We start from the raw sequence: 72,089 nt of genomic DNA, 5'->3' as shown, positions 1-72,089 counted from the left end.
TGCCAAAATGAACCTTTAAAAAAAAAAATCTGCCGTCTTGGACTGGGGTTCTCGAATAACAAGCTGGCCTTTCTGGCACTCCACAACAGCTAAAAAAAATCTCAGTCCTTTATTTTTCTCCCAAGCGCAGAGAACGTGGAAGGTTCAAGTAGTGTAGCACCCAGGAGCCTCATCCGTCCTGTTTTCTGAACTTGGAACCCAAGCTAGTAAAACAGATTACGCACCATTGCTTCCCCTTCTTCTTCTTCTTTTTTTTTTTTTTTTTCTTCTTCTAAAAGCAGATAAATGACCACTTAGAAGGGATATTTGTCACTGCCAACTACAATATAGATTTCGTGTGATCCGCAATATATGATGCCATCCAATCTGTTGCTTCCCCTTCTTTCATAAGCAAAAAATTATGATTGCTAGTTTTGCCTACGAGAGCACGTATACGATTGATCATCATATTAGCCCTACTTAAAATTTTATATCTTCATTGTCCATAACCACACCCTAATTCAGCATTTATTTAGTTCTATATGGGATCAAAATTGGCCACTTAGAAATTATTGGTGGTGATAATCATTACTAGAATTGCTCTTGTTTCGCAACTTATTTTATAACTTGTTCTTACCAAAAAAAAAAAAAAAATATATTTTATAACTCGTAATTTTTATTTATAACCACTTCTTAAAAGGAGAGCATGGTCTTGTGAACTAAATTGGACAATTGGATCTACTTGGTATAGTTAAAACACCAATACATTTTGGAAAGAGGTACTATGGATGTGCGGTGCACGGGACCAAATATAAATATAAACCGTTTGACACATATTCAACGCACGACAGCTCATGCATCTTTTCTGCCAATTCATTCCACCTCTAATGTTAATGCTGCTATGTAGATTGGATAGATCACACTTGTATTTGCAATTTATCTCTTCTAAACAATTTTGCTTCTACATGATCAAAAGGCATGCTCATGTATCAGAGATGGAAAGTTTCAATACACAATGCAAGATATATCTCCCTTTTTCATGCAAATCCATCATTATTTATTCAAAAAGATCTTACATGAGAAAAAAGACGGAATACATGAAACACAGCAGTACAAGTATCGAATCAACAACTATTGTTTTTTTGGATAGAATAAATTCAGAATCATCATTGGTCTTGGGAGTAAGCATAACACACCTCCAGCAAAACTTAGATGAAACCCAGTTTTTATAATAGACACAGACAATGGAACTTGATATATAAAAATGGCGCCAAATGGAAAGACTCGGCGAGGAACAAGCAACGACCAACCAACCCACTCTCCCGCGTTAAGTGAGCTGGACCTTAGTTTTACTAATTGAAAAAGAAAATCATATCATGGAAACGGTAGGGGAAACGAATGCGACAGAATCAGTCATGTGTTTCTATTTGGCCGATCTTTTTCTCAATTTTATTTTATAAAATAAAAAATAAAAAAAAGTTTGCCATCATCATAATAGTACAAATCTCATATCATTGTTGAACACGTAGATATTGTCGAAAATTTGGATTTGCAAAAAAAAAGGGGTATCGTTACCAATGTCATTTGTTAATTCTATTTTTATCTGCTTGGTAGGTATAAAATCGTACGAGGCTTTATTCCTACTTTACTCCCAATTCCCATGCTTTTTTTAGTATTGAGGGAATCGAGTTTCCGTTTCGTTTCCATTTTCTCAGCATATCCTCATCACAGGGAAGGTTAAAAAGGCCGGAGTAAGATTGGCGAGGAATAAAAAAAGTGAAAAACCGAAGTTTTTTTTACAGCCGATTCTCTTGTTTCGCATTCTTTGTTTTTAATCCTTCACTTCGCATGGATTCTTCTTCAAAAAGCTCAACATTGCCACCAGCTCTCGGGTTTCAAGCCAGAAGAAGCCCCGGCTCTCTCCTCCGCTTCCCTTCTTCACAATATCTCTCAGGCACCAAGGCAGAGCTGGCAAGGAATTCTCCTTCTGGTGATAAAGGTTCGATCATTGAAGAAACAAGGAACATTTGGTGTTGTTTTTCCCATTCTAAAGTTTGCGGTGCTAAATTTTGTCTCTCAAGATTATGTGTTTCTTTGGTTTGTATGTCTCTGTTATAGTTATAGACTTATAGTTCAAAGATCCTTTTTTTTTTTTTTGTTTCTTCATCCTTTTTTAGTGCAAGAGTCATCAAATTCTTGAATTTCTTTTGTTAGCTCTATCATTGTTGGTTGCTTCCATGGAATTTTCAAGTTGTCAAGAGAATCATTGTTGAAATCTCCCAACTATCTTTTTATTACGGGAAGGAAATGGATTTAATCATGAGAGTTTGGGAAAAATCTTGTGGTTCCATTTCTTATAAATGGTTTCAATGATTGATTTGTGTTTTGGGAGTCTCATGTTGGATTAAGCAGCAGAACTTTTAATTCTCGTTTGAATCAGGTGATTGTTATAAGAGCAACGGATGGATTGCCTTATTATGCTTCATAGTATTTTGTCATTCAATTCGTTGCCTTTGGTGCCCGTCCCTCATCATATTCTTGAGATTAAGCAAGAGAGTAGGCAATCATTCTGACTTCATCGTACTTGCATTGTGGCAAACTCTCCTGTCTGTATCTCTCTAAGCTTTTGTCGATTGGTTCGTTGCTTTTTGAGCATAACTGATGTCTGAGAAATAACAATAAGCCGAGTCACTGGCTTTCCATTCTTTTGAGTTGCAAGTTTTCCTTTGAATAAAAAGAAATTCTGGAAAATATTTTATTCATTGATCTCACTTTTGTCATCAATCTTAATGTTTTGATTGATTTTCATATTAAAATGAAGGAATATTCTTTCTGAAAATTTATAAACTTGTTCAAAGCTATCCTTGTTAATATGAATTCTTGCAGAAATTTGAGCACCTAGCAATCACCGCAAGTAGTTTTATCCTAATTATTCATTGTATGATTCAACAACCAAAGACGAACCTTGATAATTGTGGAAGCTTAATTTAAGATTTCAAGTTCTTTAATGACTGATTTATGATGGTTCCCTGATTAAATCTTTCTTAAAACCCAATTTTTTTCTTTCAGCTTATCATCTAACCCTTTGGCAATATTCAGGGTTAATGGTTGAGAACTTGATCAGCTTATTTGGATAGCATCCAGGCTCCATGGGGGGCATATCACAAATTTTTGATTTCAATCAGGCTGGCACATCTCGGAAGTTTGCACATAGGAGATATGGTGATGGTGAGGACTGCAACTAGCAAATTCATTTAATTAAGTGCATTTGTTACGTTGACGTTAATGCTGTTATGATGAATTCTGAGTGAAATTAAAAAAGATAATTTCATAGTGAACACATACTTGTTGATGTCATGTTTTATGACATGTTCTCCTATGACTGTCTATGATGATTGGTGTTTATTCTCTCAGCTTCAAAATGTTCTAATAGTTATTTGCATTTTTTGTAGGTTTTGAAGCTCCTCGGAATAGCTTAGAGTTGCCTACTGAAGTATCTCGAATTAATCATGTCATTCATGAGAATATTCCGGTAAGCTGTTGAATCCTGAAATTAGAAGAAGCTGCCTATCAATATTCTGAAAAAACTTTTTCCTTCAGTTTCTCAAAAGTTGCACATGTTCTGGCAAATGGAAAATAATTATCCCCTGTACAATTTGATTTATCACTTTTGTTGGAGATACCCGCCGACCGACTGACGGAGGGCCCGACCGCCGGAGGGCCCGACCGCCCGACCGCCGGAGGGCCCGACCGCCCGACCGACGGCTCGGAGGGCCCGACCGCCCGACCGACTGACGACCCGACTGCCTCCGACGGACGACTCCGACTGGCCGATAGACCATCCGACAGTTGGTCGGGGCGACCGACTGACGGATGCCATCAGCGGTTAACTACCGACCAGTCTACGGCCCATCGCCGGCCGGGGGTATGTCGGGCGTAACCATCCCGACCGACTGAACTCGGGGGTCTGAGGCCCGACTTACATGATGCTCGCCGACCAATGGAGGGGCCCGACACCACTTGGCTGGCTACCGACTTTGGGTCGGTCGGCTCCTCCAATTACCGTACAGCCGTCAGACGTTGTCAGCTCTGACACGGACAGGCGGCACAGTTACCTAGGGGCATTGTCCCGCCGAGAGCCGGGTCAACCCTGGTGATTAGACGGCCGCACGGCGACATGACGTTTTCACGGCGGCTCTAACAGCCCACAGTGAGTTGACAGTTCCTCACTTGTCCGCGCCATTAATGACGGCGCCATACCTAGCTCCACTATATATACCAGGGAAGGCAACAGTGCAAGGGATCGATCCGCCCGTCTTCCCCACATACGCAGGCTCGCTCCTCCCCCTCACTCTCTCTTTCTTAGAGCTCTCTGTCTGCATTTCACTGTTGCCCAGTCACCTCTCTGACTTGACCGTCGGAGGGTCCCCGACCGGAGCCGCCTCCGGTCAGTGCGGACTTCCTTTTGCAGGTGCACGCTCCCCGGCGATCGGGCGACGAGGCGATTGGCCGCAACAGATTGGCGCGCCAGGTAGGGGAAACAGCATGACAAAGACAAGAGCTCAACGATCGAGAGTCACTGGGTCGGCGAGGCGCTCTTCCCGCCGGGAAGAGGCCTCCCCGCCCCCACCGGCGGCGGAGCCTAGCTCTCCGCGCCCTGCAGTGACCACGGAGGCCCAGATTGCGGCCATCGTACGGCAGATGACGTACTGACCGACGCAGTCAAAAACCTCCAGCAACAACCGGCAGCCCGACCTATGCCTTCCAGGAGCAGCCGCCGACGGCCGCGCCGACCCCTGTCGCCTCCATGCGAGCGCTCCCAACAGCGCTCCCACGGAGAGGAGGAGGGACGACCACGGCGCGACGACCGACGGTCCCAGCGGCCCTCTCCTTCCCCGTTGGAACGGGCAAGGAAGGAGAAGCGGCCGCGCACACCGTCGGCCTCTCTCTCAGAATCTTCCGGAGGCTCCACCCCTGGGGTCTCCCAGCATCGACGAGCGGACGACTACGAGCGACGGTTCGAGGAAATCGACCGCCGACTCGCCCAACTGCAGATGGACGGTCAGAGGTCTTCGAACGACGTCGACTTCCAGACCGCCCAACCTCTCTCCCGACTGGTCCTCGACGAGCCGATTCCCAGTCGATTCAAGATGCCGCACGTGGAGCCATACGACGGCTCCACCGACCCGGTCAACCACCTCGAGAGCTACAAAGCTCTCATGACGATTCAAGGGGCAACCGACGCTCTTTTCTGCATCGGCTTCCCCGCTACGCTCCGCAAGGCTGTCAGGGCTTGGTACTCCGGTCTTCGATCGGGCAGTATCCATTCCTTTGCGCAGCTCGAGCACTCGTTCGTGGCCCATTTCAGCACTAGCCGAAAGCCGCCGCGAACGTCGGACAGCCTTTTCTCCCTCAAGCAGGGGGAAAACGAGACGCTCCGACACTTCGTGGCGCGATTCAACGCGGCCACGCTTGAGGTCCGGGACCTCAACGAAGACATGGCAGTTTCAGCCATGAAGCGGGGCCTGAGGTCGTCCCGATTTACTTATTCTCTGGACAAGACCCTCCCCCGAACATATGCCGAGCTACTGGAGCGCGCATACAAGTATATGCGCGCAGACGAAGGAGCGTCTGACCGACGCTTGGCGGAGCCCAGGGGTCCGAAGGAGAAGCGGAGAAAAGGTCGGGAGCCCGCCGAACCAAGCAGGCCCCCGACCAATAGTCGGCTTTCTCCACCCCGACAGATCCAAAAATCACCCCGACGACAGACCCCGAGGCCGGTGCGTCCCAGGTATGACTCCTACACTCCTCTCTCCGCTCCCCATGCGCAGATCCTGATGGAGATCGAGGGGGAAGAATACCTGCGACGGCCTCCGCCTCTGAAGGCAAAGGGCCTCGACCATCGGAAGTACTGCCGGTTCCATCGGAGCCACGGCCACGACACCGAGCGGTGCATCCAGTTGAAGGATGAGATCGAAAATCTCATCCGCCGGGGGTATATCGGCAAATTTCGGAGGGGTCCGCCGACCCAACCGATTGCCGATCGATGCCCCCAGCCGACTGAAGAGGCGCCGACTAACCAGCCGACGGTCGGAGTCATCAACATGATCTCCAAGCGGCTGGGACCGGGGACGTCTACAGGAGGGGAGCCGACGAAAAAGCCGCGACCGGACGACGTAATCACCTTCACAGAAAACGACGTTCGGGACATCCAGACTCCCCACGACGACGCTGTTGTTGTGTCGGCGACAATAGCCAATTATGATGTAAAACGAATTTTTGTTGATAGTGGAAGTTCGACAAATGTTTTGTTTTACTCGACCTTCTCCCGAATGCGACTGTCAACTGACCGACTTAGGAGGATCCCTGTGCCCCTGATCGGCTTTGCCGGAAACACCGTCACGATAGAGGGAGAAATTACCCTGCCCGTGACGGTCGGCACCGAACCACGGCAAAGTACGGTCTCCCTCACTTTCGCGGTCGCCCAAGTTCCTTCGGCCTACAACGCCATACTCGGGCGACCCGGATTGAACGCTCTCAAGGCGATCGTCTCGACGTACCATCTCCTTGTTCGATTCCCGACCAAAAACGGAGTCGGGGAGATGCGCAGAGATCAACAGCTCGCTCGGCGATGCTTCCAAATCTCCGCTCAAAGCGACGGGACGAAGGATCCTCTGACAATCGACAAACTGGACCAAAGGGAGGAGGAAGAACGGGGTTTGCCCGCCGAGCAGCTCGAGGCAATCCCGATTGAAGAAAATCCCGACAGGAAAGTTTGGGTCGGGTCTCAATTGCCCGACACCGAACGTCACCGACTGGCGGAGCTGCTGACGGCCAACGCCGACATATTCGCTTGGTCGGCAGCAGATATGTCGGGCATCCCTCCAGAAATAATTACTCACCGACTCAACATCGACCCGACAATGAAGCCGGTGAGGCAGAAGAAAAGGTCCTTCGCCCCAGAAAGGCAGAAGGCCATCGACGAAGAAGTGGACAAGCTGCTCGAAGCAGGCTTCATCCGAGAATCCACGTATCCCGATTGGCTCGCCAATGTTGTCATGGTCAAGAAAGCCAACGGGAAGTGGAGGATCTGCATCGACTATACCGACCTCAACCGAGCCTGCCCGAAGGATAGCTTCCCACTTCCGAAGATCGACCAGCTGGTGGATGCGACGTCCGGATTTCGACTGCTCAGCTTCATGGACGCCTTCGCCGGGTACAACCAGATCCGGATGGTGCCTGAAGACGAGGAGCACACCGCGTTCGTGACTCCCAAGGGCTTCTACTGTTATCGAGTGATGCCCTTCGGATTGAAGAACGCCGGCGCCACTTACCAGCGACTCGTCAATAAGGTCTTCAAAGACCAGATCGGGCGTAACATGGAGGTGTACGTGGACGACATGCTGGTGAAGAGCACGCAGATCCCGGACCATGTTCAGGATCTCGAGGAGACCTTCCGCACCCTTCGACGACACCGAATGAAGCTCAACCCGACCAAATGCGCTTTCGGGGTGACCTCAGGGAAGTTCCTCGGATTCCTCGTTTCTCAGAGAGGGATCGAGGCCAACCCTGAGAAGATAAAGGCAATCCTCGACATGCGTCATCCGAACACCAAGAAGGAGGTCCAACAGCTAAACGGAAGAATCGTCGCTCTTAGCCGATTCATTTCCCGATCGGCTGAAAGGTGCCTCCCGTTCTTCAAGACTCTGCGTCAGGCGAACGGTTTTTCTTAGTCGGATGAGTGCGAACAGGCCTTCGAAGACCTGAAAAGGTACTTGGCTTCCCCACCGCTGCTCGTAAAGCCGCAAGTCGGGGAGACCTTGTATCTCTACTTGGCCACATCTTCCGAGGCGATCAGTTCGGTGCTTGTTCGGGAAAACGAGTGCCGAACTCATCAGCCCATCTACTACACCAGTAAAGTGCTCCACGGTGCCGAAGCCAGATACTCGGAGACGGAAAAGATGATTTTCGCCCTGACCGTCTCCGCGCAACGGCTTCGACCATACTTCCAGGCCCACGCCATCGTGGTACTCACCAACCAGCCCCTGAAGGCTCAGGTCTTGGCCGACTTCATCGCCGAATGCCCGACGACCGACCGAGGGTCGGGAGCTGAAGACCCGGGATGAGATACGGTCTCTGAGCCAGACCCGATCTCTACCTGGGTACTCCACATCGACGGAGCCTCCAACGCTCAGGGAAGCGGGGCCGGACTCCTGCTCACGAATTCGGATGGGGTAGTCACCGAATACGCCCTCCGGTTCGATTTCAAGGCCTCCAACAATCAAGCCGAATACGAGGCACTCCTCGCGGGCTTGAGGATGGCGAAGGAACTGGGCATCGACAGCCTCCGGGCATTCTCCGACTCTCAGCTGATCGTGGGGCAGGTCAAGGGCGACTACGAGGCGCGAGATCCGACCATGATCAAGTATCTTCAGAAAGTGAAGGACCTCGCGGCACACCTCGAGTATTTCGAGATCTCCCACATCCCCAGATCGGAGAATGCCCGCGCCGATGCTCTCTCCAGATTGGCAACGTCGGCCTATGACTCCTTGGGTCGGACGTTCGTCGAAAATCTCCAGCAGCCGAGCATCGATCAGGTCGAAGAAGTGTAGCAGCTAACGTCCGAACCAAGTTGGATGGACCCGATCGTCCAGTACCTCACCGACGGGACCGGTCCCGAAGATCCCGCGGAGGCCAAGCGACTCCGATGGTCGGCGTCGCAATATGTGATCATGGACGGCCGACTCTACAAGAGGTTGTTCTCCCTCCCTCTGCTCAGGTGCTTGGGACCGACCGACGCCGACTACGCTCTCCGAGAAGTTCATGAAGGAATTTGTGGGAATCACTTGGGGGGCAAGTCCTTAGCCTTCAAGGTCTTGCGACAAGGCTACTACTGGCCGACCATGAGGAAGGATGCGGCAGAGTTGGTCCGAAGGTGCGAGCCATGCCAGAAGTATGCCAATATTCAGCACCAACCGGCCAGCCAAATCGCTCCCATTGTCGCTCCGTGGCCCTTCGCTCAGTGGGGAGTCGATATTCTCGGCCCCTTCCCACCGGCGTCGGGCCAGAGGAAGTTTATCATTGTCGCCATCGACTACTTCACGAAGTGGGTCGAGGCCGAGCCCTTGGCGCAGATCACCGAGCGGAAGATGGAAGACTTCATCCAAAAGTCCATCATCTTCAGGTTCGGATTGCCGCACACCATCATCACTGACAACGGACGGCAATTCGACAACCAAGACTTCAAAGACTTCTGCACCAGGTTCCATATCCGTCATCGACTGACTTCAGTCGGGCACCCGCAGTCCAACGGTGAAGTTGAGGTGACTAACCGAACCTTGCTCCATGGACTCAAGACCCGACTGAACGAAGCCAAAGGTCTCTGGGTCGACGAGCTGGGCTCCGTTCTGTGGGCTTACCGAACGACCCCCCGCGTCCCGACCGGGGAGTCGCCGTTCAGTTTGGCCTACAAGACAGACGCTATGATCCCGCTCGAGATTGGCCTGCCATCTTCAAGGGTCGAGCAGTACCAAGAGCCAGACAACTCCGAAAGTCGGAGGGCCGACCTAGACCTTCTCCCCGAACTGCGAGATGAGGCTCAAATCCGAATGGCCTCATACCGACAGAGGGTCGCCCGGTATTACAACGCCAAGGTCAGACCAAAGCTCTTCAGGCCTGGCGACCTAGTCTTGAGGAAGGCAGAAGTGTCGAAGCCCTTGGACCAAGGGAAGCTGGCTCCCAACTGGGAAGGACCCTACAAGGTTGCTGACACCTTCGGGCCGAGAGCCTATCGGCTGGAGACCCTTGAGGGGAAGCCCATTCCCCGGACTTGGAACGCCGACAACTTGAAGCTGTACTACCAGTGAATTCTGTAATTCAATTGTCGGAATACAAGTTCAGTTTGAAAAATCGGAGTTCTAACTCTTCGACTACTGGTCGGCGCTCAGCCCCGACGCGTCGACGCGGACCTGGCACCGACGACACATCGGGCCCTTACACGGACCAATGCATCTACAATGACGGGAGTCAATACCCCTTCGACGACTCGTCGGACCTTCACAAGGGCCGACGGACTCTTATGAACGGAAGTTACACTCCTTCGACTTTCGGCAACACATCCGCCCCTGACAAAGGCCGATGCAGCTGTTGCGACGGGAGTTCATACTCCTTCTACGGTCGAATTTTCGGGCAGAATCCATCGGCCGACTGGCCGATCGGGCCCCGACCGAAGAAGGGCTAAAAGCCCACGCGACTATTGCCGCGACTCCCGACCAGGCTACGGCCGGTCGAGGGATATTCGGCTTATCATCGTCTATCACACGACGCGACCTTAGTCGCGCACACGACTCGCCGACCGACCTACGGCCGGCTGAACGACATTCGGCTTGCCATCGTCTGTCAAAAGATATGGAACCCGACGCAAGAGCATGGGGACCCGACTTACTATCATACCCCCGACACTGCGCCGGACGATGATCGACTAAGTGCATCTATGGAAGTCCGGCTGCCGAACCTTTGCCAGGTTCGGTCGGCTCCCGACTCAATAGATGCACCCGACTGACGGCTTCGACTATTGGAAGCCGACCTAAAGTCGGGACCCATTCCACTTTCAGGGCTATGCAAGTTGTCGGAGTCCTACCGACTCATGTGAGTTAGTGGCTTACTTAAGTTAGCGACTAAAGTTCGACATCGCAGCTATAGCCGGCATTACAAATAACAAGGAGAGAAAGAAAGAAGTTTCATTCATTGATGAAAAGGAATTACAGAGTCGGGTCGAAGCCCGATTACATGTATTTTCAAAAAGACAAAAAGTAAAGATGGTCGGCGGGGCCGATCACCCGTCCTAGTCGATCTCTTCGACCGACGGAGGATCGGGGATGATCGGCGTCTCGGCCATAAGCGACGCTGGGTCGGCCGCCGAGGGATGGGCTTCGGTCGGCAAAGGAACTTCGGTCGGCACCTGCTCCGGGACGGCCTCCTCCACCACGATGATGCCTCCCGACGGCTGGTCGGCCATCTCTTCCGTTCCTTCTCCTTCGACTCCTTCCACCTCGGCTAGCGGCGGGACGATGCGGCTGACGTCCAACTCCGGGTACAAGGCGTGGACGGCGTCCCGACCGTCCTCGAACCCGACCCGGTATGAGGCGAAGCCCGATTCGAGCATCTCCTCCCGGTATCGGTCGGAGGACCGGAAGTCCTCCACCGCCCGTTCGGCCGACTCCCTCGCCGACATTGCCTCGTCCTCAGCTCGGGCGAGCTCCTCCCTCGCCGACTCCGCCTCGACCTTCGCCATTTCGGCGTCGATCTGGGCGATGGACAGCTCCTCTTCGGCTCCCGCGAGCTTCTCCAGGCTGACCCGAAGTTGCTCGCGTTCCCCTTTGAGTTCGGCAGTTGCACCATCCCGTTCGCGTCGAAGACGACGCACGGCCCGACCTTTGTGCCTGGCCTCCTTCTTTGCCGACTGTAGTTCGGACCCAAGCTGGGAGACCTCGTCGACTAACTTGGCCTCCCGGTCGGCCGACTGCAGGAGTTGTTCGGCCAACATCGCCCTCTCAGCTTCGGCCGCCGCCGACTTCTCCTTGAAGGCTGCCCGAACGTTGCCGAACCTTCGGTACCCGGCCTCAAGTTCGGACATTGTGAAGATCAGCTGCCGATCAAAAAGCTTCGTCAGAATCGCATGACAAGAAAAATTTCTAAGTCAAAAGAAGGGTGACGCGGAGCTTACCTCAACCATCGTCGGGTAGAACCGCGACAGCATCTCGGTCACCTGCCGAGATCGCAGCGATTCTACGTCGGCTGGGAGGAGGATCCCTTGGCACAACCTCCTCGCAAGGTTGTGGTCGGCCAACGCCGACGCACCCTCGGGGTAGTATGCGCTGGGAGGCATTGAGCGGCTCCCCGACCTATCCTCCTCCTCGGGCTCCATCGGGGCTTTCCCCCGATCAGCTGCCCCGACCGACGGTACTGGCAGCGACGGCACGCTGGAGTTTGAGCCGGCGCCCCCCGTTGCGCCAGCGGACGCCGCCGGGTGATGTTCGGCTTCCCGAACGTCATCCGGCTCCACCCGCACCGGCGAAGCCGCCGATACTTCTTCGGCCGCCTCCTCAGTCGGCCTCTCCTCAGCTCGGACCGTCGGAGCCACGAGGGCTATGACCGGCTCCGACTGGTCGGTCGCCGACGCCTCGACGGTTGGCGGAGCTGGGGTTGGTTTCTTTGCAGGGCGCGAAGGGCCGGCCCCCGACGCTGGCCTCTTCCTCGTGGCGAACTGCCGAATTTCGGCATCAGTCGGCCTCATCCTCGGTGGTGTCCCTGCAATACCGACAAGAGAGTTAATGGCTGGGCCAAAAGCCGACCAAAAGATGGACAAAATGAGAAGCCGGAGGATCGGGCGATACCTATTCGGGGGACCAGACTCAAGCCGGCGTCATAGAGAGCTTGTTCGGTAACAAGCTCCCTCTGCTTCGGTACCGACATGTCCTTCAGTCGGTGGAAGTCCTCCCGGTCGTCCGCATCCATCCGACTGTTGTCGTTGGCCTCTGTTCGGGGTATACCCCAACGAGAAGGAAAGCCCCAAGAAGAAGAGGAGGAAACAAAGAAAAACTGGTTCTTCCATCCATGAATGGACGATGGAAGACCAGTTATGAAAGCGAGACCCTTCCGAGGGTTGAAGAGCCACCACCCTCGGGCTTTAGGGTGGGGTCGGAGCACAAAGAAGGCCCGGAAGAGTGAAACGCGGGGATTGGTCGGCAAGAGCTGACACAACAGCGCGAAAAAAATGATTAACCGAACAGAGTTCGGCGCCAGTTGCGCCGGACAGAGTCTGTAGTAATCAAGCAGATTCCGGACGAACTCCGGAATCGGAAGTCGAAGACCCGCGCGAAGATATTCAACGTACAGCGCCAGATCGCCAGGCGGAGGGTTGTTGACCCGACCGCCGGCCCCTGGAGCGGAGAGCCGAAACTGCTCCGGGATGCGATAGTGCTCCCGAAGCTGATCGACGTTCGGCCCCGAAAGCGAGGAGACCTCATCTTCCGGAGCCGATCGGGAGTCGTCGGTCGGGTTCCCCGACCGAGCTCCCTGAGTCGGTTTCCTGGTCATTATGCAGGGACCGAAAGAGGAGAAAGAGAAGAAAGGAAGGAAGAAGGAAAAGGGGGGACTACGAACCGGATGGACCCTCCGCAGGCGAAGAAGAGCTCTGCCCGCGACGACTGAAAAATCGCCCGGACAGAGTTTCCCCAACGAAATGTTGCAAATGTGGGTCAGGGTCCGGAAGGTCCTATATATATAGGGCCGACCAACGGCCGAGATCCTTCCGCGCCGACCGAAGACCTGCAGATGCGCGACGCGTGGCGCCCATCGGTTGGCGGAAGATTCGGCGCGCCCCGCCCCGGGACGGCCGCACCGCCCGCATTAAATGCCGGAGGGGGCGCCGGCCAACCACCTTGACACGCGGCACGCGGGGCGCGGCCCTGCATTCACGCACCCGCGCCGGTTCGCGTTCCCGATGGGACGCCTGACAGCGGCCCTCTCTTCCGCGATCGGCGCCGAATATCCGATCGACTGACGCCGTATCGTCCGGCGCCCGATCTTCTGACACCGACGTAACGACTGACGACGACAAGACGTGGCGTCTGACGCCTGACGCCGACGTGACCTCTGACATCGACTGGACGTCCGGATCGCTGAGCATTCATGAGGCGTCTGACATCGGATCATCCGACAGTACGGTCGGATCTACACGTGCGACAAATCCACTCCCAGTCGTCCGGGATTGCTGCCCGAATGGAAGCATCGTCCTGCTCACCACCCGACTTGGGAGTGGAGGGGGGCAACTGTTGGGGATACCCGCCGACCGACTGACGGAGGGCCCGACTGCCGGAGGGCCCGACCGTCGGAGGGCCCGACCGCCCGACCGACCGCCGGAGGGCCCGACCGCCCGACCGACGGCCCGGAGGGCCCGACCGCCCGACCGACTGACGACCCGACCGCCTCCGACGGACGACTCCGACTGGCCGATAGACCATCCGACAGTTGGTCGGGACGACCGACTGACGGATGCCATCAGCGGTTAACTACCGACCAGTCTACGGCCCATCGCCGGCCGGGGGTATGTCGGGCGTAACCATCCCGACCGACTGAACTCGGGGGTCTGAGGCCCGACTTACATGATGCTCGCCGACCAATGGAGGGGCCCGACACCACTTGGCTGGCTACCGACTTTGGGTCGGTCGGCTCCTCCAATTACCGTACAGCCGTCAGACGTTGTCAGCTCTGACACGGACAGGCGGCACAGTTACCTAGGGGCATTGTCCCGCCGAGAGCCGGGTCAACCCTGGTGATTAGACGGCCGCACGGCGACATGACGTTTTCACGGCGGCTCTGACAGCCCACAGTGAGTTGACAGTTCCTCACTTGTCCGCGCTATTAATGACGGCGCCATACCTAGCTCCACTATATATACCAGGGAAGGCAACAGTGCAAGGGATCGATCCGCCCGTCTCCCCCACATACGCAGGCTCGCTCCTCCCCCTCACTCTCTCTTTCTCAGAGCTCTCTGTCTGCATTTCACTGTTGCCCAGTCACCTCTCTGACTTGACCGTCGGAGGGTCCCCGACCGGAGCCGCCTCTGGTCAGTGCGGACTTCCTTTTGCAGGTGCACACTCCCCGACGATCGAGCGACGAGGCGATTGGCCGCAACAACTTTCAAGGTTTTCCTTGCATGATAGTCACATGCAAGAACTTTGGCACTAGCCCATGGCTCAGATTTACCATTTAAAAGTAGGCTTGTCTGCTTGTTGTGTGTCGGATGCTTTTTTTGATCAACAAATTGAAAAAATAGTATGAGCTGATTGCGGAATCTGTTTATTCTTTGATGAATATGGTGTAATAATATGAAGATACCTTCTTTTAAAGGCTTTTGTTGGTATCAATTAGTTAGACATCCAAATGAGCTAGTAAATTTTGCCACTGGTATATATCACCATATCACCTTGCCTTTTTTTTTTTTTGGACACTTGACGGAATACATTTATTATTTATCATAATGCAATAATTTTCTGTCATTTTCTGGACATCCAATTGTTCTTGTAAATTTTATATAATTGGTCGATATTGTAGGATTGTTAGTGGTATATAACGAAATTTATTTCTGAATATCACTCTGCTCCCGTGCTTCATGGCTATGGTCTAAGTTTATGCCTTTTGAGGATGGTGATATTTCAAGAGGAGTAATTAGGAATCCTGCTAGTTAGGTGCCTTGATGTTTCTTAGTAGCTGCGAAGGAAAAATATTTTATTCCAGACCCTTTTTATTTTTTCTTTTATTTTACAAGGAAATTCTTCTATAATTGGTTTTCATAGTCAAATATATTTTATGTACAGATTTCATTTTCTTTAAGAACAAACTAGTCTTATTAACTTAGATACCTTGGAATATCAGTATTCCTGTCAGGTGAAGCAGCACTCCACAAAAATGAATTACAGTTGTAAGGGGACCCCTATGAAGAAGTTGATCGATCAGGAGATGTCTAACCGAAGAAATCATAGACAGAATGCCCCGAGTGTTGTTGCCCGTTTGATGGGCATGGACACCGTACCAACAGATATGAATCCCAAAATCCATGCCAAGGAGTGGAAAATAGATAATTTTAGAAATCATGTAGAAAGAAAGAAGCCCATGGAAAGTAGTTCAACTTACTACACTTATCCCAGTTCAGCTCCCTTCAAACAAACCACTCAAAGATTGCTTCCATTTGGCAATAAGCAAGATTGTAGCCAAATCACCAAATGCCTCAGACTGCCAAAACCACATCTACGCGAACACCCCCAAGAGGAGCTGCTGCAGAAATTTAAGAAAGAATTCGAGGCATGGCAAGCATCCAAGCTGTGGGAACATACAGGGGCCCTTCAACTGGAACGTAACCTTTCAGAAGGCAAGGATGATGACTTCCTTGCACAGGAAAATCTACACAAAGAAAAAACGGCAAGATATCTGGAAACTAAGAGAAATTCAGCCCAGAAAAAGCCTGTGGAATACACTGAGGTTGTTTTAACAGATAAATTAAAGATGGCTACACCACAAGGAATCGCTCTACCAAACTGCAGATTTATGAGGCAACACCATCAGATTAAAATAAAGGATGACATGGTTACTAGAAATGGAGCAAAAATGAAGGACTTTGAATGCTTTGCAGTAGCTAGGATTGAAGGAAAACAGGAGATATCTTGTTCACCGACGAGGATAGTGATTTTGAAGCCTGCTTCTGAAATAAATGAGGGCTTTGATGAGTCATGGGTTGGCTCATCTGCAATGTTGGACAAGGATTGCAGTATAGAAGATTTTCTTGAAGAGGTAAAGGAAAGGCTTAGATATGAAATGCAAGGGAAGGCTAGAACTAATACTACAATCAGAGGGAGTGGTACTGAAGTGCTATCTAATGAACGGTCGACTGACACAAAACAAATTGCTCGTGATATAGCGAAACAAATAAGAGAAAGTGTAACTAGAGAGAATAGGACAACACTAAAGCGGTCAGAATCAACGAGATCATATAAAAGTGAAGTTCTAAACAACGGACCAGATTCATCGGAATTCATCAAAAGAGACACAAGGAAACTCCTATCAGAGAGATTGAAGAATATCCTGAAAAATGAAATTGATTCAGAGAAACCTGTGACTAATAATGGAAGGTCAGGAGCTTCCCTGTTGGTTAAAGACAAGGCAAGACTACAATCAATGCCTGATTTTTCAAAGATGAACAGGTATATGGATTATTATGAAGACAGGCAAGCTGTTCATGAACCTATATCTAGACATGAACAAGAAAACAGCATGGCATTTGATGCTGAAGCAGTGTCATCACGAAACCTTATTAGATCTTTATCTGCTCCAGCATCTGGGACTGCTTTTGGGAAGCTTCTCCTGGAGGACCAGCATATACTGACTGGTGCACAGATCCGTAGGAAGCATGAAGTGTCTGAACATACTTCAGCTGAAGTGAGGAGAAACAGGAAAGATGGTTTCAATCTCAAAGGCAGAGTTTCAAATTTGAAACAGAATATCATTCTTAAAGGTAAGTTGTTTGGGAAGAAGACCCAGTTGTTGAAGGAATCAAATGCAAGTGAATTTGATGCCGTGAATGCTGTTACAACTGAACCCTCAGCTATCTCGTATCCTGGCATTGCACAGGCAAGCTATATGATCAAATTAATCTATTCTGCTATAAGCTATATGAGGTAACAAGCTGGTGCTGTTCTTATCTTTTCCCTCATTAAATATTTTGGTCTCAGGATAACTCTACTGAGGTGCCACCAAGTCCCGCATCCACATCTAGCAGTTTGCATGATGAATTTTGTCGGCCAAATAGTCCAAGTCCAGTATCCCCACTGGAGGTTCCTCTTATTGAATATCACCCTTCTCCATGCAACTCTGGAGATATAAGCTGTAAGCTTCCAGGTAGGAAAGATCATAATATTTGATTAATGCCCTGACAGTATTCCTCGTGTGCCTACATGAAAACTTGCAATATTTTTTGTTTCATGTTCCTATGCATTTGGCATGCTTTTGGAAACTCACTCTCAAACAAAGGACATTGTCAAATGAAGTCAGCATTCTTGATATACTAACATGATCATTGATTATTTTCAATGTCAACCCTTCCAGTGGCTTCGCACTTATTGAGATAAATAACATGTATGCATGGATTTTTACTAAATGTTTTCCATCATTAAAGTCCTCTTATCTGCTTGAAGTTTGGAATATGTTCCAAGCCTGTAGTTTGAACCTGCATGAAGGCAAAATGTATTTTTGGTCCCTTAAGATACAGTGACTAAAAAAAAGAATGCTACCAAAGATTCCATATTTTCTTCGAATCTGTTATTTCTTTTCACAGATGTTTTATTCAACAGTTTACATTTTACTGCTTGCCAGAAGAGAATAAATAACATTGAATGGAGAGTATGCTGTATAAATTTAATGGGAGTGGAAATGAGAAAACACTATTTGTTGCAAGGCATGCCTCTCAATATCTGGCCTTGTATCGGTGCTATCCTGTTATTGTATTGATGCACCTGGTACAAGGGCCGATTCAGTGTGCCTAGTGTCGGTACGCTCCCATACCGCATGCCAATACTAAACCGGTATGGTGCGGTACATCCCATACCGTCCAATTTGGTACGGTATGATGTATGTTGATTTGCTTTCTTATTAAAATTACATATCACTAAAATTACGTATCCTTGTGGATCAAATTCCTTACTTGAGATATGTTTCTTGCTTTCATGCTTTGTCACAAAAAGAACATGTCAATTCTTATGATGCATTTGTTTGTGACTTTTTTTTATGTTCTATGTTTGCCAGAGCTAAGTCTTTCAGAGCAAGTTGAGAATTATGAATCTGAAGCAGCGGCGACAAAGGAACAACCTTATGATGATGAAACACTTGAGATAGAAAGTAAGGATAAGGCTTATTTAAAAGATATCCTTGTTGCTGTTGGTTTGTATAATGGAAAGTCCTTTGATCAAGCATTTTCAAGATGGGATTCTGTGATAAACCCAATCTCTGATAAGGTGTTTGAGCAAGTGGAAGAAGCTTACAGTAAATATGGGAAGGTGGATAATGGGGCTTCTCTCCTACATTATGGTGATAACAATATAGGAAAAAAAATGCTATTTGATTTAGTCAATGAGGCATTGCCAAGTGTGCTAGGGATTCCAATGAACAGCTCCAGGTTCAAGGAATGGGTGCAAGATCCTGCTGAGGTGCCACAGGGGAAAAGGTTGTTGGATGACCTGTGGCATCAAATCCAGATACATACAAATCCTCCAATGGAGGAACCACACACTATAGATGGTATGGTGGCACGGGATGTAAGGACGACTACTTGGTCTACTATGTTGTGTGAGGACATCGATGTTGTAGAAAGAGAGATTGAGTTGTTGATTTTAAGGGAATTAATTGATGATTTTGTGCAGGATATGTGCTTCTAGTGGCTTGTCAAACAAGGTAGTTCTCTCCATGAAATCATGTTCATCTATGCATTGATGGTTGGGGGATGTGGAGTTGAAGCACTGTGTGCTTATGTGGCCTATGAGACATGATTAATGTACAAAATGTTTGTGAGAATTTGTGTATCCCTGAATGTAAACGACAAGTGAGTTATCAGTGCTTGACAAAAGGATACATGATGTGTAGAATACTATTAACCCTATTTTTTATTTATTTGACATAATCAGCACTCAATAATGATATGAGATAATTGATTTGCTTCGTTTAGGCAAGGTGGACAAAATTGTTATTACCAATGGAACTGTCTTCTTTACTCTTGAATATTAGGGGGATTGCACTTAGATTTCCCAGGTATGGTCTGTTTGTCATTCTTTTCTTTTGTCATTCTTTTTTTTTTGTTGCCCTTTTTCATGACATATTTGATGAAAATCCATCCTTTCTTTCTTGAAAATACTCCACTTTCTTGAAAATTTTTCATAGTTCACATACAACATGAAACCTCATACTATCAAGAACTTGTCCTGCCATGGCCCCCTCTAGCTTGCCCCCTTCCCATTTCTTTTTCAGTTTTTAGAGGTTTGTGGAGTTAGATGGGAAGAGTAGGGCTTGTGCATGAGTGATCATATGCTTTGAAGTTTGTACCATGTACTCCACCACAAATCTGTAGCATGGAAACACTTCTGCTGTTGTTTTAGTTGTTTAAAACTACTGGAGTATCTCCTCTATCAGTGGCTGTTGTTATTTGTCTGTCACAGTTGATTACATGACAACAAGCTTCTTAATATTGAGGTTTTGAAACCAAAACCTAGCTCGCTACTTTCTAACTCGTGGCACACTCACTAGCCTGATATGATTTTTTTTTTCCCTTTCTTTTCCTTCATTTGGAAACTTGTTAAGGTGAATTTCTTTATGACCATACAAGAAATTACGGATTTATCACTAGAAACTTGTGACTCTTTGGATAAGTTTTCATACTTCCCAATCACTATCATAATCACCCTACTGAGTATTTTTCTGATCTTTTATCCTGAACTTCTGTCGCACCAAATCTTTGTGTAGCTCCGATCTTTAAACCCGGACACACATCAAAAGGTAGATCTTGGAAGCGATTTGTTTAAGTGTATAATAGTAACTTTGGTTTCTTTTTTGATTGAATAGATCTTGGAAATCTCTCAACTATCTCAGTCGTGCAATCCATGAACCTTTTTCCTTTTCCTTTGTCCTCCCTCTTTCACTAGGCAGTTTAAATGGCTGATGACTTTAGTAGCATGGTATCGCATTCCAATATAGAGTTGGCAATGTACTTTTGGATACATTCGTATATTTAATCCATATTCCAAAGACAACAGGGAGGACTTGGTTCATTTCTGATTAATTGCTGAAGACAAGAACAGGTGCTACAACTCATGAACTATAGAATGATATGAGTTGTCTGATTTTAGAGAAAAAATAGTGTTGGTTTCTGGCAATGGTATTATTAGGCCATCATTGTGTAGCGCTTGGTCAAAGAAATGAGAGACGTATCAATTCTAAATTTCTAACATACAGCACCAACCCACTGAGCTTAGTGGAATGCAAGCATATGCATTATTCTGATAGAAAATATGCTTTAAGTCAGTCTTATGTCTTCACTCGGGAGTGTATAATATAATCGACGCAATTAATCATCTCCGAACATGCATTGTAATTGATGATTTGGATATGCAGCTTGCCCTAACAATGTACTAACCAGACTAAAATTAGGTACCCTTCTATTTCCTATTGATCTTGGTCTTCTCCTCTTGGTTTAGGTGAGACCCACATCCCATGTGTGAAGTTGATTATGAGTCATTCTTAATTTTTATTAGGTGAGGCTCGAAAGGCCACAACGTGTCTTATGCCCGCCGACAACCTTAATGAATCACGTGCGACGCACGGGATCAAATGATTACCATATCTCATTCATTTTTGCATTTCAAATTCTGCAATCATCTTGAAGGCAAGGAACATTTTAGAATTCCTTGCAAACTTAATGAAGGTTAACCTACATATTTGTGGCTTTTGAAAGCACAAAATCTGATCAAACCTGAAGTACTAGTTAGCTGATAGCATATAAGTGCCTGAGAGAATCCTTTTTTTAACACAAACAGAATTAGCTGAGGGTTACCTTTTTGAAAAGAATTAGCTAATCTTTGAGCTAATGGCTGCGTTTTATTGCCCACAACATTGTTTGGGTTGGGCTTTTCAACAAGTAATCGTAAGGTTGTTCGTTTACCAAACTATTTTAGCTGAGTATAGATTCAACTCTTTTTCTCTAATCCAATATAATTTTAGGTTTACCATCAAGGCAAAAGATCATTTAATTTCAGGGTGTGAGGTCCCATGCTATCCACAAAATATACATGGTTGAGCCCACCAACCATCTAGATGGTGGACAAAGTAATGGTCCCTTGTTTCTTTATGACACTGCCATGGTCTTTTTTTAAGTCAAGCTGCAATCAGTTAATAGGAAGAGAGTCCATGCAATTTTTTTTTTAAAAAAAATATTATGAATGACTTGAACTTCAGATAATATAATTTTAATATAGCTTTACTGCTGTTAGTTATTCACAAGGGATCCAGATAACCATATGTTGACATGTTCAGATTACATAATTTTGATATCCAATACTGATGATTCATGTTCTCACTTCAATCTGAGTACTTGTTTGGCTGTTTGGTAGTCATACCTTTTTATGTTGGTTACCCTATAATTTTTTTTAGACAGTTTTCTTAATGGATTCTAGACAGTTTTCTTAATGGATTCTAAAGAAAAATCCTCAAAATTTTTAATTTGAGAAAGAAATCACAATATTATCCTGAGTATTTATCTGTTGATTACCATGCAAAAGATAACAAGGCTTTCCTGAAAAATACTAAACAACAAACATATCACATTCCCCCGCAACACACAAAGAAACCAAAACCCCCAGCTTCACAAAGCAACAACCAACAAAGCAAAGCTCAACCAAGTTAGGTAATGGGTTATCCTTGTCCAGTTTGACCTAGATCCAATCCATATTGTCTTTTTTGATCAAATGCAAACTGGCTTTCAATTTTCCATCTAACCTAAGATTTTTGGGACTAGATTTAGATTCTCCACTTAACTTTTGCCACATCAAATCAGGTCAGTTTATATTGGATCAAGCTAGGCCCTAAGTACATATATGTATTGGGTCGGCTATGAGTCGAATCCCGGTCTACCAACTTACTTCAACACCTAGCTAGAAATCTAACCTAGCATCAATATATTAACTAAGGTCAAATAGTATTCATAGGCCAATGACCATTCCCTCACTAGCCACTAAAAAGAACATGGCAGCTACTCATGTCATTAGCTTAACGAGTTGAATTTAATTATAATTCACCTCGTGGCATAGACCACATACACCTGACCGAATTCGAGCCGGTGGAGACGGTGCCGCCGCACATGGCCTGTCGGAGCTCTTTGTAGCAAGCCCCCTTTAATTCGATCAAAAGTGATAGTTTAATTAATTTTGTATGGTTCAGATAGGGTTACATCCCTCTTAGTGTATAATTACTGTTGTTTTGGCGGCCACGTGTCGTGGCCTCGCCGAGCCCACATGCCGCACATGGTGCAGTTGTTGTCTGATTTGGTTGACCACCACTGCACCGAAGGTGATGGATTGGGTTGGAATCTGATCGTCTTTAAGCACAGGTGGTTTTTCTTTTCCATCTTTTTCATGTGATATGGGGCCCATGATGAGCATGGTTCTTGTGGATGCTGTCCCATGAGCTGTTAAAGCTACTCCATGGAATCCAGAATTGTAACCTTTGATGTTGTACTACCATTTTCAACAACATGGTTTTGACTTAAAACAACTAGTTTCATGAGCATTTTTCTTCTATTGTCATTGCTGGTCCAGATATGCTGCATGATGGTGTGCTAAAGGAGTAATTCTATTTCATGATTTAAGCCAGTGCATAGTGGTTTCTTTTGTTATTGCAAGTCTATTCATGCAAAAGAGACATGATGGTGACTTTGATAATCTCAAAGTCCCCTGTTATTTTCTCTGGCATTCGATCAAATTCATATCCTTCCATCAAAGGATGTTAATGAGTTGACCTAGCATGTTGAGCTTACACCCAGTTGAGTATGATCCTACATTATTTAAAAAATTTGAAAAAGAAAAAAAGTCGAACACCATCTTTGATAAGGCAGAACTTGAGTTTAACTAGGGTAGATTTGTTGCAATCAACTAGAGTAATACCTAGTGTGCAGATGAGTGCATGTGTTTATATGAGAGAGAAAGCAATTAATCCATTCCATTCTCCATTACCATCATTTTTGGAATCAGAAGAGGAGGAATATGGCCTAAACAAATGAGTGGGACTCAAGCCTTGATCACTAATGTCAAAATCCAATGACTTGATGACTTTATCAACAATGTGAGTTGGTACTCTGCCACCCTCCATTACTTAAAGACATTTGTTTGCCTCCCCAATAATTACATTTGAGAATATCTTGCAATAACATGTCATGTAGGTCAAGTTAAATCCTAATTTTCCTTGCATAGAATCAAACCATCCTTAGATTTGAAACTTGTTGATGCGTCACATTCATGCAGGCTATTGCATCCCCACTGTGTTTGGTAGGGTACAATATTTGCAGGTGGACCTACCAAACAAGGCTGCGTTTGGCAGACGGAAAGGAGGAATGGGAGACTTATGCCGACCTATTCCTGCTATATTCCTGCTAAACTCCTTTTGTAGGAGGCCAAAATAGCCTACACCCTGACATGTACCATATTCCTTACCAATAATAATAAGAACATTTCATAGAGAATGGAATGGCCATGCCTTTTTTGATCCCTAGTTATTTTGTCTAATTTTCTTCTTTGCCCCTCCTCCATAGAACCTCCTCTCCCATGAGCTCACCCCTTTTCCCTATTTTGTTGCTCCCATGCTAGTTTTCTAACCCTGCCAAGTCCCTTCCAATTAACAAAACCAATAAGACTTGCTAATAGACCAATTCATCATCTTTATAGGTTGGAAGATTCGATCTTCGAAGACCTCATCATTGTCTCTTGTGTCGCTGCTGCTTTGTTTGTATAGAATCCATCTTAGATCTCTAATGATCGTCGATATGCTGATCCAGTGCCTAGACTCCTTGAAAGTTAGCCATTTAAACTTAGAGGTTTTAGATCCCTAATTTTTTTCAAACCCTCTCTTCCTCTCATCCTTAGCTTCCCGTTCCTTGATATGAAGGACTAATGCCCAATTTTATGTATACAACAGAAATTTATCTAATTTATCAAGAAAAATTATTATTTATTCCCTTAATTTATTCCATCCACCAAACAATACCATTATAGAATGAAATCTCAATCTTATCCATCCAACCAAGCATGCAAACCTCTTATTCCATGGAATAGCTCTATTCTTTTAAACTTACCTGAGTAATTTTTGCTTGTTCTCCCAAAATTTTACCCTGCAACCGCAATCAAAGAGATTAGTTTCAACAGTGGGACCAGGTCGAGCACCAGAAGAGCGACCGCTCGGGTTACAAATTTCAAAAGGTGAACCCACAAACACGTAAGAAGTCAAGTGACATGATGCCCTTTCTCTTGTGGCATGACTTTTAAAAGTTCCCTCACCTTCCGTGGAATACGACTGGGTCTAAGTCTAACTTTATGGGGGCCAAACTGTCGTGACTCCAGGCTACTGGTGAGGGATCCGCAAAGCATTAATGGGAGAGAGGAGACTACGGTCCCTTTGCCGAGCCAAAACAAATGAGAGTAGAAAAATACGGAAGTTTACCCCGGAGGAAAAAAAAAAAAAAAAATTACATGATGTGTAACGTTCCATGCCACCATGGCATCGCTCATGGGAATAATACAAAATTGGGGGTTAGTCGAATTGAGAAAAACATGCTACTTTGAAAAATTGAGATAAGTCCATGCATATCTACCATTGTGTTGACACGGCGGCCAAATCTATGAGGCCAGAGTAGGGTGTATAATGTATTACAGCAAACTCTTTGGTTAGGTAGGCATAAAACAATATGGCTGATGTCGTTCCTTAGCTCTTGCTGGATAAAATCAAGGCAGACAAAATCATAATCTATATATTTATGCTTTGGGAGAAATTAGAGAGGATCCTAGGGCGCAAAGAGAAAGAGAACTTCAACAACCTAAGGCCTCATCCAAAAAGACTACCCATAAGGGATTATTTAGATTCTTTGGTCTTGCATAAGTATTCAAGATCTTTTCAATGAATAATCTATATGGGGCTAAATACACATCCATACGGATTTTCATATATTTTCTCTATTTAAATCCTAATGTCCTCGCCAAGCTAAGGGTTCAAATTCATGCATCTATTCATAAACATCACGATCGGCCCGTGGTCAGCCCAGTAAATCTACTGTAGTCCTGTGGTCCATATGAGTTATATACTAGGTTCGCTCTGATACCATTTGCAGTAATTTAGAATCTCATCGAAAAAGACTAGCCAAAAAGTATTATTTAGATTCCTTGATCTTGTATAAGTATTCAGGATCTTTCAGCAAATAACGTATGTAGGACTAAATACATGCTTGTACGAGTTCTCATAAAAATAATAAAGTTGGTTATTTGTAAAATGGTGCATTAGATATGGATGACAATTTACATTGCAAGAGATGGTAGAGAAATTATACCTTATACTATTTGCACTACATAGCCATGCATGCAACCAATTACAACAGCTTATCTCTATAGATTTCATTTATCAAATGCTCATCTCAGTACATCTTTATAGAAATTGATGGCTGTAATTGACTATATGTATGACTAAGCAGTGCATATACTGTGGGGTATAATTTTTGAGGACGGTAAAAGGTGACCAAATATGTTTCTCTCGCAAATGAGACAAACGTTGATCATTATAGTGTAATGCAAGTAGGGATGATAGTGGATCAGATATGATCAAATCACTCAATAGCTATATCCATCCCATAATTAAAAATTTCATACTCATATACGCATCAAAGAGGATCGGATTAAATAGGTGTGGATTGGATCAGATTAAATAGGATTGGATTGGATAAGGAATTTATTATATAAATATTAGATTTTAATTAGGATTATATCATATCAGATTTGAGACGGAGCATATTATTATCCGTACTCGATCCAAATCAATTTTGGATATTTTTTCTAAAATTTATACTTGCTTTGGGTTCTGATCGGATCGAATAAAATCTGTCTCAGTTAGATTTGATAGAATATCCGATAGATCGACTAAAATTATCGTTCTAAAATAAAATAAATTTTTTTTATGATATTTTGCATTTTACTCGAACTTCTCCATGGAGCCTCAAAATCTAAATATTTCTCAAAGAAGAGACAAGCCAAACTTTGTTGGAGGTATGCGACTAAAATATGATAACATACTCTAGGGTGGTTGAAAATTGAAACATTGAACTGTACGCATGTCTACTGCCCAATGACATTCCAACAGAATCTAATGAATAAAAGATAAGTAATTTTAAAATCCACAACCCTAAACAAGATTAGGCAGAGAGCCACATGCAGTCCACTCTTAATTTGTCTCCCCTTTGTCTCTAGGGTGGAATAGGGGAGACCAAAAGCCTACAGACTTTGGAGGTCAATAGAGCGCAGGGACATGGGCCTACCAAAGCTAGCAGTTAGGTTGCGAGGCATATTGGAACTTATTCAATTAATTGCAAAGAAAATAGGGCCGAACCTTTTGACAGACCTTTGCAGACACTTCGTGCACATGGTACTGGAGACGGATGCTGGTTCAATGATAGCTGGTGGAAAAGCCTTGACATTTTGTAGCATTAGACAGATGCAACAATGATTATAGTCACTATAATGGTCTTAAATAATGAACTAAGTTGTCTTCATGCAATCTATTGTATAATTAGAAAATGGTGATAGGGACAAAGGGCACATGAGATAATTTAAATAGTACAAGAGAAACTTCTCTATCTATTAGCATAGCGACTCTGTTATTTTCTTTGACTGTTGCAAGGTGCAGTATAAAGGTGGCAAAGCTTATCCTGATGAGGAGGGTGAAAAATGGAAAAGAACAGGGCCTGTAAATTCAATCTACAAGGCTTCCCAGCTTCTGTTCTACAGTTTAGGTTTTCCTGGTCCAATTCTAGAACTGTTGTATGGATGATGCATTATGATACAAATCATAAAGGTAGATGGTCTTTGGAGAACACAGTGGGGAGATGAGAGCAACGTTTCCTTTGTGCAAAATTTGTGCAAAACATGGGTGATAGAAGTCTAAGCGCAAGTATGACGATCATTTTGATATTACGAACATTTTTGACATGATTTTTTTTTTTTTTTGATGAAATTGGAGGTAAAACCACCCATGATTTTATTAATGATTTTTTATGAAGGAGTATTTACAAGATGGTGGAGGATCAAGTTGAGAAAGCTTGTTTTCTTCCCAACAGAAATAGGGGAGTGCGACAGTTATTTACAGATTTCAGAGCCTGTGGATATAGGTTTTCAGCCTTACATTCTCAGCAGACGATTTCTCCAATCATTTGTGTAAGCTAATATTGCTATAGAAGAAAGCTTAGAGTATAGCATGACAATCTGAGCATCTTTCAAGTTCCTTGTCCAGTCGCCAAGAAGAAAAATGATCTTGTTCATCAGAGCATGTTGGCAAAAGGCTTCACTTCGGAAAATCCTGTTGTTGCACTCTATCCAAATGCACCAAAGTGCAATTGCAATTTATAAGGTGCAAGTAGATTTTCAAGCTTTCCTTGGCAACATATTGATCTTTCCAAAAATGCCAGAAATCTTGAACTTCATCCGGAAGATGAGTGGCTTCGAAAATTTGGTGCCATATTGTCTTCGAATAGGAACATAAAAGAAATAGATGTTTAGAAGATTCAAATGACATCCACAAAAGCATCATCTGCTTGGACCTTATATTTTTGACATGATTAAAATGGAGTATGTCGAGGATCATATTTTTATGATCCAATCATACATAGGGTATGAAAGCCTTACTATACCATTTTAGAATCCATATACTTAGGATTTGTTTGGTTCGTAGAAAGAATCTTTCTGAGTAGAATATATTTTTTTTGATAAATTAGTGCCTGAGTATATATATGCCTAGGAAAATAGTTTTAACACGTTCAATTTCTCATGAAAAAGTGATGTATTTTAGAGTAGTATATCTTTGATTAAGTATCTATTTTTTTGAGAAAGTTATATAAAATAACTATTATATCTTTAATAAAAAGAAAAAAATTTATCACAATCTATCTAAAAATTTAAGGGTATTTTTGAAAAAAAAATATCATTCCAGTTCTTAACTGATGGTAATTAGACCTTTTCATTTCCTTTATGAATTTTTTTCTCATGAAAGATAGGACTCTTATTCCCATTGAAAAAAAAAAAAAAAAAAAAAAACTACTTTTCCATCTCTATCATTTAAAAAATTCGATAAGACATTTTTTATTTTTTTCATTAATCATATTTCCCTCCATTCTCTTTCCACGAATCAAACAAATCCTTAGTATTTATCGAGCAGACAATGGTGGCCCCTTTTCTTACGAAAGAAGCTGATGGTGGAGCATAAGACCTGTAGGTGAAGATCTCCAAATCTCCTTTCCTGCCTACCCTCTATAACACCATATGGTTCACATTTGATAATTATGACCACTCATGGTCCTTTCAGATACGTTGCAAGACTTGCTATCCTAGTTACGTAGGCCATGGTGCAAATTAGCCAGGTTGAAAATTATTATCTAACCCAATTTGTTTCTTATGAGAAGCCGATCCAATTTGGTGAAGCTCGTGCATGGTCTTTGCACGATTGGATCAAATTTGATCAACTCCGACCGCAATTATTCTACCACGTGAGATTTGAACAACTACCAGTAAATTTCATACAGAATGGTTGATATCTTGCATGGAAATAGCGTTCTATTTTCAGCCATATTTAAGCATCAACAATATACATGTATGAAATCATACATACATACATATATACAATATATTATTTTGATAAATGATCATCTAACATCAAAACAATACATAACAACCGTTATAAAGTAACCGACAGTGTTAGTTTACCGTTATAAATCTTGTAAAATCTATAAATTTATAATGTTTCATGAACAGTATAGCCCATGATTGTTGCACAGCATCCCATTACAATGATACCGGTCATGTTATGAATTTTCAATAATAAACAAAGTTAATGATATATCAATTATTATTTATCATACGTCCATAATAATATTATTTAACCATAATCAAATCTGAAATTGTCAAAATGACACAGACTCCATAATGGCCAGCAGTAACATATTATAAACAACAAGGTCACATAGAGAGATTTTTGACTCAATAACGATGACGTATATGATAAAAATAAACCAACTTTGAGTGATATATACTTATCCCTTATGTAAATCACAAGACAGCAACTAATAATTATAAGTCAAGCTAAGATTTCAACTAGCACAAATGCTCCTTCCACTCTCTCTCTCTTATCTCTTACCTTAAAAGCTGCGGCATTGGCTGGAAAAGGAGATGGAATGGAAGGCTTGACCCCAACGTCACGCACTGACCAGGGACAAGAGAGAGAAACACCACGACCACCACCACCACATCATATCATATCAAAATCACATCAAAAGCTTTGATCCGGCACTAGTAATTATGATGGCATGGAGATTTCAACGTATACCCACCACCACCGCCACCTTACTTGCCATTCCCCCACCTCTCTCTCTCTCTCTACAGTCTATAGTGTAGACTATTCCTTCGTCTCTCCTCATCCTCTCCTCTGTTTCCATCCGTAGCCGCCGGCCCACGCTCGTCTCTTGTACGCCCGCAAATATCTATCCATCTCTTCGTATGGTAACAAAAAAAAAAAACTTACTTTAAGGAATCGCGAGAGAGAGAGAGAGAGAGAGAGAGAGAGTCCCCAATCTTCGGGTGCTCGCGCGTGCTTTCCTTTCGTACTGGTGGGCGACTTCCCTCGTTTTTACTTTCCTTTCACCACTTCTACTTGCCTGTTCTGCCCAAAGAGAGGGGGAGAAGAGATGGGAGAGAGAAAGAAGGGATTTTTCTGAGGGTCGGGATGGAGTGGGAGAAGACTTGTGGGGCTAACAGCAGCGGTCAGAGCAACAGGGGAAAGGAAGAGGAGAGGAGGGGAGGAGGGGAAGGGATGGCGGAAGGGGTGTTGTACGTGAAGGTGATGACCGACGAGCAGATGGAGGTGCTACGCCGCCAGATCTCCGTCTACGCCACCATCTGTGAGCAGCTCGTCGAGATGCACAAGGCCGTCACGGCCCAGCAGGACTCCCTCGCAGGTGCTCCTTCTTCTCTTCCTCATCTCCCATTCCCAATGCCAAAAATTCGATCTTTTTCGCTTTATCTCTCCCAGATGGATTTATCTGGGGCCCTTTCATGGGAAAGGACGGATCTTTGAGGCAAAGGAGGGATTTTGGGAGCATCCTGGCTTGGTTTTATCTCCTCTGATGCCTTTCGTTGGGATTTTTGACCGAGTTGTAGTTGTTTGCAGATAATTCCTTGTGTGTTTTGTTCTCTTACAAATTATTGATTTTTTCCTCCCCTTGGTTATGGATGATTTTTTTGAGTTTTGGGTGGAACCCAGGGCTCATTTATTTCTATTCTGTTTATGAAATTCAGTGATTTTGTAAGATGCAGTACAAGTGTTTCAGCGATAGCATTTATTGATGATGCTTGTACTATAAAATTCTGTGCATTTACTTGATATATACTTGTAGGTGGGCTTCCTTTTGGGCCTGATATAAATGTAACCGTACATTTATTAATGAGGTCAGGGCTCTTTACTATTTATAAAGATTTGCTATCCAGTTTGTGCATCCTTTAGTGGTTATTTAGTCGTTGTAATTGGATGAGCTAATCAAATGATCTGTAAGTTTAGGTTAGTTAAGATATATACAGAGGAATGGTGCATTGGAGGACATAGTGGCTATCTGAACATTGGCTGCTCCTTTGTCAGAAATCTGGGTTCAGAAAGTAAAATTGATGATTGCTTTGTGGATATTTTCCTAAGTGAATGCCTCTACTTCCCATATTTCTACATTAATATCTACCTTTGGAATTTTTTCTGTCTCCTTTCTGTGAAGTTTTGTTGCTAATAGATAGGATAGGTTTGTTGGCTTGGGTGTGGTTCTGTTTGGTCTGAGGCAGAGGTGTTTGATATCAACTCATAAGGTGGCATGGTCAATTTTTTGAAGGAATCATGTGGATTTTTAACATCCATCACTGGTTTCTTTTCATGGCCTTTGGATTATTGACAAAGATGGAATTGTTATTCAGTAGGCATTATCAGAGATCAAGAAGTGAGTACTGTAACATGTTTATGGTATTATTCCTAGTGATAATTTTATTTTCTTAATTGTCCTTAAAAAAATTAATTTTTAGTCATCCAGATTACTTCCCTAGAAGATAATGCGGATGTGTTGATCTTGGTTTTCTGTAGATAGGTGATTTCCTTATATATATGAGATATTAATTGTACCTTTTAATCTTGACAAATCAATTAAATTAGGAAATGATGAAATGAGAGTTGCTACGGATGTTGCTTCCACATAATTGGATCTATTTTAGAATTTGTTATGTCAGTGATATTGTAGTTCTTCATGCTAATTGTTGGTCTAGATGTAAGTTATGTTCTGAATACTGATATACATACTCTTCATTTTGTGGGCTCTGTTTCTAGAGAAGCCACTGTGCATCTGAGTTTTGTGACTGTAGTTTTTTTTTTTTTTTTCCTTTTTTTTTTCCTTGACCTGTTAACCAATGTATGCTTTATGACATCCTAAGACCTCATCCAAAAAAAGACTACCCAGAAGGTATGGTTTGGATTCCTAAACTTGGTATAAGTACCGAGGATCTACCATTTGCATAATCAATATGAGACTAAACACACCCACACAGGTCGTCACATGTTTCCTCTTTACCTCTTTTCCTACCACCATGTTTGAAGCCATGTTATTATTAGAGAAGCCAATGTACATCTGAGTGATGTGACTGTGGTTCTTTGGTTTTTCTTTAACTTTTCACTTATATATTTTGCTTTTTTACTTCTTTTGGTACCACCACCTTCGAAAATTGTCTAATTGTCAGATGTTGACCTTGTAATATCTAAACTCTAGGGCACCACAGGGAACCAGTGCTTGGATATCTTAAAAATGAGATATTCAAGGACAAACAGATGCTTACAGCGAGACTGAGGTGAGGTAGCTGGCAATATCATGGATAGAGTTTTGTTGCTATCATGAAACAATGGTTCTGTTGGAGAACAATGAAAGATGCTACCAATTTATAGCTATCAATTTAAAAATTAAGATAAGAATGAAACTCTTGCTACATTAAAATGTTCAACAAGATTGTTATATGCCAAAAGATTGGTAGGAGGTCTCAGACAAAGAAAATGACCTGCTAAGAAGGAGAACATAAGCGTGAGAATAAAAGAGCTCAAGATGGTAGTTTCACCTTTTAGTATGCAAACGGGGTAATAGGGCTCTGCCAAAATCTATTCTTTTTTTTTTTCTTTCTTTTCTTTTTTGATAGAAAAGAGCTCTGCCAAAATCATCCAACATTTCTTGCCAATGGAATTCCGTTTAGAACTGGTTTGCTTTATGACTAATTAAAAGCTTGGCAATCTTTTCAATTTTGATGATGTGGATTATCTATCTTCTTGCAAAATGTGTCTTAACTGGGTATGCCGACACAAGGGCTGCATTGATGTGAGATGGATGGTACTTTTTTGATCACCCATCTTGGTTGAAAGCATACACCTACTTGAAGACCACAGTGATAGTTTATATTGAGTCAACTAATCCTTTTTGAAAAACTCAATTGTATCATGGCACGTGCTATTGTATGTGCAAGTTGGTAGGATGAAGATTGGTTATTCTATACTTACAAGGTGAAGCAAGCAATTTGGATGTCTGATTCTCTCTGAAATTTCTTTTGCATGAGTTATTATATTTGCATTTGATTCTTGTCCTGTCGTCTAAGCAAGCCTTTACAAGTAACTTTATTTGTTGTCATGGTTTAAAAATTTACCTAGGGTTGATGTTTAAAATTCAGTTTGTTGAGATATTAAATATCTCTCATCTTTAGAATACCTCCGATGTAATGCAGCACTATCCAAGAATGACTTGTATCAGCGCATTTTGTGTGTGTGTGTGTGTGTGATTCTCTTACATGTTTTCTGTTCTATCCTAGCAGTGTAAAGGTGCCTGAAACAACAAAAAAACAGAATTTGCTAGAGGAATATGAAAATCCATATAAAGATTATTGCAGTACACTAAACCTGACATGGTGCTATACATCAATAGTCTTTACCTCTTTACTCTTTTACCCTCTGCAATCCAAAGTTCTGAATTACCATTTGCATCTGCCTGAATGCCTGGATGCATCGGTAATTGCTTGCTCTTATCTCTTCGATTCAAAGTATCCAGGACTGTTTCTTGAATAGCTACTTCTAACATGTTGGATAGAAGATCATGATGTCTATCACAATGGATTGCAAGACACATCCTTACTTCTATTCTTTTTTCTACAATGGCTTAGAAGTTCTGCTGGACAATGAATTCAGCAGTTAATAACTCAAACCATCAGCCTCGGTCTTCCACACTTGTCAAATATCATCTCAAAGGCAACTGAGTAAAGTTAACCAGGTCCTTCAATGTTCTTTGCATGGATGAAAATTACTTCATTCTACTTGGCTGTAAGAGTAGATCAGCCATAAAGATGGTGTTCATGAAACGTATGCAGAAGTATGTTTGCTGCTTATATTTTGCTACTTTGTTTCCTTAAGAAATTACAAGCAATTTTAGCCTCGACTTCGACTTTAACAATGCTCCTACTTCCATAATCTGATAGGCTTCAAAATTTGATATCTACTATTGTGAATTTATCAGGATGATGTTTCCTTAGGAATTTTTTTTTGATTTCCATTGACTATTCTCGTTTATTTGCTGTTTTAGGAATGAGACTGGGGAGCCTTTACTGTGATCCTCTGATGACTCCTGGAGGCCATAAAATCACTGCAAGGCAGCGCTGGACTCCAACACCCATGCAGCTACAAATTCTCGAGAGCATTTTTGATCAAGGCAATGGGACTCCCAGCAAGCAAAAGATAAAAGAGATAACTCTTGAACTGTCACAGCATGGTCAGATCTCTGAAACAAATGTCTATAACTGGTTCCAGAATAGAAGGGCACGATCAAAGCGGAAGCAGACTGCTCAATTACCAAATAGTACAGAGTCTGAAGTAGAGGCAGATGATGAGTCCCCAAATGAAAAGAAACCTAAGTCAGAGAAACATACCCATGAAAACCTGCCCAGAGCGGGTGCTCTCTCCATCCATGGTACACAAATGAACTCTGATGTGCATTCTGTGGATCCAGAGCCCAATTTAAGACATGGCATGTATGCATCAAATGACAGTTCAAGGTCTTCTGGCAGTTTAGGCCAAATGTCTTTCTATGAGAATGCTCTATCAGAACCAAGTATGTTGGATCTAATTAGTTTCCTTTTACACTCCACCATTTATCTTGTCAATCTTCTCAGTGATTCTTGTTATTGCAGGAATTGACCACTTGATTGGAAAAATGGAGATTCCTGGAAGTTTTAGTCCATATCGACAAAGCGAGAGCTACGACTTGATTGGGTAACATTCTAGTTTTAGGTTTCGCTGATCATAGTGTCACACTGACAATTTTCAAGGGTCTGCTGAAACTTGTTCGGAGAGTTGTGATATATGGTCCTCACATAATGGTGTTTCCTACAATTTGTAAATGTGTCTTTAAGATTCTGAATATATGACTGTTTGGCATACGTTAAATAGGTTCCTAATTTCTTTTTAATGCGGATCTCATTGGCGAAAAGATGCATTGTTAAGATTTGTGCAATCAGTCATTTTTTATTTCTCTGCTGCTCTGCTTACCAGAAGTATTTCATTTCCAGCCTTCCATGGAAAATTTTAATCTTTGAAGAAATTTTCAGTTGCCACTTTGTTTTCCAAACTATTTGTTGATCCTTTAATCTGCATGTAAGTGGCAACCATTTGAAGAAATTTTCAGTTGCCACTCTGATCCTCTAATCCATACTATTTGGGAATTACAATCCTTAGATGAAGTGCTCTGCTACATAAATTTCGAAACAACGGGTTGGATACAATGCCACAAGTAAACTGTTGTGGCCAACTCTTCGCCGCCTGTCGTAAAAAATGAGTATCTGCAAAACAGCATCCACACAGACCGGATTGGTGTCCGACAGGGATCCTCCGATGCTTAAGTCGGAGAGGAAAGTTGGTGAACAGTATTTTGAATGTTTAGAATAGCAGAGCTCTAATCAAAAGTGATCCTCAGATGCTGTTCACTTATCTCCTTTATCTCTTTTTTATAGATGAGGTTATTGTAATCGTCGGATGTGGTCTCATATTTTATTGTGTTAAATTATCAAGTCATAATCACGTAGTAGGCAATTAGTTCTCACTAATTGCATCGTGATATGCGGTGGGTAATCATTCGTAACGGTTGCGGCATGTTGAGCGGATTAGTCGATCATACGTCAGTAGAAGGTGTGGCCGTTGGCTGATAGTTCTGTTGCACCGACAGCCCTAGTTGTTCGATATTTATCAGCATCAGTCGAACACTAGTCGGTCATCGATCATAAGTCGGTGAAGCTTGTTCAATCGATTGATGAAGAGTCGATGCTATCTTTTCGATTGATGTTCAGTCAAAGTCGTATGTTCGGTCGTTCGGCTATTATTGAGTCGGAATTGGGAGTCGGTTGGCCTGAGTCGAGGTCGGTCGGTTTATCTCAACAGTTGCTCTCCACTCTCAAGTCCAATGGTGGGTTGGTATGTATATTGCCACGTGGTTAATCACATTGGACGAAGGGAGTTATTGTCTGTCATGTCGAACTCCGATTCTGCAGCCACCTTCTCCGGGATATGGATGATTAGCTGCTTTATCATCTTTAAACCACCACATCGACGGGATGATTTGGTGTCAGTTGTCGGTGTCAGACGTCATTTTGGAAAGATGAACCAGCGTCGAACGGTTTGATTCTGACGAATAGATTTTTGCCACATGTCTGAATGTTATTGGGTCAAAGCTATTCACGTGGATGAAGGTGACGTGGCTTGATCTGAAACAGGTGCATCGAATCGTCCGATCGATAGTTGGTCCAGATGTTGCCACATGTTGTCATCTGGTGAGTCCTTGGTTTGACCACTTTTATCTCGTCCGTTGAGGGACCCTATATATAAAGGGTCACCTTCAACCAAATTTTTACTTTTCATTTTATCTTTTCTGGTGTGAAAACTCTGCCGAACGATTGCCTCAGCATTCCCATCCTTTCCCGGTTTAGTTGTCTGTTCTTTAGTTCTCCCTCCTTTTTGAGTCTCTAGGGTTTTCTTCCTTATGGCTAGGACTTTTTCTTTTCGGAATGGTCAGTCGGAGAATCCGACTAACGAACCCCAGTCAGGTCTGGAGGTGGAGGCTTCTTCACTTTCAGAGTTGAATATTGAGCGGCTTCGGGGGCAGTATCGTATCCCGGAGCAGTATCAGTTTTTTGCCCTTGGGGTCGATGGTCTGGTGAATAGCCCTCCTTCGGATCAGGTGGCCTTCTATGTCGAAGATCTTCGAGTGGATCTTCGATTTCTGATTTCGAAGTTCGTTAGAAATATTTTAGTTTATTACAGTCTTTGTCCAGCTCAACTGGCACCGAACTCGGTCCGGCTGATTATTAGCTTTGCCTTGTTGTGTAGGATGTTGCCGACCAAACCTCGTCCTTCTCTTTTTCGAGCTTTCTTCATACTCCGACCCCATCCTAAGGTCTGAGGATAGTGGTTCTTCAACCCCCGCAAAGGTCTTTCCTTCATTACCGGTCTTCCATCATCCATTCATGGATGGAAGAATCAGTTTCTCTTTGCTTCTTCCATTTTTTTTTGAGATTTTTCTTCCCGTTGGGGCGATCCACGAACCGATCCCAACGACAATAGCCGAGTGGAGGTCGGCGATCGAGAGGACTTTCACAAGCTGAAGGATATGGCAGTCCTGGTGCAGAAGGAGCTTGTGATCGGACAGGTCCTTTATGACGTCGGTCTTAGTTCGGCCGCCTGCTTAGGTATAGTATAGTCATTTATTTTTGACTTCACTTATCTTTTGAGTTGTACTAACTCTTATCGTAATTGCAGCCATGCAGCTGAGAATGCGAGTGTCTAACGCTAACATTCGTCAGCATGCGACTGGAAGAGAGCAGCGTCCGAGGCTGGATCTTCGCGACCATCGAAGAGGCTCAGGCTTCGACGCAAGCTCGGAGGGCAACTCTGACTCTAGCTCCAGTTACTGCTTCGACGCTGATGAGGGGCCCGATGCTCCAGCTACATCGGCTCCTAAGTCGGTTCTGGCGCTGTCAACTCCGACAGTGCTCCCCACCGCACTGTTCGAAGATAGGACAGCTAGGGAAACTATCGAAGCACCGTCGGTAGTTCCCTCTATTGAAGAGGTTCGGGTTAAAGCAGAGAAGCCGAACGATCTGCTGTTGCGCCAGTCGCTCCTTCGGTCGGGGCACAGTCGAGCTCAAGCTCCCCCTCGCTTTCAAACATGGGGCCGTCGACAGGGGATCGGAGAAAGGCCCCGATGACTTTGGCGGAAGATGCGGTGTCGGAGGGCCACATAATTTACTTCAACTTTCAAGTGCCAGGTGACGAATCGGCCTTGGCCAATCTGACATTGGCTAGGCGACTGTGCCGAGTCACCCTTCTTCCTGCTGATCGGGAGCTTCGGAAGAAGTGGTCGGTAGTCAAGATGCTCTCATCCTTCTATGCAATGGTGATCGAGGTAATTCTCTTCTTTTTTTTTTTAACCGACTTATCTTTTGTCTGCAGTTGATCCACCACATGATTGATTTGGAGGCCGGCTACTCGAAGTTCGACGACATCTGCAAGTCGTGGATGGATAAGGTGGCAGCCGTCGATGCTGAGAAAGTGGCTGCATTTGAACAACTAAAGTCAGCAGTGGAGCGGGAAGCCAAGCTTCAAGAGGAGGTTTCCCGTCTGACTGATGACTTAGCATCTTCGGAGGTTGAACTTAATTCGGCTCGTGAGGCTATCTTTACTCTTGAGTCGCAGATCAAGAGCAAGAAGCATTTTATTCATCGGTTTTGATGGGAACGAGATGGATGCATCGAAGAACTCGAAGCCGAGCATGATTTTTATCGGGCCAGCCTAGAAAGGCTAGCACTGGTCGAAGAGGAGTCGACCTCCACACGAGCCGATGCTAACTTGGCGAAGGAAGAAGTGGAGTCGTTGAGGGAGGCATTGAGTCGGGCGATCAAGGACTACCGAGGTTCGGAAGAATACAAAGAGGAGATCCTCAAAAATGGCTTCACTTCATACTGTGTTGGATATGAAGATGGTCGGGATGCGATCGAAAAATTATACCCGAATCTGGACGTGAGCAGCATCGTTCCTCCTGGGTCAAAAGAGGGAGATGCCGAAGAAGAAGTCGTGCTGACTCAGAATGGGACACCGACTGTGCCTGTTGATCAAGCCGCCAAATCTACTCCAGAATAAAGGAACAGGGACGGAGACGAAGATTAGTCGGTGTGTTTTGTTTTTTCTTTTTCCTTTGTCCAGTCAGATGCTTGAATCGGGCTTCGGTCCAATTTTGTAACTTTTTTTCGACCATGAATGAAAGATATTTTTCTTCCAAGTTTAAACTGTTTGTGTAGAATGTTAAGTCTGCAATGTCTGCAGTGTAAAGTAGCTATCGAATGTTAATAAGTGATCCGATCATTCAGTAGAACTTGTAGAGTATCTGTTAGTCACGTAGTCTTTGATGTACTTAATAATTAGGATAACAATGGTAAGTCAAATATCCAATACCCGATGCTTGGTCGGGTTTGTACGTCGGGTCATTTGATAATTGGTGGCAAGCCAAATATCCTTCGACTGGCCGTAGCTATGTCGGTATAATTTCAATCCGACTTTGATCGTTTTGGTATTTTGTTCCACTTACGACGAAGTCAGCGTATTGGTCTTTCGACCATGGTCAGCTTTTACAGTGGAAAGCCTTTATACTTGCTGTCGGTCTAAGATCGCAGTCGGGATGTCAGTTTTCGTTGATTCTTCAGCTTTTTCAGTGAAAGCCGACATATAGCCAGAAGTTGATAGGAATTGACTAAGACTCACGATTCTGAAATTCTGTATTGCATTCCAAGTAGTGTGTACATGAATGACTTTACTGGTAATACACCTTCAGATTATCGACATTCCATGTTCGAGAAATTGCCAACCTGTCAAGGATTTCTAGCCGATAGGCACCCGGTCTGAGTGTCTTAGATATTTGGTAAGGTCCTTCCCAATTTGGAGACAGCTTTTTTTGATCCAAGGGTTTTGAGATTTTCATTTTTCTCAAGACTAAATCTCTTGGCCGAAAGACCTTCGGCTTAATCCTGGCATTATAGTATCAGGCTATTCTTTGCCGATATGTAGCCATGCGGACTTGGGCCTGATGTCGGAGTTCTGGAAGGAGATTTAGGTTAGCTCTCCGACATTCAAAATTACTCGGCTCACTGTATTGTTCCACTCTGGTCGATGGTAGCTCGATCTCGAGCAGGATCATTGCTTCTATCCTTTAAGCTAAATTGAAGAAGGATTCTTCAATCGGTATGCGAGGAGTCATTCGATATGCACATAGGACCGGATATAGTTCTTCCACCCAGAGGCTTTTAACTCTATTCAGTCAGGTCTTGAGCCCATGTAAGATTGTTCGATTGGTTACCTCCACCTCTCCATTCGACTGTGGATGGCCGACTGATGTAAGTTCGTGTGATATGAAACTTTGCACATAATTTTTTAAAATTTTGATTGTCGAATTATCGATCATTGTCGGTAATGATGGTGTGCGGTAAATCAAATCTGTAGATGATGAATTTTTGAATAAAGTCTTCCATCTTGCTTTCAGTAATTTACACCAGAGGTTCGGCTTCTACCCATTTGGTAAAGTAGTCGATGACGATCACTATGAATTTTCTCTGACTAGATGTCGGAGGAAAAGGACCAAGTATGTCGATCTCCCATTATGCGAAGAGCTATGGTGCTACAATTGATGTCAGCTGACTAGCCGGTTGATGTTGTATATCTGCATACTTTTGACATGGTTCACATCTTCGGACGAGTTCAGCTGCATTTTTTTTCATGGTGGGCCAATAAAATCTTTATCGCAGGACTTTATATGTCAGAGATTTACCCCCTAAGTGATTTTCACAAATCTCTTCGTGTACTTCTCTAAGCGCATAGTCGGCATCTGTAGGTCTCAAATACTTTAGCAAGGGAAGGGAGAACGATCTTTTGTAGAGATGACCATCCATCATCACATATTGAGAGGCCGTCCATCAGAGTTGCTTAGCTTTCGAGGGGTCTGCAGGAAGGACCCTGTCGGTTAAGTATCGGACGATCGGATCCATCCAGCTTGATTCGGTAGTGAGCTGCAATACTTTCTCGACCTTGTCGATGCTTGGTTGTTCGAGGCATTCAACGAATGTTCGACCTAATGAGTTGAAAGCGGTAGTTGCCAATCGTGAAAGTATGTCGGTCCGAGTATTTTCAGTTCTGGGTATGTGAAAGATCTCAAAATATTTCAAGCTCACGGTAAGATCTTTCACCTTCTGAAGGTACTTCATCATAATGGGGTCTCGGACTTCAAATTTATTTTTGATCTGTCCAACAATCAGTTGTGAGTCAGTGAAGACTTTCAGACTATCGATCTCAAGCTCTTTGGCTATCTTCAAGCCCTTTGGCTATCTTCAAGCCGGCTAGGAGTGCTTCATATTCTATCTGATTATTCGAAGCTTTAAAGTTGAATCGAAGGGCGTATTCAGTGACTATCCCTTCGAAATTTGTGAGTATGAGGCCGGCTCCACTACCTTGTGCATTAGATACTCCATCGATGTGTAGCACCCAAGTCGACCCTAGGTCGGGTTCTGGAGTCATAACCTGCTTTATTGCATTATCATCTGTATCTTCTAGCTTGTTGTCGGATATTGTATATTCTGTGATGAAGTCGGCTAGAACTTGCACTTTTATGGACGGTCGTAGGTGATATTGTATGTCAAATTTGCCAAGCTTTACTGCCCACTTCACTATCCGACCCGATGTATCAGGTCGATGTAAGATCGCCTTCAACGGCTGATCTGTCAGGACCACAATCGGATGTGCTTGGAAGTACGGATGAAGTCATTATGTCGATATGATTAGAGCATAGATCATTTTCTCTGCTTTTGAATATCGGACTTCGATATTGTAGAGTACTTTACTGGTGTAGTAGGTCGGCCGATGGATTCAATTTTCATCCTCCTGAACAAGTACCGAACTAACCACCTCTATTAAAGTCACCAAGTAGAGACACAGTCTCTCCGACCTTCAATTTTGTAAGCAAAGGTGGAAAAGCCAAGTATTTTTTCAGATCTTTGAAAGACCGTCGGCATTCATTCGATCACGAGAAGTCCTTCGTTTGCCGCAAAGTCTTAAAAAATGGCAAGCATCTCTCGACTGACCTAGAAATGAATCGACTGAGTATAGCGATCCTTCTGTTGAGTTGCTGTATCTCTTTTTTTGAATTCGAATGTTTCATATCGATGATGGCCTTTATCATTTCGGGATTAGCCTCGATTATTCGTTGTAAAATAAAAAATTTGAAAAATTTTTCAGAGATTACTCCGAACGCACACTTGGTCGAGTTTAACTTCATCTAATATCGTCAAAGTGTGCCAAAGGCTTCCTTCAAGTCCCGAACATAATCTGAAGTTTGGAAACTCTTCACCAGCATGTTGTCTATATATACCTTCATATTTCGTCCGATCTGTACCTTGAAAATCTTATTGATGAGCCATTGACAGGTAGCTCCGATATTTTTTAGACCGAAAGGCATTACTCTGTAGCAGTATATGCCTTTGTCAGTTACAAAAGCTATATGCACTTCGTCTTCTGGTGCCATTCGGATCTGATTATACCTAATGAAAGCATCCATGAAACTCAAAAGTCGATGGCCAGAAGTTGCATCAACCAGTTGATCAATTTTCGGCAATGAAAAGTTATCCTTTGGACAAGCTTCATTCAGATCAGTATAGTCGATGCAGATTCTCTACTTTTTATTGGCTTTTCTCACCATCATCACATTGGCGAGCCAATCAGGATATGTAGCCTCTCTGATGAAACCTGCTGCGAGGAGCTTGTCGATTTCTTCATCAATGATCTTTTATCTTTCAGGGGCAAAAGATCGCTTCTTTTGTCTCACCTGCTTAATGTTCGGATTAATGTTAAGTCAGTGAGTTATTACTTCTGAAGGGATCCCGGACATGTCAATGACCGACCAAACAAAAATATCGGTGTTGGCTCTGAGTATTTTTATTAATTGTTGCCGCTCTGAGTCGGGCAATTGCGATCCAATTTGGATCATTTTCTCGGGATATTCTCTTAACGAGATAGGAACTAGTTGTTCAGCTAGTTCACCCATCTCCTGATCTCTTTTTGGTCTAATTTGTCAATAGGCAGAGAGTCTTCAAGTTTATTATTTTGAGTGGAGACAAGAAAGCAACGTCGGGCAAGTTGTTAATCTCCACGTATTTCTCCGACCTCATTTTTCATCGAAAATCGGACTAATAAATGATATGTCGAAACCACTATTTTTAGAGCATTAAGTTTAGGTCGTCCGAGTATGGCGTTATAAGCCGAAGGTACTCGAACTACCATGAACATTATGAAAATGGTGCTCTGTTGTGGTTCGATCCCAGCAGTTAAGGAGAGAGAGATTTCTCCTTCCACTGTGACAGCATCTCCTGTAAAGCCGACCAATGACGTCGAGACTCTCCTAAGTCGATCAGTCGGTAGTCGCATTCGAAAGAAAGTCGAATAAAATAAAATATCAGTCGAACTTTCATTATCTACAAGGATTCTTTTTACATCATAATTTGCTATTGTTGTCGAGACAACAATAGCATCATCATGGAGAGTCTGAATTCTCCGAACATCCTCTTCCGAAAAAATTATTATACTGTTGAGTCGTCTTCGTTTTGCCAACTCTTCTTCGAAAGTTGCCCCCTAGCTCGATCGTCTGGAGATCATGTTGATCACCCCTATAGTCGGTTGATTATTTATAGCTTCGGCTTGGAGCTGAGGTTGTCGTTCGATAGGAGGTTGGGTCGGCGGGTCTCTCTGATATTTTTCAAGGTAGCCTCGTCGGATCAAGGCTTCTATCTCATCCCTGAGTTGAATACATTATTCAGTATCATGATCACGATAGAACCAACAATACTTTTTCCGATCGTGGCTCCTCGACGGTGTTTTCATTGGCGGAGGGTGTCGCAAATATTCTACTCCTTCGATCTCCATGAGGATCTGCGCACGGAGAGCAAAAAGGGGAGTATAGGAGTCATACTTGCCATAACTCGGCCTTGAACTTCGTCGTCGGGATGAAGCTTGCTTATTAGAAGGTGGCCGACTTGATTCGACCGGAGCTCCACCCTTTTTTTGTTTATTTTTCTTCTAACCCTTGCCCTCTGTTTGGCGATGGTCAGAAGCTCTTTCGTCTGCGCGCATATACTCGTATACACACTCCAAAAATTTAGCATAAGTCCAAGGGAGAATTTTATCCAGAGAATATGTAAATCGTGATCTCCTCACACCTTTTTTCATGGCCAATATAGCCATGTCTTCATTGAGATCCTTGACCTCAAGCGTGATCGCATTAAAATGAGCCACAAAATCTCGAAGTGTCTCAGTCTCTTCTTGCTTGATCGAGAAGAGACTGTCAGAGGTTCGTGGCAACCTTCGACTGGTGCTGAAGTGAGCCACGAAAGAATGTTCTAGCTGTCCGATCACCCCCTGACATAAGAGCTTTGTAGTTCTCAACCGATCTCATATAACTTGATCCTGAATCGTCATAAGAGCTTTGTAGTTCTCAAAGTGGTCGATCGGATCAGTGGAGCCGTTGTATGGCTCCACTTGAGGCATCTTGAACCAAGATGAGATCGGTTGGTCTAAGATATGGTGAGAAAGGGGCTGTGCAGTATGGAAGTCATAGTCGTTGGAGGACTTCTGACCTTCCATTTGAAGCTGAGCAAGTCGGTGATTGATCTTCTGAAATTTGTGTTCATAATCATCGAATCACCGTTGGAAAACTCTAGGGGTAGAACCACCCAACGAGCTTGAAGAAGCGGTGGGTGTTCGCGGCTGTTTCCCCTTCCTAATACTGTTGAGATAGGTAGGAAAGGGGGAACACCGTGAACGATGAGGGGCATGCCGAGAGTGCCGAGAATATCCTTGCTCGTCTCGACGGGGAAGCCGAGACGATCGCTTCGGAGGAGATAGTGATCGCCATGGATGACAGCAGCTGTATCTGGAAGGTACCGACTATGCCATCGGTTGCTCTGCCGACGACTGTTGTTGCTGGGTTTGCTGTTGCTGGAAGCTTTTGACTGCCTCCATGAAAATATTTATTTGTTGCACAAGTGCAGCGTTCTGGATGTCCGTAGTGATCATAGGATGTGAGGAGCTAGGCTCTGCTACTGGAGGAGGGAGAGGAACCTCTTTCCGATGGGAAGAGTGCCTCGTCGATCCGGTTGCAGTCGAGTGTTGGGCTCTGATTTTTGTCATAGCGAATATGATCCTCTGTACCTCTACCTGACGCGCCAATCTGTTGCAATCAACTCCCCACCACCCGTCGTCGGAAACGAGCACCTGCAAAACAGCATCCACACAAATCGGATTGGTGTCTGACGGAGATCCTCCGATGCTTAAGTCAGAGAGGGAAGTTGGTGAACAGTATTTTGAATGTTTAGAATAGCAGAGCTCTGATCAGAAGTGGCCCTTAAGTGCTGTTCGTTTATCCCCTTTTTATAGATGAGGTTATTGTAACCGTCGGATGTGGTCCCATATTTTATGGCGCTAAATTATCAGGCCATAATCACATAGTAGGCAATTAGTTCCCATTAATTGTGCCGTGATATGCGACGGATAACCGTTCGTAACGATTACGGCGTATTGAGCAGATCAGCCGATCATACATCAGTAGAAGGTGTGGCCGTCGACTGATAGTTCTGTTGCACCGACAGCCCTAGTTGTTTGATATTTATCAACATCAATCGAACACCAGTCAGTCACCGATCATAAGTCAGTGAAGCTTATTCAATCAATTGATGAAGAATCAGTACTATCTTTTCAATTGATGTTCAGTCGGAATCGTATGTTCGGTCGGTTGGCTACTGCCGAATCGAAGTTGAAAATCGGTGGGTCAAGTCGGGGTCAACCGGTTTATCCCAACATAAACCATGCTCCAATCATTTAGTATGTAGGTGTGAAAGATAAGCTGATTTTGCCAAAAAGATGAAAATGGGACGAGGAACATGTGGACAATATACAACCATGTCTGCCATTACTTGTGCACATATGATTGAATCCCATGGTTTCTTTGGCAATTTGAGCCATCAATTTAAGTCACCTTTTCGTTCAATCACCCAATCTTACGTCAAAAAATAGTGAAGCTGGTGACATCCCAGGATTATATACAGTATCCTTGTGAATTGTGATCGATCAAACTTACACATGCAAATTAGCCTAACTGTAAGCTAGAATACAGATACATATCCAGAATGCTCCAACAATCCTTGGACACGTTAGGCATAAGCCATCGATCTGCAAAACTTCTGATCTGAAGATAACTTGTCTCGCTGATGAAGGTTCCCTTGGAGTATGATACGAACATGCATTTGTTCATGTTATCACATCATGCACTTTGACAGGAAGCCGAATAATTATTCCCCGGTTAAACATCCCTGCACTCATGTGCCGTCTCCATCTTGATGATCTGATGAGATGTGATCCCTTTTAGGTAGCCTGAGCTGCTTGGTAGAGCAAATGATAAAATTAGTCACTACCAGAAGCAGAGGTGACAATAAAGAGCTACTTCTATATATGATCACTAGCCAACCTTTGCTTTTGTTAAATTCTTAGGCTGAGGATTATACACATATCTCTCTATCTCGATCACAGAAGAGCCACGGCTAGGAACACTAGCACAGACAGGTGTCGCCTGGACAGAGGAAAAAAACACGCTTATGCTTTCTTTCATTGCAAAATCATATTATGTCATCTACTTTTCAGCACACTAGTTACGTAAAAACCATGACAACCTCTCACAGATAATTATGGCAGTATAGGGGGGAAAATGTCAAATGTACAGAAGAACAAGCATACCTCTTGTTTTGGTGTTTGCTCACGTGTCATATCCACATGGTCAGCATGAAAGAAAACCTGCATATTAAGTAACCAAAATAAATTATCCTCATTTTCATATCGCTTCATTAGAAAACCATGCATCAAGTTATATGAGATTTACCTTGTTCAGTAGATGAACATTTGATGCATCAGTTGCCATAACTTGCACTCCAAGAGTCTTGGGAACGGTGCAGAAGGGGCAACTAAGCGTCCTGAACACACAACCATCTTCTTCAGACCAAACATCATGTTGTGGAGCACCATCCTTGGTGCACCTGTCAAAGATACGCTGGTCAACAGAAGAAATATCAGAGATTAGAACAGGTAACAGTGCCCGTGGGCTCCGGGGTAGACTCTCTGGCAAACAACTACTAGGAGGTCTAGGTTTCAGAACATTTGCCAAATAAGCTTTTGATGATGAAGTCAATAAACAAGGAACAAGAAATTTGTTCTCACGAATCCCTAATGGGCTCTTGCAAATTGAACAACAGATACGCAGCATGTTTGCCATGGATGGAGGATCAAATGAGAAAGCTGATACACCACAACTATTTTCAGGGAACAGTCCTTGGATCAGTTTATGATGCTTGAAATCTGGACAATTATCTGCTGAAGGTGATTCAGATATTTGAACAGTATCTTTGGATATGTTGCTGCTGCTGACCTTGTCAACCTGGCACAGGTATTCTGCACCAGGACAGCTCAAGCGGCCTGTTTGTGTACAGCTACTCAGTTGTGAAAACATTATCCGTCTTCTTTTCTGGCTGTGGGAATTTACGCTCATATTCAAAGATGAATCCTGTTCAGAATTGAAGACATCTGCATATGGTGGCTTTTCAGGAGTATCTGCAACGTTTGTAATTGTAGTCGAGAGTGAAAAAGATGGTCCATCTAGTGATTGGTTGCAGGTATTAGCTGCTGAGTATGCGCTTTTATCATCCGATGTGTCTCTGGGACTGGCAATTTGAGCCTCTATCACAGTGTTTTCGATAGCCAGGGACTGATGCAAAATGTTTTCTGATGATTCTACAGAAATTGTGTCTGAATATCTGCATAATAGAACAAGATTTCATCTTAAATAACCGTAAGGCAAAAAAGAAAGAATGAGAATGTCGATACTTAATTGGTGCATAAATGAGATTACTTGGAGGACACCGGAGTGATGTTTTCAAAATCAATACAAGATGTGGAGCTGTTCAATAGTTTCTTATTCCTCTCACCAGCTGCTTCGACTTTTCTACTGCATTGAGCATTTAGAAGAGAGACAGGGGAATCATCCACTATTGTAGGACTTGAATCCTTGGCCAATTGGCTGGACTCTGCTATTGCAACTGTATTTTGAGGAACCATCTTCCTTCTGTTCTGACGATTGAGCCTCTTGGCTTTCTGATTTTTTTTCTGTGGGAGCCCCCGGTCAGAGATGCTTTGCTTTGATGAGCATGAAACTTCCTTGTTAGTTTCAGGTATGAGTAAGTCTGTCTGCAACGCATTCTCACAAGTTGCTTCCTTGCTTTTTGGGCCAATCTGTCTCTGTTAATAGATCAGATGGAGGAATTAGTTCACAGGTATTTGAAAGTTTAGGAAAGCAAAAAATTGTATGCCAAGTAGGAGACCTCAACATTTTGAAAAAAGTCTCGTAATCCCTTTAGTGATTCATCAAAGTTGCGGTATTGCTTGATTGAATTCCTTATCCACTTTGAAATGTATGCGAGATTCCGCTCTTCCTTATATCGCTCATCTGCATGCAAAGTACAAATGAAAGTTATGAAACATGAAGATGATCAATAAAATCAGTGGGAGGAGAGAGCTGCCGGACAATGATGTTAAACCACTCCTCTCTCTCTCTCTCTCCCTCCACCTCTCCCTCCCTCCCCCTATATTGCTGATCAATGTCGCATTGCTACTAGAAAAAGGCAGAGCAAATTTAAATGATCGTACCTAATAAAATTATGGCTCCATAATCAAACCTGTGACGAATGCAACGGCCTACAGAAACAGCCAGGACATTAGCTTCAAATTGATAAGAAGAGCCTTTTTGTAGATGAAGCAAAGCAACAAAGTGTCGGTCTTTATAGGGCAAATGAGAAAAACGATATTTGGGCAATACATCATTTTGACTATAGCAAACACCATGATATGAGTAATGTTTCTCTACATTTGGGAAAGTGAAAACATTCAAGGATTATCCTACGGTATAGAAGTTCACCAGAACTGGACATCAAAGTGGCAAATTATAATATATCACAAACAAGCAAGCATGTATGTGTGTGCACATTTAGGAATCAAAGCAAGTTATTTCACATAATTTTATTGTGTTACCTAAATCGGTGGGGTTAGAGGTAAATTAAATCCATTTCAAGAAATTCATGGTATCATTCACTGTAATGTGGTGGAGAGACATAGAGACGAAAAATGATTTTTTTTTTTTTTTTTTTTTTTAAAGATCAAAGATTGTGGACTGCCCAATCTAAAGAGTTTGGCACCATTGTGTTTTAAGAACTTTGAACCACAAAAAAAAATGTAAGACAAGGAGGACAGCAAGAGTTGGATTTCAGACCCACAATGAAGAATAACGTGAAGAGAACAGGTGATAAGTAGGTTTAGACAAGTCTCCAAGTTTTGCAAGTAAAAACTTACTTAAAAGATCATGTGTATTTTATATAAAATTGCATGATGTATAGACTCTATCCTTGTTGCATATGTTTGTCTTTCACGTCTATCTAGTATGATCAAAGTTAGAATATATGTTCTCTTATTTAGGAATATATTTTCTAATCTTGCCTCCACTAAATAGGGTTTGTTGGCAGATAATTTCAAATTTCAAATCTAAGTCCATACCAGAAGAACCAATGAATCATATAACATTAGTTTTCAGTTATCTAGAATTATAATTTTTGTAAGTTGGGTAGTTTTAGGCTATTGAACTGTATTGAAGCCTAACGATTAACTAGATCAACGTAACATACTAATTTGTTGAATATAAATAAAAAAAATCACTCAATCAAGCATAGAGTAACAAGACAAATGTAATAGAGTATAGAATTTATTACATATACCTATTCAAGAAATTAGTTTAAAAAGTTCAAAGAAAATGAGAATCAAAGAAACATTAAGCATATTCACGTGTTAAACCCAAAAAAATGTAGTTTCAACTAAAACTGGCTGCAACTAACTAAAACCAGCTGAAACCACTGAATCAGCTGAAATTGCCATAACCAGCTGAAACCAACTGAAACTTGCAAAAAACAAAATTTTCAGTCAGTTTCAGGTCGGTCTCAGCTAAAGAAGATTGGTTAATACCTTCATTTGAAGAATGCAAGTCTAGTACAATTATGGTACAAACTGTAGCATCTTAAGGAGTATCATTCAAAGAAGCAATTCAATTCAATGAAGGTAGAACCGTGCTGAATCGACTGGTTCGAGATGTACCAAACCGGACCAGTCAGCTATCATCATAGTTTGAACCATTAATTCAATTTGATATAACCCCCCCCCACCCACCACCCCACAAAAAAAAAAAAAAAAAAATCGTTCCTCGCCTCCACCCAGGCTTTTGCACCATCGTCTCTCTCCAAAGCCTGAGAACTTCACCTCTCCCCATGCTCAAACCTCGATGGCAAGAAGCATCAAAGGTATGCATGTCTCTCTTACACGGGGTTAGGGTTTCAAGCCCCCACACCAAAGACGAGATTGAGGGCTTTCGAGCCCTCTCCCTTCCTCCCTCTCTCTCTCTTTCCCTCCCTTCCTAAAGACCAGCTGCACGAATCCTAATGCAACCCAAAAAAAAAAAAAGAAAACAAAAGAACGAAGACTCCCAATGAGAGTCAAAATAGATCTCCTAGGGATATCAAAAACCCTAAAAAATCCCCTATAAATTCCCTCCTCCTAAGTTGTCCACGATGATCACCGGCGTTCCTCCCCCTCCTTTCTCCATCTTTTCTCTTGTTGAAGCTGCGGCCTCCCTTGCTTGTGACCGTCAAAAATCAGAGGCGAAGACCCATCGGACAGCCCGAGGTAAGCTCGATCCCTCTTCCTCTCTTTCTTCCCCTTCTTCCCATGTTGCTGTGCACAGCCGCCAACCGTCGGGTTCATCGGAAAACCCATAAAAATCAAGAACTCTGCTTTTTCTTTGTTTGATCGAGCCCTCTCTTCCTTATTTCTAGCCACCGACGCCACTGCCCCGGTGTCGTACCCATGGAGCATGACCCCCACCTCCCTACTTGTCTTCCTTGAAGGTCATGGCCGCCGGTGATTGGCCAATGGCCGGAGAAAATTCAAAGAAAGGGGATGGTCCCTTGTTTTTCCGAAATTTTATTGTTTTCTTTTGTTGGCCGACCGCTTGCCGCCGGCCGTCCCTTGCTCCGCTGCCACAGGCCATTTGTCCATCACCCTCTGTTGGCCATCTGGCTGTGAACCACCAGGCCTTCCCCCTTTGATCGGCCAAGAAAGGAAAAAGAAAAAGAAAAGAAAAGAAAAGGAAGAAGAATAGAAAGAAAAGTTCTCTTTCTCTCTCTCTCTCTTAGGTTCCTTTAGGATTTTTTCTCTCTACTCTCTCTCCTTCTCTCTCTTCCGACCTTCTCTCTCTAAAAGATGATGGGACCCTAGTTATCATATTCTCTCTCTACTTTCTCTTTCTAAGAAGGATCTATAGATCATGTATCAAGCATCTTTTCCTCTTCTAAGGACCCATGTTGACCCTGATAAGATGATCCCGAATCAATTTAGTGCCCAAATGATCTATCAAGCTGATCACCCAGTCAACCACTTTCTTTTATTATTATTTAATTTTATTGAATATATGAAATAAAAATTGATCATAATTTAATATTTTAAATAGGATTATTTGATTCATTTAAGGAAGACTAAAGATCTAGAACGATCAAGATAAATAAATCTTACATTATTTATTTTTAAATGATCATGTTTTCTATGTAAAGAATTGTTGATGATGAAATCATATTTTTCATACGATAAGGATCAGCATATAAGATATGAAAAAGCATGTTTTATTATGAGCATTGATTTTATAAATATGTTTTAATGAAAATAAAATATTTATGAAGCATGAATTTTATTGTTTTCCACCTACGTATATGTATATTTTAAGAAAAAAATATAAAGATTTCAAAGGCTCTCAAGTAGCTATGAATAAATCTCTATAGAAAGATCGACACCCAGAGCTAGCATCCATAAGAACACGGGCTTTGCCAACGGGCATAAAGTTGGCATATGAAATATGAACTTATCGATTAAGAACACTGGCCTTGTCACGGGAATAAAATGACCATAGCACGAATATCTGTGGACAAGATTTAGAAACATGACATGGACACATGACAAAAATGATTTACGAAATATGTCTACCAAATATTCATGATTTATACATGCATGATTGATTTATGATTTGTTTTATTATATGTTCTATGAAATATTTTATTTTGTATTATCTGTTATTTTTTAAGTATTGCAGTATCATGAAAAACTTATACTAGATCCGATAAGGAAGCTTGGATTCTACTTACTGAGCTAGTGTAGCTCATATGTTTTTATTTTTCTTCTTTTACAAAGGAATAAGATTAAAACTGATGAAGGATTCCAGCTTAGGGATCTACATAGCAAGCTTAAAAATTTTGTAGCTGAAATTTAATTATTTGATGATCACGGACTTGTAGTAAATAATTATAAATTTTGAGATATGTATTTGTATTTGATTTTAGATTTAGGTACTTTGAACCAATTTTGATTTAATTAAGAATTTGAATTGAATCATTTTATTACTTTTATTTATGATGCATCTATTATTATAATTAAGAAAATGAATGTGGCTTAGTGTTATCTTGGGCCGTACCTCCTGATAGCATGGCCATGTTATGTTTCGAATTTGGGATGTGATATTTTATGGTATTAGAGCAATAGATTTGATCATGTGTAGACATAAAGTCTAACAATGGATAGAAAGGTCTCAATTAGCTAGATTATATTTAATTGAATAAAAATAGATAATTTTTTTTTTAAATTTCTATTGCTCATTTAAGGAAGTTAATTAATACTAATATTTTTAAGTAACAATGAGCAACAGAGAAAATGAAGTCTCAATGAATCCTGTCAGTAGAAAAAGAGCAAGAAGAACTACGAAGGGAGATGCCCACTAATCGACTGAGTATGCTCCTAATGCGCCAGCCACTCAAGCAGATATTGCTGGAGTATGCCAAGTGATGGCTCAGCTTATTCAGTAACAACAGTAGACATAAGCCGCTCCTCAATTTGCACTATCTTTAAAGTCATATTATGAGAAATTTAGAAGGCTTCATCCACCACTGTTTGAGGGTGGATTTGACCCTCTAGTTGTAGAGATCTAGATTCGGGAGATAGAGAAGATGTTCGATGCCCTACAGTACTGAAGGTCAGATAGCCATACCTATACTGAAAGAGAACATCGAGTTTTGATGGATTGCAATAAAGGCTGTTGATGAATACTTAATTTAAGTCGCTAGAGGCACTAAATATTGTAATAATTGATGTTATTTTATTGAAATTTGATGCTCTCTAGTCTATTTTGTAGGTAATTGAGAGTTTGGATTCATACACTTCAAATTGAACTCAAATCATATTAGATTTGAGTGAACCAGGCAACCAGCTCCTATTTTAGTTTGAAAGCGACTTAAAAATCAAAGGTCAAGAAGCAACCTTTCCAATCAAGAGCTCAGATTAGAAGAAAAATGAAACCAAATGTGAACACGACTTAAATCTCAAAAGCTCAGATTAAAAGATCACTCTTCGTGAAGATCCAAGGATCCTTATTCACGCTCCCACCTCTCTTTTCATGAAATCCTAACCTCCCCACTCTATAAATAGCACCCCTAGCCCTCATTTCTCAAGACATCAGCCCCTTTGTGGGGATCATCTTCTCCTTCTCTTCTCCATTAAAGTTCTTCCCTTTCTTTTTTTTCATCAAGCCAACCCTAAGTTTCTCTCCAAGCTACTGCCCTCATCTCTCCTTTCTTCTCCATAAGTCTAGGGGAGGTCATAACCCTAGCACGCCTTCCATCAAATTTAGAAAAGATCCTAATCCTAATGCCGCTACCCTTTCTCTTTCACATACCCTCTTCCATCTACCTTTCTTCCTTGGAGTTGCTGTACCAAGCCTTCTAGTCATCCTGCCGCTGTCTGCACGGAGGAAGACGAAGAATTCAAGGAGACACATCCACCATCGGACGCAGCGAGAAGATCAACTTGGTTCAGTTGTCTTGTATTACAATTTTTTTTTATGTATGCTTCTTTATTTGATTAATGAAAAGTAATTTTATTGTAAATTTCATACTTCTTTCTTAGTTTTTTGAATATATTATTCTTTTCTTTTGCATTTTTGAAACAATCGACTAAGATCCCTGTGGATACAATCTCGACTCACTTTATCTACATAGTAATGAGTAGGATTAATTTTGGTGTGCTATGACACGCATCAATTTTGGTGCCGTTGCCGGAGATCTTGGCACGATTGTTTTGAAAAAAATCAAAAAAAAATCTATAAAATAACAAAAAAATTATTTTACTGCTTTCTAGATTTTTATTTCTTACTTTAGATTGCTTGATTGCCTTCTATATATTCTTTTTTTTTAAATTTCTACCTCATATTGCTTTTCGTATATGGTAGATTTACTATTTTATATCTAGATTTTTTATTTGCATGCATAGAAAAATCTTCTACTTTCTATAGCCTAGTGATTTACTGCTTTCTACAGGTTAAAATAATTTACTGCTTTATATAATTAGTAATTTTTTGCTTCCTAAATAGATTAGATTCTTTGCTTTTTATTTAGATTACGTAGTTACCTTTTATTCTTAACTGTGAGATTATTTTATTTACATAATTAAGTAATTACCTTATTTATTACTGCTCATTGTTCCTAGTGATTTACTACTTTCTATAGCCTAGAATAATTTATTGCTCTAAAAGTAGATTTGATTTATTGCTTTATTTGTAGGTTACCTACTTGCCTTTTAATCTTAGCATCATTTACTTTTCATTTAGTTAGATTCACTAGATCTACTCATACCCAATTAACCTAATTTAAAACTTACCTCTTATTCCTTCTTGCTTAAAGATAACATAATATAAAAAGAATACAAAGACACCACATAACACTTGACTAATATAAATAAATCAATTAAATCTTAAAAGCTACTTAACATGTTTGGACATCTTTCTTTTTGCATTGCATTTAACCCAATTAAACAAGATAAGGTGGGGATTTGATCACCTTTCCTTAGCCCACAAATCACAATTCTGAATTTGCATTGACCTAAGCTTCCAACTTAAAATTAATTAGACATTGGTCCTTAAGGACTCTCGAGCTCAATAGGACAAGGAACCCTAAGAGTTGGACCGAGTTAAGGTTGGTCAGTTTAATTGGTGTCTAGGAAAATGGTTCAGAGATTACGTCCCGAAGAAAGATGGTTCATTAATTGATTCCATTCGCTGATCTGACCAATATAGTTGGTGTCTAAGGAAAGCAACGGAGGGACCCCCACCAACCTTACACTTATCTGGCCAATTGAGTGACTAACCTTTTACTTGGAGTGCTCAAAGGTAATCTTGGCAGTTCGGAATTGTCTAAATCTAGATTAATCCTAAGATAGAGTTGATTTGATTGCATCACTTATCTGAAAAATAAAAAAATTAAAAATAATCTTCGCATCTATCATCTCTAGGTCTAAGATTCTCTTAGGATTCTCATCTTTAGAACTTCTTTTTTTCTCTTCTCTTCTTCATCTTCTCTCTTTTTTCTCTCCAAGCTACTGCCCTCATCTCTCCTTTCTTCTCCATAAGTCTAGGGGAGGTCCTAATCCTAGCACGCCTTCCATCAAATTTAGAAGAGGTCCTAATCCTAGTGCCGCTACCCTTTCTCTTCCACATATCCTTTTCCATCTACCTTTCTTTCTTGAAGTTCCTGTACCAAGCCTTCCAGCCATCCTGCTGCTGTCTGCACGAAAAAGACGAAGGATTCAAGGAGACACATTCATCATCGAGCGCAGTGAGAAGATCAACTTGGTTCAGTTATCTTGTATCACAATTTTATTTCTTTTTCTTTATGTATGCTTCTTTATTTGATTAATGAAAAGTAATTTTATTACAATTTTCATACTTCTTTCTTAATTTTTTGAATCTATTATTTTTTCTTTTGTATTTTCGAAACAATTGACTAAGATCCCTGTGGATACGATCCCGACTCACCCTATCTACATAGTAGTGAATAGAATTAATTTTGGTGCGCTACGACACGCATCAACTGTCTATAATAATATCGATAACCAGTTGACTTGGAAGGAGTTTTAAAGGATATTTTATGATCAATACTTCTCCGGAATAATGAGATTGGTAAAAGAGAATGAGTTCTTGACTTTGAGACAAAAAGATGAAATGACAGTACTAGAGTATGCAAACAAATTCAATGAGTTAGGTCATTTCTACCCCCAGCTTATAGAGTCCGAAAGGAGCAAAGCTAATAGATTTAAGCAAGGTTTAAGATATGGATTCGGTCTCGATTGTCTTTTCACATTTTTAATGATTATAAAGACGTGCTAGAACGAGCTTTGAAAGTAAAATATGAGATAAAAAGATCAGAATAGGAGAGGAGTAACAAAAAGAGATCGAGACCAACAGAAAATTTAAATGATCAACAAAAAAATTCTACTAATAATGTAGAGAATGATAAAGAAGCTATGATCTATGAATATTGTGGCAAAAATTATTATGGACCTCATCTCAAAAAGCTGGAAGCATGCTTTTCATGCGGCAGAATATGACATATGGCATGAGATTGTCCTATTAAGAAAAAAGATAGTTCAAAGACTTCCAAACCCGTAAATCAGAAACAACAAAGAAATGCACAGGTGTTTGCTTTGACCCAACAAGATGTCAATGCAAACAATCAAGTAACTACAGATACCATTCTAATCACCACATAGATGCCCATATGCTATTTGATATGAATTTTTTCATTCCTTTATATCTTCCAAGTAATAACTATATATGTAGAATTGAATAAGCCATTATATGTTATATCTTCTCGTAGAAAAGTTATTTTCATCAATGTTTTGTTTAAGTCTTGCATCATTTTGGATGAGGAAGCTAGGATAGATGGACACTGGTTTAGAGTAAGGTAAACAAGATGATATGAAAACAAAGTATCCTTATTTATTTGAAAATAAAAACATGTCAAGTTTTGAAGATGAAACTTTTTTTAACAGGGGTAAAATGTGATAACCTGATCCTAAAGACCAGCTACACAAATCCTAATGCAACTCAAAAAAAAAGAAAAGAAAACAGAAGAATGAAGACTCTCAATGGGAGTCTTCTTCCCCATTGAATCTGACTCAAAATAGATCTCCTAGGGCCATCAAAAATCCTAGAAAATCCCTTATAAATTCTCTCTTCCTAAGTTGTCCACGACGATCACCGACGTTCCTCCCCTTCCTTTCTCCCTCTTTTCTCTTGTTGAAGCCATGGCCTCCCTTGCTCGTGCCCGTTGAAAATCAGAGGCAAAGACCCATTGAACATCCCGAGGTAAGCCTGATCCCTCTTCCTCTCTTTCTTCCCCTTTTTTTCATGTCGCCGCGCATGGCCACTAGCCGTCGGGTTCACCGAAAAACTCATAAAAAACAAGAACTTTGTTTTTCCTTTGTTCAATCAAACCCTCTCTTCCTTATTTCCAACCACTGGTGTTGCTACCCTGGTGCCTTACCCATGGAGCATGACCCCCACCTCCCTACTTGTCTTCTCCGAAGGTCATGGCCGCTGGTGATTAGCCAATGATCAAAGAAAATTCAAAGAAAAGGACGGTCCCTTGTTTTTTCGAAATTTTATTGTTTTCTTTTGTTGGCCGGCCACTTGCCGCTGGCCATTCCTTGCTCCGCTGCCGCCAGCCAACTGCCCATCACCCATTTTCGGCCATTTGGCCGTGAACGACCAGGTCTCCCCCCTTTGATTGGCCAAGAAGGGAAAAAGAAAAAGAAAAGAAAAGGAAGAAGAAGAAAAAAAAAGTTCTCTCTTTCTCTCTCTCTTAAGTTCCTTTAATATTTTTCTTCTCTACTCTCTCTCCTTCTCTCTCTTCCGACCTCTCTCTAAAAGATGATGGGACCCTAGATATCATATTCTCTCTCTACTTTCTCTCTCTAAGAAGGATCTATAGATCATATATCAAGACATCTTTTCTCTTCTAAGGACCCATGTTGATCTTGGCAAGATGATCCCGAATCGATTTAGTGCCCAAGTGGGTTATTGGGCTGATCACCCAGTCAACTACTTTCTTTTATTATTACTAATTTTGTTGAATATATAGAATAAAAATTAATCATGATTTAATATTTTAAATAGAATTACTTGATTCATTTAAGAAAGACTAAAGATCTAGGATGATCAAGATAAGTAGATCTTACGTTTCTTATTTATTTTTAAATGATCATATTTTCTATGCAAAGAATTGTTGATGATAAAATCATATTTTTCATAAGATAAGGATCAGCATATAAGATATGAAAAAGCATGTTTTATTATGAGCATTGATTTTATGAATATGTTTTAATGAAAATAAAATATTTATGAAGCATGAATTTTATTATTTTCCACCTATGTATATGTATATGTATGTTTTAAGAAAAAAAATATAAAAATTTCAAAGGCTCTCAAATAGCTATGAAAGAATCTCTATAGAAAGATCGGCACCCAGAGCTATCATCCATAAGAACACAGGCCTTGCCAGTGGGTATAAAGTTAGCATATGAAACATAAACTCGTCGATTAAGAACACTGGCTCTGTTACGAGAATAAAATGATCATAGCACAAATATCTGTGAACAAGATTTTGAAATATGATATGAACACATGACAAGAATGATTTACGAAACATGTTTACTAATGTTCATGATTTATACATGCATGATTGATTTATGACTTATTTTATTATATGTTCTATAAAATACTTGATTTTATATTATTTAGTATTTTTTAAATATTACATTATCATAGAAAACTGATGCTGGATCCGGTAAGGAAGCATAGGTTCTACTTACTAAGCTAGTGTAGCTCATATATTTTTATGTTTTTTTTTTACAGAGAAATAAGATTAGAACCGATGAAAGATTCCAACTTAAGGATCTACATAGCAAGCTTGAAAATTTTATAGCTGAAATTTAGTTATTTGATGACCACGGACTTGTAGTAAATAATTATGAATTTTGAATATATATTTGTTATTCGATTTTGGATTTAGATACTTTGAATCAGTTTTGATTTAATTAAAAATTTGAATTGAATCTTTTTATTATTTTTATTTATGATGCATCTGTTATTATAATTAAGAAAATGAATGTGGCTTCGTGTTATCTTGGGCCATACCCCCTGATAGCATGGCCATGTTATGTTCCGGATTTGGGCTATGACACTTCCTATCCCTCTCCATCCCGCTCCCCTCTCTCCCTCTCTCCTCCTCTCTTTTTTTTGGTGCTATTGTCCCCCTCTCTCTCCTGCTCTTCGTTTTGGAACAAGGGAGAGTGGTTTCGAACATTTTCCTTTTCTTTTTTTATTTTCGGACTTTGAATTGGGTTGGCACATCTTTTGCCAATTTCAATTCAAATGATTTTAAAAAAAAAAAAAAAAAAAAGAAGCAAAACACCCCTAGCATGGTACAGTGCGGACCCATACCATACTATGCCGGTCACTGATTGGCATGGGTCCTAGTAACTATTTTAGGAACCTTAGAAGGAACTAAGCAAAATGCCATTGTTTTTTTCTACCTGCTCACTTTTTTTCAGTGAAATTCATAAGAATGAATTATAGTAATACTTGACATGCTTGTTCAACAAATGATAATGAAAGATCTATGTACCTGCAGCTTGATTCAAAGCACGAAATGCTTGGTGGCAGTACCATTCGCTCCCACTTAAGAGATTTTTTGATACTTTATATGCATCATTATGTTTCTTCTTCAGCATTACCTGAACATCATTTCTGATTCAAGTTGAATCAGTAAGAAAGATCAGAAATATGATAGCTAACTTTTTTGAAGATAGATATATAAAAGAATGCTTACATGTTTGGAAATGGAATACCGACGATCACCTAAAATTTGTCAAGGAACTGGCAAATAACCAAGAAAAGCACATGGTGATGAAATTCAATGGACTTGACAAGCATTAATTTGAATGAAAGAACATATTAAATTTTTATTCGATTCTAGTACTGTAGTTACCCAACATGTAATTGGTTGTTCGAGAGTAGGAACCAGGATGATTTAGCAGTGAACGCTATATAGATTATAGGATTCTCAAAACCTAAAAGAACACCACATGAAACTGAGTACAATGTGAAGGATACAACTACCCTAGCATTTTCATCAGAGAAATCAATCCCCTCTGATACCTGTAAGAGTAAAATAATAGCTATCATAGCCACTATTGAGAGCTTGAAAGTATGGACTTTTGCAATAAAATTTACAATCATAGTTGAAGCAAGAAAGTAAATAATACAAATGCAAATCATCTTAAATTTTAGCAGATAATAAGAAATATCTGTACTACTCAATTAAATTAGTAACAGAAATAGCATAATTTGTTCACTACCTTTCCCCGACAAACTGCAAGAAGAGCAGCACCTCCCTTTATAGAATTTTGTGGGGATTCCTTGGTGGGAAGATGCTTGGAGACTCGCTTTAGACCATATCTTGTTTTCCCATGAGAAGTTTTATTGTTCCCATGAATTGCATCATAGTATCCTCTCAGAACAGCTTCAAATTCATCCACATTTCCTCTTGGTTCTGTAACCACAGACATATGCATGTTCATAGTAATCCATAAATTATTTAACAGAGAAATGAATTGAAAGCAACAAGCGAGAACTCTACATGGGTTTCCAATTCATATGGAAGACACATCAAATTTCCCTTGCAACTGTTATGCAGGGTAGCTGGCTACAGACTCAAATAAAAGCCATCTATACAGAAGAAATGATCATTGCAGGCTGAGATGCCATAACATCCTTATGAACATATAATTGAAGCTCTTACCAACAAAGATGGGCTTTTGGGCATTCAACCGAGCCCATTGACCAGTCTGACACCAGCGATCACGTAGTTTTTCCAGCAACTTATAGCTAGGGAAGAAAACAAGGGCACCACTTGGTACAATCTTACATATTTCCTCCAGAGAAGCTCCAAGTGCATCCTTTATCAGCATAAGCATAACAAAAGTAATCACTAAAAATGTCAATCAATAAATATTAGTATAGTATTACTAGGTTATACCTGGAAAGGATATCCATCGGCCATTTTATAGCTGGCATTTAATGGACAGTTTGCAGGGCCAGAGGGAATTACTGCAGCCCAAAGCTGCAGAAGATAATGGTTTAGAACACAGCACCAGAATTAGCTAAAAAGACCTTACAAGAGAATATGACATACCTGTGAATCCACATCAATTACATGTGGTACTTCCATGGAAACTTCAAACTGTACTCCAAGTTCAGATGCAAATGAACCCATTGGGGAGAGTGTTCTGGGTCAGTACAGGATAAACAATAAAGTGTGTATTGGTTAAAGCAAATTTCCATTGTGCATCGCTTACTTATACTCCCAAAAAAAAACAGGAACAATATCAGGCTCTAGATAGCATAAAGAGCCCCGAGATGTCGCCTAGGTAATCATTTTTCCCATTTGAGTTCAGATAGGCACTCTGTAATCTGCTGGATCATTTGCATATGCTAAGATAATTCATTTTGGCAAAGTTCAACTCAATGTTCCATTCAAGGATGCTGAGATCAGTTATAAAACTAATTTGAAATACATACTGAAGAAAAACCTATGATGGTTTCTTGTCTTTCTGTATCAGAATTACATTATCAGAATACGTAAGAATATCACTATACAAGCCATGGCAGCTTATATAATGAACAACGAGTTAACCTTCAAGGATTACGTTTCTCATTTGTGAGTCATGCATTCGCACCAAAATGGAAAAAGAATCTTACACAACTTGATAAAAATCCTATAATACATGGTTCAAATATAATCATAACTACAATAAGTTATGATTCTGATGTGTGGGAAGTCAGTCCAAGATGATACGTGAAGGTACATCACAATGATGAACACAACCAGAGAGGCCCTTTGTTTTATGTCTGAATAACACAACCTCCCCAACTAGCAAACTACAGAAAGTTTGCTATCAATTGCTCGCACTGGTCAAGTTGCAAAACCATATGGATCTAATATGTAAATCAGCAAGATTACCTAATTGTTTATCAGTATTGGCTCTTAAACTTGAGGGTTATATTTGAAACCAATTACTTACAAGTATTAAAACTGCAACTCAAAAGAGAAACAAATTTAACGCAAACTAACATAACAGTCTTGCTTATCTAAACAGAGTGTTGCTGGTAATGGCACCATTTCTTGGTCTCTGACCATCCAAGACCCTTCCATGATTTTGTAACTACCAACATCAATCCAGTTTTGTTCCACAGAATGATGAATAATACTGCATAAGCTACTATATTTTTAGTCCAAAACACAAATTTCTCAAATTTTAAAATCATAGCTTGGTGTCCCTTGAGTTTTACATGATAACGAAATCATCTCATCTAAGCTAAGCACTTTGTTGAAGTCCAAATATAAGTACATGATGGTTACTAGGCACACATGTAGCAAAATAACTAAGAAATACTAGCTTGAGAAACAAAGGAATAGCGAAAGTACATGAGAAGTCAAATAAGTATTGATTATTTTTTAATTCATTTTATTCATATAATATCACAGTTCCACTTGGATCAATGACCTCTTGAATGCTACATAGTGTTCCACTAGCATAGATTAGGTATACATGATGTTTAAAGTTTCCAATTTCAAAAGGGAAACATTGAAATTCATGTTGGCTCTGTTCATGTCATTTACAACCTGCATTAAGCATGTATAGAGTAACAAGTAATCCAATAAACCCTGCTCCAAAGTTTAAGAAAAGCTGGTTGATTTATATATGCCAAGGAAAACAAGGAGTCTTTAGCTTCAAAATGAACCTCTAAATTGTTCCTGCAGAGCTGGATGGCATTTTTCTGGGGTTACATGGCATATGGTATTCAATTTTGAATTACTGCTAGAGTTGTGTGATACAGCCTCTTCCTTTTCATTTCACAGAATTAAAACAGTGAACAGTGACAAGCATTCCAAAACAGTTGGTCTCAGGCATGATTGATAAACTAAGCTGTACATGAAGAGACACCTACCCAGATGTAAGAATTACTGAAAGAGAAAAGTTTGCAATCTCTCGGAAAACGATAGCAGGATTAAGGCACCATAAGCTGAATGTGCATTTCAAACCACTTGCAGCATTACCTGCATATGGTACTTTCATTTATTCATACATGAAATGAATCATAAAATTAAGAACCAAAATGTACTAATGAGATGGGCCACAGCAAAAGCCATTCCAAAGGTGAACCACATGGTAACAAATAATTAACAGTGCCAATTAAGCATCTCACATCGATCACGTTGCAACATAGATGGACAGAAGAAAATGCGAAACACAATATATGCTAAGTCATGAGGAACTTCAGAGGGAGTAAACCTTGTTTTATGGCCAAACATGGAGGAGGAATAGCTAATTGATATGGTATATTCACAAAAGTATGTTAAACAATAATATAAATGAACCAGAATAAAATTCCTTGGTCTATATCTTCCCTGCCAATGAGCATCCACTAGATACTGACTTCCAGCTGTGAAGAATAACTTTGAAGATGCATGGCTTTTTTCTGCAATTATTATATAGCTTGGGAAAATACAACTGGCTTAAAAGAAATGAGAAGAAGACTATGGTATCATCATGAACTGTAATGAGTCATATGTAGCTAAAGAAAATTGCACACGGAAGATGCTCAGTTACTTATAACCAAGTGGACTAAAGAAATCGCTGGCTCATATAAACTGTAACAGTTTTAGCATCATCCTAAAGGGTGATCTAGTGCACGAGGCTCTCCACTTCAAGGCATGGGGAAGGCCAGATGTATGATGCCTTAACCCATGCGGGAAGAGCTATTTTCGTGCTTCAAATCTATGACACCCAGGTCACAATGAAGCAAGCTTACCATTGCATCAAGGCTCAGCCTCATTTTAAGTATCATCCTTAAAGAAGAATTAGGTCATGTTGGCTGAAGCAAAAGAGTTCTCTTTACAAGAAAAGAAGGGTTCATTGGTACTTACTCCCATCTCTTTTAACATGTTGCTGCAGCGCAAGTTGATAATCAAGTGCATGAGATCCATTTTCAGAGAAAAAATAATTAAGCGAGGAAAACAGTCCTGCATGGCATAGTAAAAGCTGTTAATGAAACATGAAGTTCATTTCCAAGTCAAGAGTTTATAATAGCAATTACCCTCCAGGGTAATAGATGAGATGCCACTTAAATAAATTTCTCCCGGCTCTGCATCTGTAGCAGCTTTAATTGCCTTGACCACAAAGGCAAATAAAATATAAGAATATCAGTAAAAAGTCTATTATGCAGTAATATAAACAAAAATACTTGATATGCACCTTTGTGGCACATTCTTGCAAGATTGGAAAGCATTGCTGAGTAATTCCGGCTTGCTGAAGTTCTCTGATAGCTTTATCCCCAGTCCAACTAAGAACCAACTCAAGAATAAGGTATGGTGTTTGCAAGTTACTGTTAAAGAGATGATCATAGGATACACAAGTTGGCCAATAAATAAAAGACAAGATGCTGTTCTGGACATATCCTTGAGTCATGTTAACACCTCTTTGACTGGCCTCTTGTTGACAATTCAATAGAAAGTGAGAAGTATGCTTTCAAGCTTCAAAGAAATCTCTAATTTCAGCAAATTCAAGTTTTGGACTTTAAATCCTCAAGGCAAAAATTAGTGCAAGTGTGCAACTGCTATAGTGCACTGCAGTTTTGGTTATACAGCTATGATTCAATTTCTATAGTTAATAATTGCTAATTTGGCTCCTTCCAAGCATTCTTATGGTAGGTTTTGTTGTTCAGGAAATGAATAGATGAAATATAGCCCAGACTAAAATAATGCAGTATACAGAAAGAAGATGCCAAAGACACCCTTATCCACAGCCAGATGTAGCTAAATAAATAACCTGGCTGCTAATTTCCTCTTATTCATTAGTCATCAAAATCCAGTAGTCGTGCTTCTTTTGAATGGGGTTACTTTGACACCTGAATTAACTATGAAACTTGAAGTTACTATGATCGAAATAAAAAAAATAACAACATTCACTCACCATGAAGAGTAATTCTCAAATTCATGCTTTTGCAAGTTGTTTTTCCTGTCACTTATCCAACTAATAATTCCCTGTACAATTCACAGATTCTAGACTTGATTAGAATTTAGAAAATTATACAATTTACGATATAGATGCTAAAAACATACCTGGATCATGTCATATAAAGGTCGGTATATCATTGCAACATGGTCAATCATGCATAATTGCCCTAGCTCTGTTTGCATCTCTGTGACAGCAAATAACAGCAGTAGGCGCCATATTATATCCTATATGACACCAATGAAAGAGAAGATGCATGCCAACCACTTACTAAAAAGAACTTCTTCTTCAGCATCTATACTGCCAGCCTCCCGTGCCATGTCCTCTATGTTGCTGTAAAAAAGATATAGAAAAGAAGTGAGGATGCACATAGGAAGTGAGATTTATGCACAATTCTGGCTGAAGCTTCTTCAATATGTATTGTCTGGACAACATTGTCCATGTGTTCCAAGGTTATGATGTTTGCAGGAATCAAGAAAAGATTATAAGATTTTAAAATCATTAAATATCACACAAAGTACTCAAAATGATTTATTTAGATATGTGCAAGTTGGTAAGAGATGTGCTTCAGAATAAATTGACAACAAATTTTTTATTTTCTGCTTTAAAGGAAAAGAAAAAGAAAAAGAAAACTGAAGACATACTGGGCCTCGTCAAGAATCACAATGCATCCTTTAATATCAACATCCATTGCTCTCCGAACAATTGGATTTATGATGTAGCTGTAAGGACAGAAAACTATTTGTCCTTCCTCTGCCAAAATCTGTGCAGCAAAATATGGACAACCTACAGGAAATGAAATAAGTATTAGTAATAAAGTTACCTAATTTGACCTCAATGTTCTGTTTAATGCTAAACCTAACAGACCTTTCACAGTCCGGCCAACTTTCACAAGATCTTCAATATCGTGAACTTCATGACAACCACCTTGCTGAAGGGACGGATGAGCCTTGAGCTTATTTGCATTTCTGTTCACATCAAGTTTACATTTACTTGTTAAGGGAGACCAAAGAATCAAAGTATATGAAGAAATCATTAATCACATGCATATGTCATGGAGAAGCTCACTTGAACTCAACACAGCCTAGATTTTGTGGGTCCTTCAGTAGCAATTTGCTGGGAAGAAAAAAGAACATCAGGAATGATGCAACAGAAGAAGATAAGGTGAAAAAATTATATGCACAAATTCTCAGTTTTAAGTACATTACCACTCTTCATCCACACTGTCCTTCATGCATACATTTTTATTGATGCAATAGTGCTTCCGTGATGCCTGGAATTGTCACACCAAAGAAAAGAGCAAAATCCCTGTAAGTGTTTAAGGAAATATGCTTCGCCAATTATTTTTCTAAAAAAACATTACTATGCTAAAAGAAATATTTTTCTTAAAATAAGCACTAATCCAGCTGCATTTTTTCCAAGCATGAATCCAAAGTTGCTCACACTTCTTGTTAATGATTCAATGAATTTCATATTATCATAGTCTTGATATTGGTGCGTCTCAATACATATAAAATATACACGCTATATAGCTTTATAGTAAAATACTGTGGAAGAAACAAACACTATAGCAAACCAGATAATTTATCATGCTCAGCTCATTGGAAATTTAGACATTAGAACTGTTAGAAAGCCAATAGTTGTTCCACACTTGTTATTTGTTATAATGCATCAAAGTATAAATTTGGCGCAGACACCATTGCTATACAAAAGGCCTAACGCCATTCACCCTTGAACTTAAATTCCTGACAAAGTAAAACAGACTGGTAGAAAATGGACTCACCAGAATTCCCATTGGCACGCGGTATGACGTCTTCCTAAACTCACGAATGACTTGACTTATCTGAGAATGCGTCCTCCTTCAATTATCAAAAATAACCACCCATTACAAAATCCAATCGGAATTATTCTAACAATTGCAAAATTCTAAACAGCACTCACGTGGCGTAGAAAATTTTAGGTGCCAACAGTCTCTTCTGAGCCCTAGCGCTCGTAGCTGGAGGAGGCTGCTCCGAGTTTCCTATCAATCAGCGAACAAAGAGCAAACCAAAAAAATTTGTTTCTTGATCAACGAAAAGAAAGAGATAAAGGGCTAGATGAGATCTTTACTTGAAGGCATGGGTTCAGGGATGAAGCCGCCGCCATGGAGGAGTGGATCGGGGGTGGGCTGGGTGGTGGTGGCGAGGAGGATGCTGCGCTGGTGCTGCTGCCAGCCGAGAGAGGAGCAGAGGAGGGCGAGAGACTTGCCGGTGCCGGTGGGGGACTCGAGGAGGGCGTGGCAGTGACCCTGCCGGCGAGCGCGGTCGAGGGTGGAGATGACACGTCCCATGAACGCGAGCTGGGAACCATAGGGCCTATAGGGGAACTCCACAGGGACGCCTCCAATCTGGTAGACGTTTTGTTTAGAGCTAGGGTTAGGGCTTTGGGAGGGGGTTTTGGGATCCATCGCCGCTGTCATCTTCGATCTTTCGGGCTTTTTTTCGATCTTCGGAGGTGAAGGTCGCGGCGGAGGTAGATCAATCTCAAATTTAGTCGGCCATGAGTTGCCAACGCCAGGGAAAGAAAAAGCGGGGTTTTAGGTTGGCGGGAAAATGAATTAAATTGCCTCGCACGGTCACATTTTTTTGTGCCTTTTCTTTCCAAATTTACCGCCGTGGGCTGCTCCGAAGCCATCGCCTACGCTTGAGTAGTTTGGGCTGGGCCTGGATGCTAGCCCAGGTTTTTTACTCCGCCAATTTGGGCCGCCGCTCGTGTAAATACATCCATGTGAGTAGAGGACAAGAGATCCCGTAGTTTTTTTTGGTAATGAGAAATTTATATTCAGCTGAAGTATACAGATACAAAAGATAAACCAAAATAGCAGGCCAACAAAACAAGTAAGTTGCAGCTTGTTACAGTTTACAGAGATACAACAGTAGAGCAACATAGAGCATTGAGTAGAAGAACTACAAACAGTATATTACAAACAGATCCTGAGATTATAGCGAAGTTCAGAGAAGTACAAGCAAATTGACAGTGAGTTGAAGCAGTAAACTCTCGCCGTTGTATATCCTGATGGAGAATCATAGTAATGACGATACTACCAATATATCCTGTGTGTTGTGCTGAACATGAGCACAGTCCTCTGCAGAAGAGCAATATAGTTGATTCCCATGAAGTCCTTTGGAGCTGAGATAGATCAAGTTGATGATATGATAAATGCCCCCCATTACTTAATTGCAAAGTCTGTATACTGTAAACCTGTGTGAACGTCCAGAAATCTGTACAAAGGTATCAACATAAGGTGTAGTTCTTGTATCTTCACATAAGGTATAGTTCAATGCTGCAATACATGGTCCTTCCTCTCAATAATCCACATTGGATACTCCTCATAGGTTAGATCTTTCTGAAGATGCAAGGGCTTATAATTCATCACATGGTCTGGATCTGGAATGTGCTTCCTTAACATCGACACATGAAATACATCATGCATATCTGAAAAAGCTGGTGGTATTGCTAACCAATATGCAACCTCTCCAACTTTGTCTAAAATTTCAAAAGGGCCAACATATCTTGGACTCAATTTGCCACGAATTTCAAATCTCATCGCACTTTTAATGAGAAAAACTTTCGTAAAAACATAATCACCTATTTTGAAACTCCAACTCCCTTCTTGTATTATCGGCATAACTTTTTTGCCTGTTTTGAGCTGTACAAAACCATTCTCGGATCATGTGTACTTTATCCACAGTCTGTTGCACTATTTTCGGTCCCAATAATTTTTTCTCTCCTACATCATCCCAACAAAATAGGAGATCTACACTTCCTGTGATATAATGCTTTGAAAGGAGACATCTGGATGCTTGCTTGATAACTATTGTTATAAGCGAACTCAACTAATAATAATTGATTATCCCATGCACCGCCTAGGTCCATAACACAGACCCTCAGCATATCTTCTAAAATTTGGATGGTCCATTTTAATTCATCAATTTGTAAATAAAATACTGTATTGAAGTTTAGCTTGGTGCCAAGGGCTTTATGAAGACTCTTCCAAAACTACAAAACAAATCTGTTAGTCTGATCAAACACAATAATAAATGGTACCCAATGTAATCTCACTATCTGCTCTATATATAAAACTACCAATCTTTCTAAAGCGAGACTAACTCAAAAGGATAAGACGTAGCTGATTTTGTCAATCAATCCACAATTATCCATGTAGCATTATTATTTCGAAGTATTTTAGGCAAACTAGTCAAAAAGGTCATAGTAATATGCTCTCATTTCCACTGAGGGATAAGAGAAACTTTAGTGGTCCTGTTGGTCTTTGATGTTCAAATTTTACTTGTTGACATACCAAATATTGAGCCACAAACTATACAATATCCTTTTTCATGCCAGACCACTAGAAGTTTTTTTTTTAAATCTCAATACATTTTAGTGCCTCCCGAGTGCAGAGTATAAGCCGAACTATGAGCCTCCTCTAAGATCTCGTTCCTTAATTCTGAAACCTTGGGAACACATAGCCGATTATCAAATCTCAAGGAACAATCCATATGTATCCAGAATTCAGTTTGTGTACTAGATTCCACTATTTCTCTAATCTTCTATAACTTTGAATCTCCTTTCTAAGCTGACTTGATCCTTTCAATTAGGATAGGCTATACTGTAAGATTTGTAAGTTGAACTCGAAGATCATATAGTCATATTTCAATTCCTGATTTCTCCAGATCTAACAAAATACGCTTCTATAAAGTAATCAAAGCTGCCAATTCATTGAAGAATTTTCTGCTTAGAGCATTAGCTACAATATTTGCTTTCCCTAGACGATAATTTATTATCAAATCATAGTCCTTTGGAAACTCTAGTCATCTTCTTTGCCTCAAGTTTAGCCTTTTTTGAGTAAAGATATATTTTAAACTTTTGTGATCTATGAAAATCTCCCAACGTTCTCTATATAAATAATATCTTTATATTTATAGAACAAAAATCACAGCTGCTAACTCCAAGTCATGTGTAGGATAATTTAACTCATAAGACTTTAATTGCCTAGAGGCATATGCTATCACTTTTCTATTCTGCATTAGAACACAACCAAGACCTTTATGAGATACCTCACTATAGATAGTGAAACCTCCTATTCCAGATGGAATAATAAATATCGGAGCTATTACTAACCATCTTTTTAACTCTTATAAGAGAAATCTTCCACAAACTTTCGATAGTAGTCAGCCATCCCCAAGAAGCTATGCACCTTTGATACATTAGAAGGTTGGCTCTACTAAACTACTGCCTCCACTTTCTTTGGGTCAACTGAAATACCATCCTTAGAGATGACATATATGAGAAAAGTAACACTACCCAATCAAAACTCATATTTTTTTAGTTTTGCATATAGTTTCTTTCTCCTAAGAGTTTGCAATACTCTCCTTAGATGTTCTTCATGCTCTAGTAGGCTCTTTGAGTAAATCAAAATATCACCCATGAATACTATCAGAAATTAGTCCAAGTACGGCACTACTACATATAGGGCTATGGTAGCAGTTGAAAACCGCTGCCACAGCTCAAAAAACTGCTATTATATCCTACAATAGCGGTTATGCCAAGCACTATCATTGTGACCGTCGTCATAGGCTATGGCAGTGGTTGTGTCAAGCACTACCATAGACATAGTATGGCAGTGGTTTTGCAACCGATGCTAGAGCAATCATTGCCATAAAGATATGGCGGCAATTCCAACTGCTGCCGTAAAGCTACGACAGCGGTTGATAAACCACTACCTAGTTAAATCTACAATAGCGGTCATGCCAACTACTGCCATAGATTCTATGATAGTGGTTGCCAACCACTGCCATAGCCATTGACATGTCAAAATGATCGACTGGTAAAGGATGATGGTCGGTCGATTGGAGGGAGTGATGGCAGCATCGGTAGCCCACCGCGATGATGGTCGGTGGCATCGGACATCGCGGGCCCATCACGACGACAGTGGCGATGGTGGGCGATGGGGCCGACGGCACCGTATGGTGGTGGCGGGCGTGCAAGCGGTGGCGACAGGGTCCGAGTAGGGAGATTGTGAAATGCTTAGGTCCTTAAGTTATTATATATAAGTCATTCATTTCTTTCACAATCGATGTGGGACTATCGCAAACCATATTTTGGATTTATCACAGCGGTTATCGTTATAGATAATCACTGTTATTGGTCGCCTATGATAGTGGTTATCGATTACAGTTGTTGTAGGTCAATCTATGGCAGCGATTCCTGATAATTACTGTCATAGATTAAAATATAGCTGCAGTTTACTAACCACTGCCATAGACTTATAGCAGTGGTTATTGCGCAACTGCTGTTATAGAGGCAGAATATAATTTTTTTTATTTTTTTCTGAATATGATATAATTTTAAAATTTAAAATCTATCTTTATCATTCATTATTTAAATAATTATTGTTAGAATATCGTCATAAAAGACCATCTCGATTCGACAGTCCTAGATATATCGATCATTAAAATTTCGATGGCTACGAATGACCATATAATGATCTGATAGATAGAGATCACTAATGGATTCAAAAATTTATGATGATGATCTCGATGATATTTATAGTACTCTATCAAAATTTCACTTCAATCGAATATCATTATCATAATTAATTTAGCATGGGATAATTTCGATCATTAAATTAAAAATGACTGATCAAAAGGTGAAATAATGTTTAATTAATATAATTTTTTAGATAAATGATCTTTGTGACTATTTTAATTATTTATATGATGGTGATCATCAAATTTAAACCGTACATATATGAATGATGTAAAACTATATGTCACTTGCTATTTATTCTTAAATCCCTTAATTACTTATACTTGTGCTTTTGTAAGACATACTCAAGTGGATTCCAATATTTATGCATGATTTGAATTTTATGATCACCATCATATAAATGATTAAAGTACTAACAAAGATCATTTATCCAAAAAATCACCTCAATCGAACGTCGATTGGCCATGTGATCACTCATTTTTTATTTAACAGTCAAAATTATTTTATGCTAAATTGATCATACTAATGATATCCGATTGAAGTAAAATTTTGATAGTATTCTATAAATATCATCAAGATCATCATCATAAATTTTTAAATCCATTAGCTGTCTCTATCTATCAGATCATCGCACAATCATTCATGACCATCGAAATTAAATTTTAATGATCGATAAAGTTAGAGCTATCAGATCGAGGTAGTCTTTTATGAAGATATTTTAATGATAATTATTTAGATAATAAATAATGAAGATATACTTAAAATTTGATTTTACTATTATATGTTCACGTAATTATCCAAAATTATTTGTAAGTATCGACTAAATTTTTTTAAAATTTTAATTTGAGGGATAAAATATTTTTTTTTATAAAATCATTATCACAGCCATGTAGATCTTAAAAGATTATATAAAATCA

At 41.3% G+C, this 72,089-nt stretch overlaps 3 protein-coding genes across 4 annotated transcripts; 2 read left to right on the top strand and 1 right to left on the bottom strand.

Annotated features, from left to right (window-relative positions):
- Positions 1-1,809: 1,809 nt before the first annotated feature.
- On the top strand, positions 1,810-19,272 carry LOC105055341 (uncharacterized). The gene is made up of 6 exons (XM_073246721.1): positions 1,810-1,978; positions 3,079-3,207; positions 3,432-3,511; positions 15,418-17,166; positions 17,268-17,433; positions 18,337-19,272. The coding sequence occupies exons 2-6, from the start codon at positions 3,129-3,131 to the stop codon at positions 18,963-18,965; spliced, it is 2,703 nt and encodes a 900-aa protein (XP_073102822.1). The 5' UTR covers positions 1,810-1,978; positions 3,079-3,128; the 3' UTR covers positions 18,966-19,272.
- Positions 19,273-29,522: 10,250 nt separating this feature from the next.
- On the top strand, positions 29,523-34,885 carry LOC105055233 (WUSCHEL-related homeobox 8). Its single transcript, XM_010937001.3, has 3 exons — positions 29,523-30,325; positions 34,004-34,528; positions 34,608-34,885. Exons 1-3 carry the CDS (start codon positions 30,094-30,096, stop codon positions 34,691-34,693), a joined length of 843 nt encoding a protein of 280 aa, XP_010935303.1. The 5' UTR covers positions 29,523-30,093; the 3' UTR covers positions 34,694-34,885.
- Positions 34,886-45,494: 10,609 nt separating this feature from the next.
- Positions 45,495-67,240, bottom strand: LOC105055234 (uncharacterized). 2 transcript variants are annotated; one of them, XM_010937002.4, is made up of 29 exons: positions 66,754-67,240; positions 66,586-66,664; positions 66,428-66,503; positions 65,853-65,917; positions 65,713-65,760; positions 65,512-65,612; positions 65,289-65,430; positions 64,916-64,977; positions 64,752-64,831; positions 64,603-64,673; positions 63,886-63,973; positions 63,728-63,800; positions 63,558-63,653; positions 62,579-62,687; positions 60,762-60,855; positions 60,606-60,689; positions 60,369-60,525; positions 59,926-60,119; positions 59,681-59,725; positions 59,397-59,425; positions 59,193-59,314; positions 48,244-48,291; positions 47,919-48,043; positions 47,450-47,835; positions 46,970-47,354; positions 46,427-46,594; positions 46,285-46,341; positions 46,019-46,120; positions 45,495-45,929 (listed from the first exon to the last, which is right to left on the bottom strand). In XM_010937002.4, the coding sequence occupies exons 1-29, from the start codon at positions 67,100-67,102 to the stop codon at positions 45,870-45,872; spliced, it is 3,495 nt and encodes a 1,164-aa protein (XP_010935304.2). In that variant the 5' UTR covers positions 67,103-67,240; the 3' UTR covers positions 45,495-45,869. The 2 variants fall into 2 exon arrangements, with proteins under 2 accessions (XP_010935304.2, XP_019709839.1); XM_019854280.3 differs by having other exon boundaries at positions 46,427-47,354.
- Positions 67,241-72,089: the final 4,849 nt, after the last annotated feature.

This window comes from Elaeis guineensis, chromosome 12 (assembly GCF_000442705.2).
Source record: "Elaeis guineensis isolate ETL-2024a chromosome 12, EG11, whole genome shotgun sequence".
Classification (NCBI taxonomy): Eukaryota; Viridiplantae; Streptophyta; class Magnoliopsida; order Arecales; family Arecaceae; genus Elaeis; species Elaeis guineensis.
Note: the sequence above shows the minus strand (reverse complement) of the source record. Positions and strands in the feature narration are given on the sequence as shown.

Coding starts and splice junctions, on each gene's coding strand:
- LOC105055341 (XM_073246721.1), top strand. CDS start 3,129: ATGGGGGGCATATCACAAATTTTTGATTTCAATCAGGCTGGCACATCT. Junction 3,208..3,431: donor ACATAGGAGATATGGTGATG/GTGAGGACTGCA, acceptor CATTTTTTGTAG/GTTTTGAAGCTCCTCGGAAT. Junction 17,434..18,336: donor TATAAGCTGTAAGCTTCCAG/GTAGGAAAGATC, acceptor TATGTTTGCCAG/AGCTAAGTCTTTCAGAGCAA.
- LOC105055233 (XM_010937001.3), top strand. CDS start 30,094: ATGGAGTGGGAGAAGACTTGTGGGGCTAACAGCAGCGGTCAGAGCAAC. Junction 30,326..34,003: donor CCAGCAGGACTCCCTCGCAG/GTGCTCCTTCTT, acceptor TTGCTGTTTTAG/GAATGAGACTGGGGAGCCTT. Junction 34,529..34,607: donor GAATGCTCTATCAGAACCAA/GTATGTTGGATC, acceptor TTGTTATTGCAG/GAATTGACCACTTGATTGGA.
- LOC105055234 (XM_019854280.3), bottom strand. CDS start 67,102: ATGACAGCGGCGATGGATCCCAAAACCCCCTCCCAAAGCCCTAACCCT. Junction 63,974..64,602: donor TTTGAGAATTACTCTTCATG/GTGAGTGAATGT, acceptor GTTGGTTCTTAG/TTGGACTGGGGATAAAGCTA. Junction 47,355..47,449: donor ATCACTCCGGTGTCCTCCAA/GTAATCTCATTT, acceptor TCTATTATGCAG/ATATTCAGACACAATTTCTG.